We start from the raw sequence: 70,386 nt of genomic DNA, 5'->3' as shown, positions 1-70,386 counted from the left end.
TCCACTGATTTGGAGTTCTCTGAGGAACTTCTTGAAGAACTTCAGTATCTGGGGTGCGGACAAGACGACCTCCCACAGTGCCATGCCAATCCTGCAAGCCAGAGCACTCTGTCAGCAGGGCAGCCTCGGCCACAGCAGCGTGGCCGGGCTCAGTGCTGCAGGACGGTTGGGATGCCCCAGGCAGCAGCAGAGGGCTGAGCTGGTGCTCCCATGGGGCTGGCAGGAGCAGGGCCGGGGGGAGCTCTGGGCTGACTTGCTCAGCTTTGGTTGCTGTGGGCCTGGCTGAGCCCCAGGGCTGGAAAGCGTGCTGGGATGGAGGGTCCTGTTCCTCGGGGGTGTCCTGCAGGATTCCTTGGCTCTGGCAGCCAGAGCATCTGTGGGCCCCTCTCCCCACAGGAGACAAACCCTCATGGTTTTTGGGGCCAGTACCTGTCTTCTGGTGGAGCGATCCTCAGCAGTGTCATGACCACCTCCCCAGGGCTCCTGTCAGCCATCAGGAGAAGCAGGGACTCCAGGCTCTGCCGGGCTGGTGCCATGCTGATGCTATCCAGGTTTTCATGGATGCAGCTCACGATCTTTGGCACCTGGAGGGGACAAAGGTGAGGATGGTGCTGCTGCTGGAGTGCGGTCATTTCCTCACCTGCCGTTTCCATCCCTCTCTGCTGCCTTCATGTGGCAGGTGCCTGATACACCAGGGGTTGGGAAGGAGGGATGGAGAGAGGAACGAGGCCTGACAGGGCCAAAAGGCAGGGCACTCCAGCCACAGGCCACTTACATCTGCCAGCCAGAAGCCAGGATTTTGCATGACCACATCCAGCAAGCCTCTTGCGTGCTCCTTGTCAAAGATGCTGGAGTCTCTCATCGCCTCAATGAACACAATGACGATGTCTGTCCTCTCAGAAAGTCTGAGGTATGGTGCACAGGACTATAGGAGGAAGAAAGGAAGCAAAGCCATGTCACACCGAGTGCCCTGCTGCTGCTGCTTAGCCGAGCAGTGCCAACAGCCCTGCAGAGATGCCCAGCATTGCTGGCGGCAGCGCCCGCAAGCAAAGCTGGCAGCAGGGGCGGTGGTCACTGCACGGGGAGGATGAGAAGAGAGGCCCAGGGTGAGGGAGCAGGGTTGGGGTCATGGGCACAGGGTGCTGGCCCTGCCGCCAACCAGGGCTTGCTGGTGGCCGGGAGGACTGGGGCTGCTGGGACACGAGCGCAGCCCTCGCATCGTTCCTGCTCATGGACAGCAGGAACCCTCTCAGCAGGGACAGGGAGGCCATGCCAGCCCCCTGATTGTGGAGGCCTTTGCTCAAACATGCCCCCCACTGATGCCCCAACAAGAGTGCAAACAAGAGCTCATTAGTATGTCTTAGCTGCTTACCCAAACTCCCAAGTCGGGGAGATCACCTTCCAAACGGGGCAGTTGTGCTTGATTATTCCTGCCTAAACAGCAGGGAAACACGGAAAAGTCACTAAGACACAGCAGCTTCGCCAGCAAGCTTCCCAAACTGCCCTGAGATCTGCTTGCAAGATGGCAGGACTTAAGTGGTCAAGGAGATTTCTGGAGGGCATCAGGAGTAGCTTCTTGCTATAAGTGCTGGCAGGACCAGCCAGGAGGATGCAGAGATGGATCTGCTCTTCACTGGGAGGGAACACATGGCTTTGGGACATGGCAATCAGCCGTAGCTTTGGCTCTGTGAACCACAAAACAGTGGGGTTCAAGATCCTGAAAGGAAGGAGGAATGAGAGCAGCAAAGAACAGATCCCAGACTTCCGGAGAGCACTCAGCTGTTGCAGCAGAATGACAGCTGGGATGCTTTGGGAAGCAGCTGTAAGGAGTGAAGGAGGTCAGGAAGAGGAGCAGACACATGGGGAGATGTCTGTGTGTAGAGGGATGAAGCCCACAACAACTTCTCTTACTGTTTTGTCGAGCCATGAAGGTCTGAAGGCTAGAAATGGCTTCCTCAGCTGGACTTGTTGTTTCCCCAGAAGTATGGAGAAGGAGATGTCCCAGCAGCTGTCCCAGGATTGGGAACTGGATGTCTCTATAACTGACACTGCCATGTATGTCTCTCTGAGAGTGGAGCCAGGCCTGGGTGAGAGAAACAGAACAGCAGGAGGGCTGAGGGGAGGCAGCTGGCACCAAAACCCTGAACCCAAGCGTGTGTCCAGGGCTGGCTCCGTGGGCAGTCAGGGCTTTCCAGAGCCGTGCCAGTCACAGCTCCCAAAGCAGCTGGCTGGGCAGCAGCCCCATGTGGGGAGGGCTGCAGGCTGCTCTGGGGTGCAGGGATGGGGAGACAGCCTGGCCGGAGGGTGCCTGGCTCCTCACCCGCATTGTGGCACGTGTGGACAGCAGAGTGCTCAGGCACTCAATCCTCCTCATGGCCCTCTGCTGCACATGTGCCCTCTCAGAACGGATGAAAGTCAAGAGCATCTGGGAAGAGAGAAGCTGCTGGTGAGCCCTGGGAGCAGCCACCCACTCCAGCAGAAGCAGCACTGCTCAACTCCTGGGCTGGACTCGCCCACTCCATTAAGGCTTCCCCTGGTCTCGACCAAAGCCTGTAGTGGGGTTCCTGCCCAGGGGTCCCTGCCCTGGGGTCCCTGGCAGGCTTGGGACAAATGCCCCAGGCCAGCCCTGTGGCCAGGCAGGAAGGCAGATGCCACCCTCTGCGGCCACTGTGCTGCGGAAGAGCCTGGTGGGCAGCCCCCGGTTCCTCAAGGAGGTGGGCACCCTCCCGGCAGTGCGCTCTCTCTGCATGGCACGGGGTGGGACTTGTCACCTCAGGAGTGGACACCCCATCCCCCCAGAGTGAGGAACAGCCCTTGTGAAGCCCAAACTTTGCACATGCCAGACCTGGAAGATATTCTGCAGCAACGTGCTGACTCTGCAGGCAGGAGAGTTGAGAAACAACTCCTCCAGCATGAAGTCCATGGCTTCCATGGTCTGCAAAGAAGACAACGAGTTGTGGCCATGTTTCCTGCCATCCCTCTCACCCGCAGGGGACTGATCGGAACTCCCAGCACCGAGGGATGACTCTCACGCTGCTTTGCTGTGCCTGGGAGAGACCCAGAGGCAAATAATCTGCTGCGGGAAGAACAGCCTGTGAAACTGGATGTGGCCAGGCCCACAGGCAGGGGATGAAGGGATGAGGGTGGGGCAGCAGAGCTGAGACCCTGCCCCACCTTGGATCTATGGTCATATTGCAGCATGGGGTGGTAGGGGAGCAGCCCAGAGGGACCGGGGGCTCCTGTAGCTCACCCAGCACTTACAATGAGGTAGAGGCACCAGGTCGCGTACGGCATTTCGTCTTGTGGAGGAAGCAAGAAGAGACCAGAGAAGACCACTTGGATTAGGCTTATCTCTTTGCCCTCCAGCACTGTCTCCACTGAGCTGCAAAGAGACAGAGGAGCCAATTAGACACTGGTGCTGAGAGCAGCGCCTCAAGTCCTCGTGCAGGTGGACAAGGGACTCTGGGGCAGTGGGCCCCAGGAGCCATGGGCAGGTACCTCAATGCGGCAATGGCAAGCATGGCTTGCCGCCACACCGCCGTGCGCAGTTGGTCCCTTGGCTCCTCTTCCAGCAGCACCTGCAGAGCACAGGCGGGATGGGACCTGGCAGCTGCCAACACCCAGTGCCACCAGCCCTGGGCCCTGCCCAATGCTGTCCTCACAGGGTGCCGGTGCCAGGGGCCTTCATCCCTTCCCCAGAGCCGCTGGGTATCCCCTCACCTTGATATTTTCTGCCAGCTCGTATCTCCGGCAGAAGACATCTAGGCCCTGTGTCAGGCCGCGGTGCTGGCTGGTGTCACAGAGGCTGTAGATGCTCAGAAGAAAACGAATCTTCTGGTCCTCTTCCTGGCAGCCGTAGAGCAGAGAGACAAGCAGGGAGTGTGACATGGGGACACAGGGCCAGCGGCACCGCAGCATGGGGGTGCAGTGCCATGGGGACAACCTGGGAGAAGCAGCTCTGCCCAGCCAGCACCCCCTAGCAGCCCTGCAGCAGAGCCCATGTCAGCAGACGCTGGCACAGCTGCCTTTGAGACAGCCGCGGTTACCTTTTCTGGATTGCTGACAAAGGCCACAATGAAGTCCACACTTTGCTCTTCGAATTCATAAACAGGTAACCAGTTGGCATCTAATGAAGGAGGAGAGCAGGGAGGGCTGCAGAGAGGGTCCACAGCCAGGACAGAGCAGAGGAAGGTCTGCCCCCCGTCCTGCCCAGACAATCAGGGCCCCTCACTCACCGATCTGTGCTGGCTGGACCACATCCACCTCAGGCTGCGGTGGAGCTCTGACCACCCTGCGAGCCCTGACCTCCTGCCAGGCCAGCCTGGGGCGGCTGGGGAGTCTCCGCGCCATCCTGCTCAATGGAGGGAAAGGGGTAGGAGTCGGGAACTGGGGAGCTTCAGTTAAGCGTCTCGGTGCTGCAGGTCTGCCAGGGGCAACGCTAAAAGACGTGGGCTGTGGTTGGAAGCTCCTCACTAGTGAAAGGTAGGAGCTGCACTCAGGGACTCCTTGCGTGAGTCTGCCAGGGCAGCTAGAGATAGGTCGTGTATGGTCGGACTCGATGATCTTTAGCGTCTCTTCCAACCAAAATGATCCTCTGATTCTGTGAATCTATGACAGACGTGGGCTATGCTCGGGGCTCTCGCCAGCTCCGTGCTCGCACCCTGTCCTGTCACCGTCCTGCCGGACAGTGCGGGCTGGGGCCCGCAGCTGTGCTGAGCACATGCAGGGCAGTGGGTGTCACCGAGTGAGGTCACAAAGGGCCCCACTGTGACCCTGCGCATGGGCAGGGAGGGGCAGAGGCACAGGCCAGCTCAGCCCTGGGCACCTGGGTGCTCTCAGGGTGGCCATGGCAAAATTTGCATCCCAGTTTCTAAAAGTTCCACCACCCATTGCTCTTAGCGTAGTCTTTAACAGTCCGTTGCACCGTTCAGTGTTCCCAGAGGCTGGTACACGATGTGGGATGTGACAGGCCCACTCGCTGCCGTGCTCCTTGGCCCAAGCGTCTATGAGGATGTTCTGGAGAAAAGTCCTGTTGTCTGGCTCAGTTCTCTCTGGGCTGCTGTGTCATCACAGGCCTTGCTTTTCAAGGCCCAGGACAGTATTGCAGGCAGCAGCATGGGGCACGGCGTATGTTTCCAGTTGTCCGGTGGTCACTTCCACCATTGTAAGCACAGAGCTCTTGCCATGGCGGGTTTCAGGCAGTGCGATAGAGCCAATTTGCCAGGCCTCTCCGTATTTACACTTCAGTCATCGCACCCCATCCCACACAGACTTTAACCACTTGGCTTTCTTGATCGTAGTGCATGTTTCACAATGGTGAATAACCTGTGCAACAGCGTCCATGGTTGAGTCCACCCCTCAACCACAAGCCCATCCATATGTTACATCCCTTCCTTGATGACCTGAGGCATTGTGGGCCCAATGAGCCATAAATAATTCACCTTCATCTTGCCAGTGCAAATCTACCTCAGCCACTTTAATATCGGCAGCTCGATCCCCCAGCTGGTTTTTCGGATCGGGTTCTTCAGTGGATCAACTCTTGGGCACATGAGCTTCTACGTGGCACACTCTCACAGGCAGGTTCTCTAGCCGGGCAGCAATATCTCGCCAGGATTCAGCAGCCCAGATGGGTTGGGCTCTTGGTTCCAACCTGAGCTGGGTTTGCTGCCCATGACCCCACGGAACAGACACCTCTGCTGTCTGGAGTGGCCACGGAACAAGTTCAACAAGGGCAAGTGCAGGATCCTGCACCTGGGGAGGAATAACTCCAGGCACCAGTACAGGTTGGGGTGGAACCGCTGGAAAGCAGCATTGTGGAGAAGGACCTGGGAGTTCAGGTGGACAACAGGTTGATCACAAATCAACAGTGTGCCCTTGCGGCCAAGAGGCCAATGGTACCTGGGGTGCATTAAGAAGAGTGTGACCAGCAGGTCAAGGGAGGTGAATCCTCCCCCTCTGCTCTGCCCTGGTGAGGCCGCATCTGCAGTTCTGGGTCCAGTTCTGGGCTCCCCAGTTTAAGAAGGACAAGGGTTAGGTCAACGAAGATGATGAGAGGCCGAGAGCAGCTTTCTGATAAGGAGAGACTGAGAGAGCTGGGGCTGTTCAGCTGGAGAAGAGAAGCTGAGAGGGATCTGATCAACGGGATCAGTATCTCAGGGTGGGTGTCAGAGGACGGACCGGACTCCGTTTAGTGTTGCCCAACGATAGGATGAGGAGCAACGGGCACAGACTGAAGCACAGGAGGTTCCATCTGAACACGAGGAGAAACTTCTTTGCTGGGAGGTGCCAGAGGCTGGACCAGGCTGCCCAGAGCGGGTGTCTCTCCTCTGGAGACATTCAAACCCGCCTGGACCGACCTGTGTGATCTGCTCTGGTGACCCTGCGTGAGCAGGGCTTGGGCTGGGGGACCTACGGAGGTCCCTGCAACCCAACCAGGCTGGGATTCTGGGATTCTGCGACACTGGCTCTGTGAGGTGGTGGGTCCCACAGAGCCGGGGGGTCCAGAACTTGGGGGAAGAGGGGGGTAGAGCTGGGAGAGGGGTAAAGAGAGGAAGCAGGACCAGTGGCTGGGGCTGCTCAGCCCTGGGGCAGCCCCAGGGGCACCATGCCAGAGCTGCTCCCATCGGCCTCCACCCGCACAGGGTGGGAGGGCGGCCAGTCTCCTCCCTGAGGTGACGCTCTCTCTGATTGGCCCCCTGGGCTGTCACTCTGCCCTGGTTTGGGCCCACCTTTCCCCGAGGGCGGCCTCTGATTGGCCCCCAGGTGCTCAGGCGGCTGCGCTGCAGTGCCCGCCCCCCACCTGAAGTTTGGCCTCTGATTGGCTGCCTAGGCTGTCACTCTCCCCGGCTGCATTGCCGCTCGGCGTCATGGCCTCAGCAGAGGAGGATGCGATGGCAGGAGGCGCCGAATTCATCTTCAGTGTTTGAGGATTTTCTCCTGATCTTGTGCTGACCACTGACACTGGGACATGCATGATCAGCTTGTGTTATGGTACTTTCGGCAGCTGCTTCTTCATAGAAACGGCTTCAGGAGTTGATGGAGTAAACAGATTCTCAACCTCACAGCTAAAGTTGGGGCTCCCCCCAGGCAAACAGCTTCCAGCACTGCAGTTCCCATAAGAATGTCGCTGAGGTGCAGGGGCACTGAACAAGATAAAACCACATTTCTCACTTGAAACAGTCCACCTAGAATGTGATAAATACAAGGAATTTGTTCATTAAAGTCCCTTTGTTGAAATGTTTTGTTATTTGTTGTACTTGATGAGCAGTTTGGAAAGTTGTTTTAAAAACTAAGGGTGGTGGGTTGTTCGGCTGGAGAGGCGTGTCAAGGTTATTGCAAAGTCACGACGACGACCACCTAGCAACAGAAGACACATGCGCAGGAGGGACGGCCGGAGGATATAAAAACTGAAAGAACCCGCCACGTGTTGCTCACCACTGCCACTATTAAGGGGGGCTGCCCAGCGCTGTCTTTGCTTATTGCAGCCTGCTTCTATTTGGCAACAAAACCTTAATTGTTTAAGTTAATTGGAGTCGAAATTTATTACAATTTGGTGCCGTGACTCGGATAAAGGAATTTCTAGTGGCAACTCCTATGAGGGGGGCGCCCCGCTTTTCCTTCTAAGCGGCCCTTGCAGGAGCCTTCCACGGAATCCTTTACTGACGAACACTTCAAATTTGCAATAAGCAAAGTAAAGACCAGTAATTTCATTAATGAGCGGTAGTCTCATTAGTGAAGGACGTCCCGTAAACTTTGTGCACGAAGACCCGAGTGAAGACGCAGGAAGCGTGAGTATAGGCCGGTTATCCACTCGGTTGGGGCTGGGATTCCTGAGATACAGAGACTGAGACGTCCAATTGCGGACGAAGCGGGTGCGGACCCTCCAGTAGTGCAGTTCTCGTAGGCCGCGAGGGAGCGAGTCACGAACGAGGGGAGCGTTTGTGTGTGTGTGTGAGGGTATCTCAGAAGATGGGACAGAAGAAGAGCAGGCCTTCTGTTTCCATGGTGGGGGAGCCACAGGGAAAGCTGCCCTCAATTCCCCCAGATAGTCCGTTAGGATTAGTTATTAAGCATTGAGAAGATTACCCTTCTGGGCAGGGTAAGAACAAAACAAAAGTGATATATTATTGTATGGAAGTTTGGGGTGGTAAGGAAATTCGCAGAGATCATCTTTATTGGCCAGTTTTTGGGTCATTTGAAGACTGGGTTTGTCAGGCCCTAAACATTTATGTTAATTCAAAAGAACCATTCAGTCAGGAAGAAAGCGAATATGCACTACTATGGATAAGATCAGAAACTAGGACTAACTTATATCCGTTAAAAGAAAAGGGGGGTGAAGTGTGTGACCACCAAAAAGAGAAAAAGAAAGAAAGGCGGCAAGTGGAGATTCCAATAACACCTCCACCTTATGTGCCACCATCACCACCCCCCGTACCAGTTCCCGACATACCCCCTTCAGCACCGAGCCCAGAAAGTTCAGGAGATAATCAACCCACAGGACCAATCACCCGTAGTAAAGTAAAACAATCACAAAGCCAGCTTTACCCGCTGCGAGAAATCGCGATGGGAGGACCACAGGCTGGAATGGGATACCTGGCAGTTCCCCTTAATTCCGGAGATGTCAGGGACTTTAAAAAAGAAATGGGAAGCTTGTTAGAGGACCCATTAGCGGTAGCGGAACGAGTTGACCAATTCTTGGGGCCCAATATCTATACGTGGGATGAACTGCAGTCAATAATAGGAATACTATTTACTGTAGAAGAGAGAGGGATGATTCAAAGGGCCGGTATGCAAATTTGGGACGCACAGCACCAGCAAGGTCCTGCAGCCGATATAAAATGGTCGCTGCAAAGACCTGAGTGGAACAATCAAGATCCAATACATAGGGGTCATATGGAGGATTTGCGAACTATAGTGATCCAAGGTATTAGAGAGTCCGTTCCAAGAGGTCAAAATATTGGTAAAGTGTTTAGCGAATACCAAAAGAAAGAAGAAACACCCACGGAGTGGTTAGAGAGGCTCAGGAAAAGCTTACAATTGTATTCAGGAGTAGATCCTAGTACCCCCGTGGGGGAAGCGTTATTAAAAACACAATTTGTAGCTAAGTCTTGGACAGATATTAGAAAAAAGCTAGAAAAATTGGAAGATTGGCAAAATCGGGGTTTAGATGAGCTACTGAGAGAAGCTCAGAAAGCGTACGTTAGAAGGGAGGATGAGAGAGAGCGAAGAACCGCACGAATGATGGTTGCGGCAGTTAGAGAGGGTACAGCTCAGCAGGGGTGGAAACCCGCAAGATGGGGAGCACCCCCGAGGAAAGAGTTTAATCCAAAACCAGGAGATCCTAGTGATGGGGTTATAGTAAAACGAGGTGAACCAGTGGAATGTTTCTATTGTGGGAAGAAGGGACATATAAAGCGAAATTGCAGGAAAAAGAAAGTGGATGAGCGAATGTTCGAAGCAGAATAGAGGTGTCCGGGACTCTTCTTGCTGGGGACCCAAAAAGGAACAGAGCCCTTAATAAAATTAAAAGTGGGACCCCAGCAACAAGAAATTGAATTGTAATTGGGGAAAAAGGGGAGCCATTTTGGGTCCCTGTTATAAAAGACGTAATCATTGAAATAGACGTTAAGATGGGAGTGGGAGATTTGCTTTTAGTTCCTGAGGCCGAAAATAATCTTTTGGGGAGAGATTTAATAATTGAATTAGGCATTAATCTAGAAGTAATAGGAGGAGAAATTCGAATAAAACTATGCCCTCTCAGAGTAGAGGATGAGGATAAAATCAGTCCTGAAGTGTGGCACCCTTTAAGGTAAAAATCTCTAGTCCAGATGTACCTATTCGTGTAAAGCAATATCCAGTGTCTGAGGAAGGTCGAAGGGGACTAAAACCAGAAATAGAAAGATTATTAGAAAAAAAAAAGGGTTACTTGAATCATGCATGTCTCCCTTTAATATCCCCATTTTACCTCTAAGGAAAAGATGGGAAATGGAGGTTAGTACACGATCTAAGAGAGACAAATAAGAGGAGAGTTAGCCGATTCCCTGTGGTGGCAAACCCACATATTCTTCTAAATCGATTAAGTCCAAATGATCAGTGGTATAGTGGTTAGCATAGCTGCCTTAGAAGAACTAAAACCAAAAGATGTCCTAGACACGGATATGCAAGCCTGCACGTATGCAGTAACACAGAAAAGGAAAAATTAATAAAATTGGGAGCAAAGCAACGGGTTGAGCAATGGAAACTAAAAGATGGAAGAGAAATAATGCCAAAAGTAACTGCAGCCAATATAATGAACAAGCTGCACAGTATTACACATAGGGGAACACAGGCACTAGCTGATCAATTTGCATACTAAATATGCTTGTATAGGGACATATAAAATAGCTAAAACTATTGTTGAAGGGTGTCTAATATGTCAGAAAGTGAATAAACAGCAGTTAAGAACACGGATTCCTGGCGGTAGAGAGCTAGCACACCGTCCCTTTTCAAAAATAAAAATTGATTTTACAAAGCTACCAAAAATCAGACGATATCGTCATTTGTTAGTATTAATAGAGACAGATTTTGGGCCATTTGATTTAGAAATGCCTCACGATCACCCAAAAATAAGTGATCCTAAGATGCAAAATTATTTAGTACAGTTATTAAAACGGAGAAAATATCTCTGGGAGAAAGGACTAGTAACACAACACCCGCCCTTAGATATGAAAATATATAATCTAGAGCCAGGAGATAAAGTGCTTATAAAAACATGGAAGGAAACATCACTAACCCCTCGATGGGAGGGACCTTATGTTTTCTTACTTACTACAGAACCGCCGAAAGGGGATGGACACACGCCAGCCGAGTTAAAGGCCTGGTCAAGACTGGTGCATGGACCGCGGAACCTACAGAAGATCCCTTAAAAATTAAATTACGAAGGCAGTAGATGGACTTATCAAATTGTATCGTGCAAGTATAAAATAACAATAATCAGCCTGTTATCTGTGCATATCCCCCTTTTGCGAAGACTTTAGGGTCAAATGCATAAATGCAAATTGTAATTGTTATCCTTTGTATGTTTTAAATGTATATTGTGCCATAAAGATTGACGGTTGCATTGTGCAGGGGGTATTTCCCCTAGAGGAAAATGTAATTGACGTTATGATAAGGAACAAAAGATCACAGACCAAATACTAAAACTTGAGGTACGCATGCTGCAGAGCCACTATAAGGGGAGTACCGTATCACTCTCCAATGATCAAAAACCATAACTGGGAAGCACATAAACAGAGGTGTAAAAAGTAAAAACACTCAGGGTCTCTTGAAGACTATTCTTGCTGTTGAGAAGATGGTTTACCCCGTGGCTCGAAGCAACCGAGTCGACGGGCGAGGCAGAAGAATAAAAAGCAGTGGAGACAAAAACCTGAGTGGGATTACACCAAAGTGCTGGCCGAGCTACCACAATGTTAAGCAGCAAGCCCAAAAATTGACAGAAATAAAAAAAGGAATAAGGGAAAGCCGAAAACAATGCAACCCAATCTGGTACACTTCTTTAACGTTATTATTGTTGTTAGGTTATGGAGAAACTGCACGTAGACCATATAGATGGAGCTTAATAAGGTTTGGAGATCAGCAAATTATAGCCCAAGAAACTGTAGTGGGGAACCCCAGCTTTAAGGCAACACTGTGCCAACTGGTACCCATAAACCCATGTTTAGACTACATAGATTTTTACTTTTGCCCTAGTTCAAACCCAGGAAAAGGGTACTGTAACCATCCTAGCTTGTATTACTGTGCTTATTGGGGATGCGAAACGATAGCGTCAGGGTGGTCCCCAGGGGGAGGAAAAGATAAGTTTCTATCTGTAGAAAGGGGACCCTATAAATGTGTTCCTCCTAAAAAGGATTGGAGCGGCGGGATTATATCACTTGGAAATTGCCAATAGGTATATATTAATGTATCTAATCCTACAGATCCTGCCTGGTTATTAGGAAAAATGTGGGGAATAAGATACTGGGAACCTGGGAAAGATAGGGGAGGTCTTATCTTTATAAAGAAAGAAATAGCAGAACAAACTCCTCAAGCAATAGGCCCCAATGTAGTGATTACAGGGGATTTGAAAGCAAGAGAAACATCCGAGACCCTCAATACAACCGAAAGTCAAATAATTGCCAATAATATAGATGCATTTACTCAGGTAGATGGAGTCAATTCCAACTCTTTATGGACTTTATTAGATACGAGTTACCGGGTAATTAATAAAACATCCCCGAATCTAACAACAGAATGTTGGTTATGCTTTAATACCAAACCACCATATTTTGAAGCTATCGGAATTGTTAACAGACCACAATTTGCCAATGGGTTAAACCCTGAAGCCTGTAAATGGGAAAACAACACTCAAGGGATATCGCTGCAACAAGTACGAGGGCAGGGAAGATGTATAGGTCGAATACCCCCTGAAAAACGGCATTTGTGCGTAAATAATGAGACTCTTAGATCTAAGAAACTTAGAGGATGGGTGATACCAGTCGACAATGCTAAATGGATATGTTCAAAAACAGGACTTACCTCCTGTGTGTCTGTGAATTATCTAGAGACTGTAAAAGAATTTTGTATACAAGTAGTAATAATTCCTAGAATCACGTACCATCCAAAGGAATATGGATATCAATTAGAGACTATCCTTTCACATTGACTAATAAAAAGAGAACCCATAACTGCCTTGTCTTTAGGAGCCATAATAGCTCTCAGGACAGCAGGTGCAGGAGTCGGAATTGCTTCTTTGGTAAGACAAAATCAGGAATTTACTGCATTAAGACTAGCTGTTGATGAGGACCTTTTAAAGATAGAACAATCCATTACCGCCTTAGAGAAATCGGTCAGATCATTGTCAGAAGTGGTATTGCAAAATCGACGGGGATTAGACTTATTGTTCCTTAAAGAAGGGGGCCTTTGTGCAGCTTTAAAAGAAGAGTGTTGTGTATATGCAGATCATACGGGCTTAGTAAGAGACACCATGAGTAAATTGCGGGAAAATATAGAAAAACGAAAGAAAGAATACGAGTCTCATCAAAGTTGGTATGAAGCCTGGTTCAAACAATCACCTTGGCTCACAACTCTTCTTTCTACCATAGCAGGACCATTAATTCTTTTAACATTAGTTTTAATGTTTGGGCCGTGTATTTATTTTTAATAGAGTTATAGCTATTGTTAAGAGTAGGTTAGAGGCGGCACATTTATTACTGATTAAAGCCAAATGTGAACAATCGACGGGTCGAGATGATACTGAGTTACTAGTTCTGAGTAGCCAAGAATTACAACGCTTTAATGAACAAATTAAGTAGAAAAAGAAAAAGGGGGGAGTTGTGATAAATACAAGGAATTTGTTCATTAAAGTCCCTTTGTTGAAATGTTTTGTTATTTGTTGTACTTGATGAGCAGTTTGGAAAGTTGTTTTAAAAACTAAGGGTGGTGGGTTGTTCGGCTGGAGAGGTGTGTCAAGGTTATTGCAAAGTCACGACGATGACCACCTAGCAACAGAAGACACATGCGCAGGAGGGACGGCCGAAGGATATAAAAACTGGAAGAACCCGCCACGTGTTGCGTGCCACTGCCACTATTAAGGGGGGCCGCCCAGCGCTGTCTTTGCTTATTGCAGCCTGCTTCTATTTGGCAACAAAACCTTAATTGTTTAAGTTAATTTGAGTCGAAATTTATTACAGAGGTGAGGTTCTCAGGGCCATGGGTTAGTGCCAGAGTTAGGTTATGGTTGGACTCAATGATCTTGAGGGTCTCTTCCAATCAAAATGATCCTATGTTTCTATTTAACAAAACATTAGTTTGTAAAAGCATAGATTTGTTTTCAAGATATGTTTTTGACATTTCCTGGCAATCCCCTAATTAATGATTTGAAATAATCTGCTGGTGTTTGAATATCAAGAACACATTATTAATGTTGTCAAAACTTTCGATAATGTTACTTTTTATATTTTTATAGTGTGGAATTTGTAATGCTTATTAAATGCCCCAAAAGCGTGACAGGAGGAACATTGTATTATGAATAAGTTAGAGTTTTGTGGAAACATTGAACTTCACAAGGAGACTTTAGAATAATCCTCTAAATCCGCCTTGTGATCTGGCTGATAGTATTGCAGAATGCCCAATTAAAACAATGTTTCCTAAATGCTCTGGGAAACTAGAGGGTGAGGAGCTACCAGTCCTTGTCTTGAGGATAAGATGAAATAACTTGCTCTAAAATGTGGGGAAAAAACCCTCAAAAGTTACTTACAATTCTAAGTCAAAATGATGGTTGTTCTGCTATTTACCAGTGTAGCTGAATAGGTGATGGAGTTGATCCCCTGAGGAATGTAGAACCTTCTGCCTTGTGGTTTCGTCCATTTTTCTTGAGCCTCTATGCCTGTTGAAATAAAGTACCCATCTGAGCTTTCTTGTAGTGTTGAGAGGGTGCTGGTTACTTTTCTGGCAGACAACATCAGCATTCTGGGTGATCTGCCTCTTCCGATCCCTGTACTTGAAAAGGGGAAAATAATGTGCTTGCTGTTGGTATTAGATGTGAGGCCCTGGAGTCCGGGTTGGTTCCAGAGGTTGGGTTTTGGGGTAGGTTGTTTGTAGAGCTTGGCTGGTGTTGGCGGAGTTGTCTTTAGAGCAGGCGTAAGTTCTGGAGCTGGTGGTGGTGTTCGAGCTCTCCTTTTGGTTCTAGAGCAGGTTCCAGGTCAGCATATGGATCTGTTGGAGTGGGGCTGGGGTCTGAGGCGGGGGAGGTCCTAGAATCTACTTCAGGGAGTTCTCCTGTTTTGGCATCTCGGGAGGATTTGTGGTACTTGCTGATAATGGCAAGTCTGGTTTTGGTTTGTTGGGGTTTTGTTTGTTTGTTTCCTTTTTTATTTTTTTTTTCTTTTCCTTGTATGCTTTTTCTTTCTTATTTGGGGCATTTTTCAGTTGACAGCTGTCCTGGTTTTGTTAAAAACAAGTTTCTCTTTTAGTGAATTTCCCTGTCAGCTAAAGTCTTCTTACTAACTGCAGTTTTCCTGAAAGTTAGGTACATGTTTTGGTAGACATAGCAATGGAACGCAAGGTCATTGATAATGATGCATCCCGCGAGATGTGCAGGCAGGAGGTGAATTGAAAACTGACCAACTAAAGTATTCCATCCCATTCACATCATACTTCATATAAAAGTGGGGGGTCACGAGGATCTCGTCCCTTTTTCCTTATGGCCGACATTGGGAGAGGACCTTGCGAGATGTCCCTGCGAACTGAGGCCTAGTGACAGACTGAATCCAGCTCCGGTTGGCTGGAGAGTCCAGTCCAGGACTTCGGGTGCCGGCCCTACACCTGCCGGAGCAGTTGCCGGGACGTTCACTATTGGTTTTGTATATTTTGTGTTATTTTCTCTATTTTATTAGTAGCATTAGTAAAACATTTTTAATTTTTTCCAACTGTCTTCTCTCTGTCCTTCTTTCCCTCCCAATCGCCTGTCCTTAGTGGGGAGGGGGGAGAGGGAGGGGCTGAATGGGAAAGTGGGGGGAGAGGAGGTTAACAATACATCTGCCACGGTTTTATTGTCACCCCGCAATCAAACCGTGACATACAGGAAGACGGAATTTAGAATTAAACATGCAGGGGATGGTTTACCTGTGAGCCATGAGCCAGCCAATTGGGCTGAAGTCAGAGTCTATGATGTTGTGGGGGTTTGTTTGTTTTCTAAGTGATCTAGTGGTTGCGAGTGTATGACATCTAATTCAATTCACTTTCTTTAGTCACAGCACTGCTTTTAAAGATCAGATCCGAAATGTGGAAATATTCCTTTCTCTTGTATCCTGAGCTCTTTGGGAAAGAATTCAGTTGTAATCACTGTAAACCCTTCAACAGCTCTTTAGGTAACTATAAGCCTCATGCTCTCTTCAGCTGTAAACTACCCCAACCTGTATCAACAGTGATACTCTTTTTTCACAGAATCACAGAATGTTAGGGATTGGAAGGGACCTCAAAAGATCATCTAGTCCAATCCCCCTGCCAGGGCAGGAACACCTAGGTGAGGTTACACAGGAAGGCGTCCAGGTGGGTTTTGAATGTCTCCAGACAAGGAGAATCCACAACCTCCCTGGGCAGCCTGTTCCAGTGTTCCCTCACCCTCACTGAGAAGAAGTTTCTTCTCAAATTTAAGTGGAACCTCTTGTGTTCCAGCTTGAACCCATTACCCCTTGTCTTACTGTTGGTTGTCACCGAGAAGAGCCTGGCTCCATCCTCGTGACACCCACCCTTTATATATTTATAAACATTGATGAGGTCACCCCTCAGTCTCCTCTTCTCCAAGCTAAAGAGACCCAGCTCCCTCAGCCTTTCCTCATAAGGGAGATGCTCCACTCCCTTCATCATCTTTGTGGCCCTGCGCTGGACTCTCTCCAGCAGTTCCCTGTCCTTCTTGAACTGAGGAGCCCAGAACTGGACACAATATTCCAGATGAGGTCTCACCAGGGCAGAGTAGAGGGGAAGGAGAACCTCTCTCGACCTACTAACCACCCCCCTTCTAATACACCCCAGGATGCCATTGGCCTTCTTGGCCACAAGGGCACAGTGCTGGCTCATGGTCATCCTGCTGTCCACCAGGACCCCCAGGTCCCTTTCCCCTACACTGCTCTCTAATAGGTCATTCCCCAACCTGTACTGGAACCTGGGGTTGTTCCTGCCCAGATGCAAGACTCTACATTTTCCCTTGTTATATTTCATTAAATTTTTCCCCGCCCAACTCTCCAGCCTGTCCAGATCTCGCTGGATGGCAGCACAGCCCTCTGGCATGTCAGCCACTCCTCCCAGCTCGGTGTCATCAGCAAACTTGCTGATAGTACACTCAATTCCCTCATCCAAGTCATTGATGAATATATTGAATAGTATTGGTCCCAGAACTGACCCTTGAGGCACTCCACTAGATACAGGCCTCCAACCAGACTCCGCCCCATTGATCACGACTCTCTGGCTTCTCTCCTTCAGCCAGTTTGCAGTCCACCTCACTACCCGATCATCCAGTCCACACTTCCTCAGTTTTGCCGTGAGGATGCTGTGGGAGACGGTGTCAAACGCTTTGCTGAAGTCAAGGTAGACCACATCCACTGCTCTGCCATCGTCAATCCACCTTGTTATGTCTTCATAAAAGGCTATGAGGTTGGTCAAACACGACTTCCCCTTGGTGAAGCCATGTTGACTGTCCCTGATGACCCTCTTATCCTTGATATGTCTTAAGATGGCACCAAGGATAAGGTGTTCCATCACTTTCCCAGGGATGGAGGTGAGGCTGACCCGTCTATAGTTGCCCGGGTCCTCCTTCTTGCCCTTTTTGAAGACCGGAGTGACATTTGCTTTCCTCCAGTCCCCAGGCACCTCTCCCGTTTCCCAAGACTTGGCAAAGATGATGGAGAGCGGTCCAGCAATGACTTCAGCCAGCTCCCTCAGCACCCGCGGGTGCATCCCATCTGGACCCATGGATTTATGGATGTCCAGATTGCTTAACTGGTCCCTAACCCAGTCCTCATCAACTGAGGCAAACTCCTCCATTGCCCTGCCTTCCTCTGGGGCCTCAAGGGTACGGGGCTCCTCAGGACAGCCTCCGGCAGAGTAGACAGAGACAAAGAAGGCACTCAGTAATTCTGCCTTCTCTGTATCTTCTGTCACCAGGGCACCCACCCCATTCATCAGTGGGCCTACATTGCCTCTGGTGTTAGTTTTATCTGCCATGTATTTGAAGAAGCTCTTCCTGTTGTCCTTGACCCCTCTCGCCAGGTTTAACTCTAAGGAGGCCTTAGCTTTCCTAGTTGCCTCCCTACATCCTCTGACAACAGCCTTATATTCTTCCCAAATTTCCTTATTAAATATCTGAATCTTTTACAATTACATTCTGCATTTAGTAGAAAACTTGTTATCAAGGAACATACTCTACATTCTAGGTTTTGACCAGAAATCATTCATATTAATGATATTTTAAAAAATTATTACCACCAAAGAAGAGACCTTAGACGATTGGGTTGCCAGAAATATCTATTACAATATTAATAATTGCAAAGAAGTGAGGTTGATCTGAAAGATCTCTGAGTAGGTACTGCACAATGTTTGTGAAGATCTTAATTTTTCAATATATCTGCTCAGATGAAAAATAAAGCTAAAATGAGGAAAGAATACTAAAAGCTAGGAATGTTTTTTAGGGAATGTAGGATCTCAATTTTCGATATGTAGTTGCCGCACATTTGAAACGCACTATGCCTAACACTAATATAGTAACTATTTTAAATCGTTATTGGCAAGAGGGAATCATGTTTGGCCTTTCGCTAAAACACAAAGAACAAGAACATTGAAAACCAGGCTTTCTTGTGAACATCTTTATTCACAGTCGCGACACAAGACACGGCACTGAGCTGCGCTCGCACACGCACACGCAGCAACCAGGTCAGGTGCAAACGAGGCCGGCGGCTCAGACACATGAGCTGCAAGGCACAGCGCTCCGGAAGGACATCAACTGACATGCTGTGGGCACGTAGGATGTGCATGAGGATGTGGGGAAAAAATGAAGAGAACAGATAATAATGCCCAATATCTGCAATGGGAACACCAGCCTCTGGCCTGTGAACTAGCGAAGTCCTTACAATGCACATCTGCCCTGGTCGGGTTGCCATCATCATAATGAGCACCCTGAAAAGAAAGACAAGGAATGAAGAGATTTATCTGGAACAACTGCCAATGACTCCTTTAACCTGCAGATCCACTAGGATAGAGAACTTCTAGGCAGATAACTCTAAATGCATTTTCCATGAGAACAGGCTCACATCATGATATTTTTAATGTCTTCTCTTAGGAAGTCATCTACATTTAAAATATCGAAAGTAGCCTTAGCAAGCAAAAGCAAAGTTAAACTTTGGTTCATACCCCCGTGGAATACTTGTACCCCATGATAAAATAAAGCCATTCTATAATAGTACCGAGAGGACAATATCCACATTATTACTAATTGTGCTACATTCCTCAAATTCTGGAACAGTGCTTTACTCTTCCCAGTAAGAAGCAATATTAAACCAACCAACCAACCAAACCACTATTCAAGTAATTACTTAAACCCTCTCCTGTCAAACAGGCCCCAGAAAACATTCTGCCGACACAACTCGAACATCCGGGAAGGAGAAGAACATCCACAGACGTTGAACGACGCTGCGCTGAACTACAAGGACGCTACGCTGAGCTACGGTGTGACAGGGGTGACGGAGCCGCGGAGCCAGGAGCAGGTTTCCCCAGGGCCAGCAGGAACTTCAGCTGCTCACACAAAGGTCACAGGCAGGGTTGGTGCAGATCATCGTTTCTAAGGCCGTCACCAGAACCTGACAACTCTGCCTGTGCTTTGGACACAGGAGAAGTGCTGATGGACCCTCAGCATTCAATGTGAAACTCCTGGTGCACAAACAGATCGTATTTATCTGAGGGAAATGGATTCAGGTTGTGTTGGTGTGTTAGCAAGAAGCAGCTTAAATTCAGGGTCATCTTTGTTCCGCCTTTGCTGCTGTAACACGAGAGGCCCTTTGGTGACAAAGGCCGCGGCTCAGGGACTCCAGCTGTGACTGGTGCAGGTTCCGGACTCTCCCCCCGTGTTCACTGGGATGTGAACCCCAAACGTGTCTTTGTGTGCAGCGCGTTGAAACAACCCAACCGGGTCCCGGTTGTGAGGCCAGGAGCAAAACATGCCGTGATGGAGACAATGGGGAAGAGATGGGAACTCTCAAACCATTTCCTCGGTGTGAACTTGGGGCAGAATCCCGGAGAGAAACAGCAGCTGCCTCCCAGCAGCTTCAGGAATTAAACCCAAGTGCCCCAGCGGTGGGAGCTGAAGAGGTCGAGGACGGTGCAAATGGACCCGGGATGGAGAGAGTGACAGGAGAGAAGGGAAGGGGCTGAGGGGAATAAACCCACAGCTGCAGGAGGGGGGAAATCTAAGAGGAAGAGAGGTGAACGCCAGACACAAGGGAGTGGGAAATCTGACATACGTATTATAGAAACAGGAGATGTTACATCAAGATCCAATACTGAAATGTATTAACTCCAGACACAAATTAGTGGTAGAAGGTTTATCTCTTCATTATAGAAACATTAAATATGATACAAAGCTCAAACATTACACAAAGATAAAATATTAAAATAGACTAACTCCAGGCAAGAATTGGTGGAAAAAAGTTTGCATATTTATTATATAAATACTAAATAAAGATGAAATAAAATACAAAAAAATCAAACATTAAAATATATTAACTCCAGACAAAAATGGGTGAAAAAAGTTTACATATTTATTATAGAAACATTAAATATAATGTAAAGAGTAAATATCATATAAAGGTCAAATAGTATATAGAGATCAAACATTAAAATATATTAAACTCCAGGCAAAAATTAGTGGTTAAAACTTAATCTATTTATTATAGAAACATTATATATAAAGAGAAAATATCATATAAAGGTCAAATATTATATAGAGATCAAACATTAAAAATATATTAAACCCTAGACAAAAATTAGTGGAAAAAAGTTTGCATATTTATTATAGAAACATTAAATAAAGATGAAATATAATCCAAATTAAAACATAAAAATATATTAACTGCAGACAAAAATGGGTGGAAAAATATTTACATATTTATTATAGAAACATTAAATATAATATAAAGGGTAAATATCATATAAAGATGAAATAGTATATAGAGATCAAACATTAAAATATATTAAACTCCAGGCAAAAATTAGTGGCAAAAAGTTAATCTATTTATTATAGAAACATTAAATATTGTATAAAGATGAAATATCATATCAAATATAAAGATCTCTATACGAATTTGTATAGAGATCAAACATCAAAATATACTAACTCCAGACAAGAATTGGTGGAAAAAGTTTGCATATTTATTATATAAATCTTAAATATTAAAGATAAAATATAATACAAAATCAAACATTAAAATATATTAACTCCAGACAAAAACTAGTGGAAAAACTTTACGTATTTCTTATAGAAACATTAAATATTATATAAAGGGTAAATATCATATAAAGATGAAATAGTATATAGAGATCAAACACTGAAATATATTAAACTCCAGACAAAAATTAGTGGTAAAAAGTTAATCTATTTATTATAGAAACATGAACTATTGTACAAAGATTAAATATCACATTAAGATCAAATAGTATATAGAGATCAAACATTAAAATACATCAAACTCCAGATAAAAATTAGTGGTAAAAAGTTAATCTATGTATTATAGAAACGTTAAATATTGTATAAGGATTAAATATCATATAAAGCTGAAACATTAAAATATATTAACTCCAGAAAAAATTAGTGTAAAAAAGTTTATATATTTATTATATATATATAATATAAAGCTCAAGCATTATATAGAGATCAAACAAAATATATTCACTCCAGACAGAAACTGGTGAAAAAGAAGTTTATATACTTATTATATAAATATCTATTAAATAGTATACAATGATATTATACATGACCTAGAGATCAAATATTAAAATACATTAACTCCCGACTAATACAGGTGGAAAAAAGTTTATGTACTGATTATATAAATATGAAATATTATACAAAGCTCAAATATTATATAAAGATCAACTATTAAAATATATTAACTCCAGACAAAAATTCATGGGGAAAGTCTAGGTACTTATTTAATAAATATTAAATATTATATAAAACTCAAATATTATATAAAGATTAAATACAAAGTTCAAACATTTAAATACATTAACTCCAGACTAAAATTTGTGTGAAAAAGTTTACATACGTCTATATAAATATTATACAAAGCTCAAACATTGTATAAAGAACAAATATTGAAATATATTAATTCGAGACAAAAAAGTTTACATACTATATTATACTATACTATATTACATTATACTATACTCTATTATACTAGACTATATAATACTAGACTATATTATATTATATTACTCAAATATTATATACAGATCAAGTATTAAAATATATTATCTCCTGACAAAAACTGGTGGGAAAAAATTTACATACTTAAAATACTTACAAATAGTAAATACTTAAAAATACTTATAAATAGTAAATAATATACAAGGTCAAATACGATACAAAGATGAAACATCAACATATATTAACGGCAGGCTCCTCCTTTGCTGCAGCTTTCCTCCTCAGGATGAAATCCAAGTTGGCCTGGGTGTTCATGGCGTAGAACACGTTCGCCTTGGGTGGGATCACCAGCTCTGCAAGAGAGGGAGCGGAGCAAGCGTTAATTTGCGCACCACTTAGCGTTAGGGGTTTATTCTCACCGGCAGCTGCGACAACGTGTCGATGGCGTTTCTGACGTCGCTTCACATTTCACTCTTTCCTTCCAGATGCCGCAGAACTTTTCCAGCAGCAGCAGCAGAGCTCTGCTTCCCCACCTTTGGCCTCGGAGATGATCTGTACCAGCTCGTAATCAGCTGAGCCAGACTCCAGGTTGTGCTTCTCCATGGCTCTCTGGATGACAGCAGGAGCCTTCTCTTGGTTCGTTAGCTGCAAAGACAGAGTTGCAATGGGAGCTTCTGCTTTATTCTCTCTTTAATGACTGAACCATTAGCAAAGGCCTGTCTTTCTGCAGACTACTTGGTCTTGGAAAAGATTTCCAAGAACTGAAAAATTACAACGGGTCAGTAACTGCGTAGCAGATTCAGCCAGATACTAAACCACGCTCTTTGTGACACGTGGTGGTTGATTTAGTTCAAGACGACAGACACTGTTCTAGAAATGCAGCAGTAAATCACAGCCTCTGCTCTCCTGAGCAACCACTTGGAGAGGTGAGACCTTGTTCTCAGCAGCCATCAACTCCACAGCAATCGCTCCCCCAGCTGTTGTTTGCAGACATCCATTCATCTCCTGTGCTAAACACTTTCTGAGGTTTGATCAGTGAACAGGTGTTTCCAAAATTAAAAGCACCATTTAAGTCACCTGGGGTGACAACATCACCCACAGTAACAGCATTTTGCTGTTCCCGCCACTCACCAGGATGCTCTTGTAGATGTTGCCACTTCTGTCATCTTCCAGGCTGGTCCGGATGATGCAGCTGTCTCCCTTCTGCTGGTTGTAAACTGGCTGCACTGGAGGCACTTCTTTTGATGTGGTGGTTGTCATGGAGTCGGGGCACTTCTTGGAGCACTTGGCATGAGATGGTAGCAAGGGAGGGGACGAGATCAATTGAAATCACACTAACAACTGCTCCAGCTCAACAGTTTAAACCAGTGATGGATGCCAGAGTCCAGCACCTCATGCTTCGTTTGGTTTAAGAATGTTTAGTACAATTTCAAAGATCCATCAGCTAAATATTTCAGCAAAACAGCCTTAACAAGGGCTTCAGCAACCCCGTTAAGGCAGTTTAGGTCAAAAGAGCAGAGTCTGTAGGACCAAGCTCCCTGGGAACGGAACCCAGCCCAGGCAAGGCTTCCTCTGGGCAGCTCCTGGCAGGTCAAACCCACAGGGCTGCTGAGCTCTGACCTCACCTGCTTCTCACTTGCTCAGCTGCTCTGCCTGCCCCACAATTAGGCTGGGCTTATGCACATGAGCTTTCCCCCCAAAAAAGCCTTTCCCAGAGCTCAGGTCCCTCCATTCCACTGCGAGCAACGCAGCCTCGCACAGGCTGTGTGTGCTGAAAACAGGGCCCAGGCCCTACCTTGTGCTGAGGCTCCTCTGCAGTGGCGCTGGCAGTGCCGATTGTGACGCTGCTGTCCCCAGAGCTCCCACCCGGAGCGGGTTTGGGCTGCGCTGTGACGGGTGTGCTGTGGGCGCTCAGCTCCAAGCCCAGGAACGGCCTAGGAGAGAAAAGAAAGCGCAACGGCCGGTGAGGGAAAGCACAACAGAGCTGGGCTGAGCAAAGCTGTCACTTGCTTCAAAAACCTGACGGAGTGTTGTGTTTTCCTGTCTCCAGTGGCCTATTCTTTGCGTGTGTATATCAAATTAGACTCTATCCTTATTTACTCTCTTTTGCTACCGCAAATTTGAATCGCATTTATAATCCAGCACTAACATTGTTCCTTTGTCTGATACCTTAAGGTTACTTCTAGTGTCTTTAGTCAATAATCCTCACGACTATTTGCACCACTAGAAAGGGACAACGTCAGACAGAAATACATATTTCTAGCTGGTGGTGTCTCCTTACAGTACTGCAGTGCTCTGGGTCCCCAGCCAGGTTTGTCAGCTGGTGTTTGATTTATTGCGGTTCATATTCAGCCACCAAACGCTCCTCTCACCGTTGTACTCACAGGCTGAATCTCTTCCCCACGCTCTTCTGAGTTGTGGCCGATGTGACGCTCTTCTCAGCAGCTGCTTCAATTTCACGGGAAAGGCGGAAACTGCAGAACAGGCAATATTATTAGTTATATAGTTATATTAGTTACATTGCCAAGTGGCAATATCTGAGAGACCTTGGGTTATTCCCACTTCACAGAGGGTTGCATCCCCACAAGGAGGGACACAGCTCTGCCCGTGTGTATTTCCACTCTCCGGGAGCAGCAGCGTGCGGCAGCTCCTGGCAGCGCAGAGCTCAAGGCTGAGAGAACCTGCCTGCGGGGGAAGAAAAGCTGCTTCGCCAGCTGGGCTGAGACCCTACCTCTCCTCATCACTTAAATGCTGCTGCCTCCTAAACCACTGCAGGAATTTTTCATCTGGTGGCATGCAATAGCTGTTACACGCAGACTGCAAGAGCTTAATTTGGGCGATTACTTCAAATTCCTAAGAAAACAAATCATAAAATAGGAATTCTAATTAGAAGAATAAAGCCAGACTCATTCAGATACTAAACACACAGAGCAACAGATCCAGGACAAACTGAGTTAGACCCCAAGTTCAGTTTCAGTTGAAGAAGTGACTCTTTCAAGAACCAGTTTCTCAAACAATGCAATTCTGCAGCTCACCCTTCCCGCTCACCCTGCGTGGCCAGAGCAGCGCCGAGAGAGGAATCACGCCTGTACGGAGGTGGTTCTCAGGCACTGAGCAAGGGAAATAACCAGAGGTGCCTGTGACGAAAGCAGAGCCTGATCCTCCCCGGCTCTGCACGTCGTGCACTCACACTTGCACCAGAGGAACACAAAACGCTGTCCCCAATGTGTGACTGGAACGTGCTGCTCTTCCCCAACTCTGCTTGCACACGCACTTGGCCAAAATAATTCTTATAACCCCTCATGTTGGAGCAGGTTCTAGACTCAGAGCTGAGCACTCAGCGCGGATCAGCTTTGCCGCTGCTTTGTGTGAAGCTGGACCCATGAGCACGGAGCAGCTCGTGTATCTCATGAGTACCCTGGCCCGTGCGGTTCTGCACACACGGCAAGTCCGAGCGGTGGTTTGTGGAGCCGGGAGCAGCTGAGGGAAGGAAACGGCTCCATCACAGCCAAACCACGGCTGCTTTCAGAGCCCAGAGCCGAGATCTGGCACGACTTCCCTCGCACAGAGGAAACCCCGGCGCCTTTGCTGCTACTGATCTCTGACCAACGAGGCTCAGGCTGGAAGGAAACGCTGAGCCTTGGTTTCTCAGGCCAGGTACCTGGGTCACTCTCTGCACCTTCTACCCACCAGGATTTACTGCAGCACAAGGAAGATGGTTACAAACTGTATCTCGTGGCAAGCAAAGGTCTCACGCCAGCAGGTCTGATTCACTCCCAGCACACAGAACACACACGTGTAACGTGTTCCCGTGAACACCAAACGGGGGGAATGTGCGCGCCCCAGACGTAAATCCCGTGGCAGCGAGTGCCCTGCAGCTCCTCCTCCCCTGCTGCCCGCATCGAAAAGGAATTTCTCTTCCCGCGCCGCCCCTCGCAGCCCGGCAGAGGTTCACAGCGGGCCAGGGATTGTTCCTTCCTCACAAACTGCATTAACATTAGCGGCTGTCGGATACGCCTGAGCAAAGACAACAGGCTCGCCAAGAGAACGCTCTAGCAGAGAGCATCAGGAAGTAAAGATCACGGAATAGTCAACGTTCCACTTACCCTTCGCCTCTTCTCAAAATTGATCAGCCCGCCCTGTTGGAAGGAAAGAGAAGGGATCAGAGGAGAAGAGCACAGGCTCGGTTGGATTTCATCACAAACAGGATGAAGTAGCGACACCAAGGAAGGGAAAGGCCAGACCTGCCCTGAGCAAAGGCTTCTACAAATACCTGTTTCCAGCTCTAGGAGAAACCCCAGCACTTGTGTACCTGAGTCTATTTTTTAAATAGATTCCTCCATGTTGAAGAACTGCACTAGAACCCAGTGGAAGACAGAGGAGCAGACACAGTGCCGGGAAGGGAGGGAGGATATTTAGGATTCCAAAAATTGCCCCAAATTACCTCGAGATAGTCCTGAAGGGCTGTGTCCAGCATCACCAGATCTGTGAGGAAGGTACCAAGGTAAGGTACCGTGCCTTGCGTGACTCCCTGCAAACCATCAGAGCAATGCTGGATTAACTGACCCGGAAATAATAATAATAATAATAATAATAATAATAATAATAATAATAATTATTATTATTATTATTATTATTATTATTATTATTATTATTATTATTAGCAGAAGAAGAAGAAGAAGAAAAATTAGAATAATAATAAGAAGAAGAATTATTAGAATGCTAGAATACTCCTGTGTAAGCAAACAAAATACAACTCGTCTGCTTCAGCAAACAGTGCTCTTGTAAATGACGCTTTCCTTCATGACACCATCCTTAGTATCTTAGCCAGCGGTTCATGTCTGTACAGAGCGGTAGAAAGCCAACGTGCTCATTCGTAACTCATCTGCGTCAAACTGCGCTGTGCGGCACCTCTCGCCCCAGCAGAAAAGCCCGGGATTTACAGACCTGTCTTCCCCAAAGCACCGCACACGGGAGTTCCGTTGGTTAGGAAAAGGGCCGAGCTCGGCTTTGATTGCGATCACAAGCCTTGCAACTCAAACTCATTCCCACCTTCATCAGCAGCTCCCTGCTTGTCGAAAAGTTGTCGCACTCAGAGAAGATGTCGGACAGCTCTTCAAACATCAGCATTATGTCCCTGTACAGGAAAAGATTAAATCATTCCAGTTATCTGTAAGCACTCTAAATCAGATCGGGTTCCTGTTTTTTTCTCATGAATCGTTAACAGTTGGGCACATCAAAGATAACGGCACCAAAACACATCCAGTGACACGCTGCACATCTACCAGGAACCTTCCTGGGATCTTCTGGTGCTCCCAGGCCCTGTTTGACACAAAGAAATGCCGCAGGGACGCTGACCCTGCTGAGGGTTCTCAATCACACCGCAGGTAGGAGATTCTTGTAAGAAGGCGGATAAACGGGTACAAAGAAAGAGCACGGAGCTTTTTGCCTTTGTCTGGGGCAGCCTTACTTTGGAACACAGGCCCAGGTCTTCTTCAGGCGATAGATGGAGGTGGACTGCAGTGCTGAAACGATGGCCTTGGAGGAGGAGAAGTTGTTGAGGATCCTGCATTCCTGTGAAAGGAGCGGTTAGAAACCCAGGAGCATTAAACGTCAGCATCACCAACAGGTCAGTGCTCTTCTGTCTGCCCCGTGTCCTGCTTGCTGCACATTCTCCCTGCTAAGCGGGCAGCTCTACAAATATTGAGCATCAAAAATATCACTGCCCCCTCCAGCCACCAAACACTTGATGGGCTTTGGCATTTACACCTTGTCTTCCTCACTTTCATCTCTTTGTGCTGATGCTGCCCAAAGAGAGGAAGAGCAACACTGCGTGTGCTGTGACAGGGACAGTCGGCCAAAACCAGAAAGAACGAGAGCTCAGCTGCTCCCTGGCCTGGGCCCAACACGTACAACCCCCCTCTCCCCTCCCAGCCCCACGGCACCCGCACAAGGAACATTAAACAGTCGCCAATAAATGCTTTACACGTGCGATGCGAATCCACTTCTCCAAGATCTTGGCTCTTTGCTGTGTTTTCAGGTCTTTGCTCCTCAGAACGGTGCTGAGCACGCAGTTGGTGACGGCGTTGAACTGCGAGATGGTGGCTCTGATGCTCCGGGCCAGGTGCTTGTTCTCTGTCTTCTCCCTTCGGGACCAGATGCAGCCCAGACAGTGCTGGGGCACAACTTTCTTGAAGAGTGTCTAGAGGGAAACAGAGGTGCCCAAGTCAGCCTGGATCTCTGTTGCGCACAGGAAGAAATGCATGCTTACAGTACAACTTGGACCTAAATCTAATATGGTATTACAAGGGAAATATTTGTTTTCTCTTAGTTTAAAATACACACTTTGGCATAACCCTTTAGGCTTGATGCCCTAAAAGAACTGTCAGCTAAACAGTCCTGGCAAAACAAGAGATACCTTTGTATCACTTGCATAACCAAGGAGAAAAATTTCTATATAATGATACTTTTGAAAGAGATTGATACAAACAAACCAAATCGGAGCACTACAGTTAAAAGTACTTATACACGTCTAGGCGAGGTAGCCTAAAATATAGTAAAACCACGCTATTTCTGAGGGGTCAAATATTAAACTTTGCCAAAAAGGCTACGCAGTCTACATTCACACTTCAAAAAAAAAGACAAACACCACCTTCAGAATAACCAAAGGAAAAGCCCAACGAACAAAGCAAGTCTGGATAACCCAGCAGAGCTGCGCTCTGTGTCCCAGCAACAGAGCTGTTCTGGAACACTAGACTTACATTGACATAACTTAAAAAATAATTTGGAAGCCCAGTACTACTGCCCCGAGCATTTCAAGTAATAGGTATGATCTACATACCGCGTCCATGTATGTCAGCTGTTCTGCCACAAGGTCTTCTTGGAAGAAAGAGAATTCTTCTGGACTGCTGATCTCCAGTTCCTCTTCATTGTCCAGGTTATGCGGAGAAAGGCTGTGGAACCCGTCTGTCCGGCATGGAAAACATGAGTTAGTAAATCTATACAGCAAACACTGAATCAAAGCAGATATTTCAAAAATCACTACATGCAATAGCACAACATGCAAAGGGTCCTGCCTGGTGTAACGGCCTCACCGTGCTGCCTATTTTAGTGAGAAAAGTAAGCACCAGAAGGTTAAATTGGCAAAGAGAAGGTGGAAGAAAAAGAAACAGAAAGAATTGAGCTGTTCAGGGTCTCTTCGCTGAGAAGTGCCCTAACCCATTCACTAACCATTCTTTGGAAGCAAAAAAACCCACCAACCCCCCAACAACAATTCCTTATTAACACTGCAGAATGTTGATAATCTACTTGTCAGTATTTATACATTCTACAGCCTGAAATAAAGCTGAACTGCAAAGAGACAAGACTGCAATTATACCCCCAAAATATTGCCTCGAGAATGCTCTTATGTCCAGATTTTAAGAGAAGAGGAGGAGAAGGGAGAGAGACCAGTTGGAAAGTTAAAACATGCTTTGCTAGTAATACTCATGAGGAGAGAAAGTAATGCAAAATATACGAAACCAATCGTGGCTCCAGCAGCTGCAGGACAGGCACCCCGACGCCCTGGGCTGGACTCGGCAGTAAACCAGAGCTGGATTCAGGGCTGCAGGGCCTGTCTAAAGTGTAAGCCTGGGCCTTTCTGCACACCAGTCCTACCGTTATCCACTCCAGAGCCAACGGGGTCTGAAAAACACGCAGCCAACTTGAGAAAAATGCACGTACAAGAACTCAGCAGAAAGGAAGATTCGCTCAAAGACATTTGGTCTTGCTTAAGCAAAACTAGAATGCTTGGAGAACACAGGCTTGACACTGGGAGAACACACAGGCAGCAGAGAAAGGTACTTTACCATCATTCTCCAGTTCTTCTTTCTGGAACTGCTCCAAGAGATTCTGCGCTTTCTTCTCCGGGTCAGAGCCGGGCATGTGTCTCTTCAGATAATCCAGCACCTCCATCAGACACACGTAGTCCGGCGGCTCTTGGAAATCCTCGGCGCACTGATCCAGCCAGGCTTGTAAAATCGATGCGATCGCACTGTGAGCAAATTCAGAGAGAACACGTGGGTTCTATACAGCAGGTATGGATGCAATCGCCTGGATCTGTATCTAACAGAACAACACTGAGACATTCATCCCCCACGTGAAGGCAGTCTGGACACTTCTGTGAGCACAGAATTTAATTTGTTCTTTTTATGCAAGAGATATTATTAAGATATTACTTCAGAGGAAACTAAAGGCTGCTTCTTCACTTACACCTTGAGAAACCAGCGCACTCATTAACAAAAACACTAAGATTTTCTCTGGGTCGCATTATTGGATGTGTTATGAGACAGTTGATACTCGGCCTTTACACAAGCTCCGTGAAGCAAACAGGGCTGTGAAGTGTCCAAGGAAACAACAGCTCTGCTGCCCACGTCCTCCTCCAACACCCAACCCTGCCTGGGGCTCGCTGGGCGGCGCAAAACCAAACTTACGTCCTGAGCGCTGTGGTGGATTCGGGGGAATTCTGGCTTTCAGCTTCTTCACAGCTTGAGACCTCCAGGTTTCCATATCTGAAAAATGAGAAGGGGGTTTAGAGGAACCTCTACTGAGTAAAAGCAAAATCCCAAATAGCGTAATTCATATACAATTAGCATAAACAACTACAAAGTGTTTCTAGCTCAAACTGCAAATGTGGAATCTAAGAGTCGGGCAAAGTTAAGGAGCTTGAAGAGGAAAAAAATCCTGAAGAAACAGCCAGTATCTTCCAAGCTAGTTTGTTCATTCCTAGGAAGCAGCCTGCACAGAGGAGGAATCAACCAAAACAGTCTCTCTGCTCACAGCTCCAAGACCCTTTCTGCCCATTTTCCCTCCAGCACACAAGGAGGCTGGAACACAACCGCTTTCTGCAACGCAGCTTCTGTTTCTCCAGTATTTCCCATTCCTCCCCACTCCCAGGGTGATTTCACACCAAGTTTTCCCGGTGGCACGTGCCCACTTGTGCCCAAACTACTGGCACAGCTGTCACCAGTGGGCATGGCCATGGGGCTGTAAAAACGCCACCGGGAAAGAGGAAACCATGGGCACAACCCCAACAGCAAAGCAGAATCTCTTGCCTACCCAGGCAAGGCCTGTGCCTTGCAGGCAGGATTATTCTGCCCTGCCACGGCTCACACCCTCAGCACCGCCCAAGGCTTTAAAACAGGAACTAAAGCTTCCACAATATTATAACAAGGGCTTCATGTTGGACAATTCCACCAGGGCTGGGGAAGCTGAGGCAGAGATGAAGGGTTTGCACATATCCCCGTGCACTGCAAAGCAAACCCAGACTAAATCAGGCAAACCCGTGGTCCCTCTGACAGGAGCGGCGCAGCCACAGCCACAGGGAGCTCAGCTGGGGACACTGAGCCTGGAGAGACCTGCGGGGAGAGCCCTGGCATCAGCTGGAACAGCTCCTTGGAAACCACACCTTGCACCTCCTTAAATACGGGGTAGGAGGACGTCAGGATACATCTGAGCGTGCACATTTCAATGGAAAAGCTGTATTGATTTTCTGGTGTCGGTCCCAGTTTGGTTCCTCAGCAGCCAGACCCCGCACGCTTTCCCCACCTGGCGCCTGAGCTTTCATGAGAGTTGGGATGTGGGCAGCGTGCATTTACACATTTATGTGTGTTTATGCTGAAATCCTGAATTTTGCACGGTTCTTGACCTCTGTCCATCAGGTTATTAAGTCCATGTCCACTAAAAGTAGTAGAAGAAATTCTTGCCAACATCCCCTGTCATGTGTAATCAATGATGGCTCCGTTTCCATTCTGTCCCAGTTCTTACCTGTCCAGGAGCAGTTCCAGGACTGTGCTGGTGGAAGCAAAGGCCCTGTATGTGGAGAGGAAGATGCTGATGTATGTAAAATCATTCTCCTCAAAGGCCATCAGAAGGGTCTCCACAAGCATTTCCAAAGTGCCAGCTTTCAGGGTCTTGCTTTTGCACATCTCGGCCTGGCTGACAGTGTGTTCTGCAGGTAACTGGTCCCCTTCAGCCTACAAAGTGGAAACAAAAACAAAGCACAAAGCTCAGACAGAAGCCAGATCCCTGACACAGCTTGCACAGTGAAACACAGATTCAGTTCCGTCTTTTCACAGGAATAGTCCATCTCTAGTTACTAAACAATTTTGTCAGTTTTGGCTCTCCAAATACCAAATGCTTTTCACCTGAAAAGCCTCCACATCCCTCTACAAATGCAGCATCACTTAGAGCTCTTCCCTTGAGAACATGACCAAGACCTGGCAAACTCCTTCTACGTACAAGGAACAACACCCCCGAAACGGGAAAAAATTCTACTTTTCTAAAGTATCTTTATGGGACACAGACATGCTCAAAATGCTCCCCACCTCTTACACAAAACCAGCAGCTGGGAAATGTACAGGAGGTCAAAAATACTTTCTCATGTTTCTCCTGGTAATAACAGGAGGCAGAGGTGGGAAATCTGCTACTCAAAGTCTCTATACTACCAACCTGGACACAACGGTGCAGGCAGCAGCACCTGCCAAACTGAGTGCCTGTGCATTTCAGCTCATTGCGCTTACCCCTAAAGCCTTCATGCTTGGAAATACCTTCGAAAAACAGTACAGAGCTGTAATTCTTGCAGAAAGGCAGACAATTAATTTCTCGGCTGGCTGAGAAAGCAATACGAAAATAAAACCCAAACCTATATTCACTTAAGATTTGAGGAATTTTCCAGGGACTTTTCAGAGACCTTCTTTAGTCAAAAGACCGAGACTATTTGTTTGGGAGACCTGAGACAGGTTCCTAACAGCAGAAATGAGCCACAGCCAGTCCAAAATAATTGACAAATGTTCAACTTCTCAGGCCATGAGCTAGACCCTTATTTCTGCACTAAGTACCATCTGACCCACCGCCACTACTGGTCAAATCTGTTTTACACATCAAGAAAACAAGAAGAGCCAACACAAGAAGACAGCCGTTTCAGATGATCCAGACACACAACTTCAGTGTTTTGTTGGTTTGGGTTTTTTTTTTAATAGTGGGAGCAGTCAGTGCTAAAAGTTAATATCATAATGATCCGTGTGGAATTCAGCTCCCTGGAACAGGCTCCAAAGTCCATGAGCAGCCATCCAAAATGCCACCGCGCCAGCTTTACTTACTCCGAGCCATCTTGCTCCTTCATCCTCGGTCTGCTGGATCTGCACGCTTTTCAGGGTGTCACAGTCAACAGCTGCTTCTTCTACTTCTTCACCTCCATCCTCAGTTGTGCTCTGCCAGGAAAAGGGCAAAGAAAACAAGTAAGAGAGAAAGGAACATGGTCCCTGCACAAGCACCAGCTGCAGACACCAGCATGCCAAGACGAGGAGCTCAAACCGCCTCAAAAACACTCACTTAAGTTGCCACTTTTTAGCTGCCTTTAGTTACCTGGGGTAACTTTTGGACTTCTAAATGAAAGCAGAGAGGAGCTGAGTGCACAAATTACTGTACAAGCCAAGGAAAGAGGTAAGAATTGAACCAGAGAGTCCAGATCTCCTGAACCCCAGCACTAACAGCCACTGCATTAACATGCTGATACGTGTTGAGGAGCAAAGAACAAGAGAATTGAAAATAGATGTAACAATTAACTTTAGAAATACATATACTGGTCCCTCTGCAACCGCATAATGTTTTGTCATCATATGTACAATCGAACAATTAAAATTTCAGGGCTTTACTAACCACCACAGCCTTAAGCACAGCAACAACTAAATTAGAAAGGATTTCTTCTGAGTGCAGTGCAACAAAATCCTGGTTTGGGGAGACTGGGCTTTGGGTTTTTTTGAGTTGCTTTTCTGTTTGTTTTTACCTCCTTTACCTCTAAAACATCCCCTAGTCAGATAGAACTGCCTGTACACCAGTGACTTGCCTCTTGAACGCTCTGTGGAACCTCCACATCTTCCCCAGGCTGGTTCCTCACACTGTCTTCCGGGCTCTGTGGAGTCTCCGCATCTTCTTCAGTTGGCTTGTCCTCAGTGTCCTCAATGTGCTCTGGAGTCTCTGCGTCTTCCTCTGTTATCTTGCTTGGACCAGCCTCGATGCGCTCTGGAGTCTCCTCAATGTGCTCTGGAGTCTCTGCGTCTTCCTCTCTTATCTCGCTTGGACTGTCCTCAGTGTGCTCTGGAGTTTCCACATCTCCCTCTCTTATCTTGCTTGGACTCTCCTCAATGCGCTCTGGACTCTCCTCAATGCGCTCTGCTGTCTGCACACCTTCCTCCGTTGGCTTGGTCAGACTCTCCTCAAGGCTGTGCAGAGACTCCACGTCTTCCTCGCGTGTCTTCCTCCGGGGTGTCCTCCTCCTTTGTCTCCTCCAACATCTCCAGAGGGACAGGTTCCGAAAGGAGAAATTCCGAGCCTGTTGGAAAACAACGGAAAGGCAGTTCTGAATTGCAGAGAGCAACACATTTACTTTTAATGTTCTTGCAAAAGTACCAGGACAAGATCATAGGAACCCTGACCTTTAGGCACTATTACAATGCAAAAAATAGATTGTACGAGAGAATCATAGAATCACTTTGGTTGAAGAACACCTTGAATGTCATTGAGTGCAGCCCTTAACCCACCCCTGGCATGTCCCTGAGAACCTATAATCACTGTAACACTTGACTGGAAATCACCTCAAGGCACGGGATTCTATTACATCTCAGACAAAACTTGTTCCTTGTTCAAAAGTCCTTTCTGCTTCAAAACGTTTTGTTGTTGCTTTTGCTTTTAAATATATAAGCAGTTGATCACTGACAAGATTTCAGCATTGTCTGTTGCTTACAGGCCCAGAGAACACATCACTGGAAAGAAGAGCTTTGTCACCAGAACAGGATACTTTTTGCCCATTTCCCCCCATCTCTAACTCATATTAACGACTATGTTAACTCTTAGGCTTAATCCGTTGATGCCGGCCTGAGGACCTGTGCTGAGAACCTGAGAACACGGCCCTGAGAACCCACAGCCCTGTCCCCCAGAACCTCCTCCGCGTCCGTTCAGCCCCTCCAGGGCTGGGGACTCCCCCGCTGCCCTGGGCAGCCTGTTCCCACGGTTAATAACCCCTGCTGGCAGCAAACGCTCCCAACGCCCAACCTGAAGCTCCCCCGGCACAGCTGGAGGCCGTTTCCTCCCGTCCCGTCCCTCGGCACTCGGGACCAGCCACCAACACCCTTCTCTCGGCACTCGGTGCTGCCGCCCCCCGGCCCCGTGGCCCCCGCAGGCCCGGGGGAGGGCGGGCGGCGGGGCCCGGCCTTGCTCATACCCGTCCGCAGCAGGGCCCGCAGCTGATCCCGCACATGGCGCTGCGTCCCGGCCGTGGCCGCAGGCAGAGCTGCTGCCGGCTCCGCCAGCCCCGCACTCCCGCTCTCTCTCTCTCGCCCCGACCGCTCGCCCCGACGGCTCCGCCGGCAACGGCCGCGGCGTCACCACGGCCACCGGACGCGGCCTCGCGGGCCGCCCGCAGCCGGCCAATCGCAGCTCGCCGCCGCTCCCTCGCGCGCCCCTTGCCCCGCCCTCAGCCCGGCCGGAGTGGAAGCCCTTGCTCAGCCGGACAGAGCGCCGGGAGCGGGCCCGACGGGCGGGACTGCAGCTGTGCGGGGAGCAGAGCTTGTTCTGCGGCAGCGTGAGGGACGGGCGCTCCCGGGAGCTGCTTCGTGCACACGCACCACACGCTTTCGTGTGACTGCTGGGCCTTGCAGGCGGGAACCGAACCCCGCTGTCTTACCAGCGCCTCCTGCAAGTCGTTCCGTCGGCGCCCTCAAGCCGGTTTCTACCAGACACACGCGAGCAGTCCACAGGCTACAAGCACCACTGCAGCCGGGTTGTGGCTTCCCAGCTGAGGCAGCTCTGCTGGAACACAGGGCAGAGCCCACACTCCTCCTCCAGCAAGAAGGTGCTTCTGCAGGAAACATGGGGCATGAATAAGGTTTTCACACCAGCCGCTTCCTTAACAACACAGGGCTTTGGGCACACGTAGGTGTGTGTGCGTGTGTCTTTTATTCTCCGGGGCTCCTGCCTTCCGTGAAGAGGAACCTCACAAAGCTGTGTAATGTTCTGATTAGGAAGAAATATCAAAGAGGAGAACATAGATAATGCAAAACTACACAGTCCCAGCATAAGTGGTGTGATAGATAAACTTACTCCACACAGACAGAGTCTATGCTCAAGAGAAGTTTATTGTAGTGGAGATAAGCAAAGCAGCGCTGGGTGTGTGGGAATCTGCGTTCCACCTACACGCACACCTGACAAAGTTTTTAGTGGTCATTATATACCCCCCTTTGTTATTACAATTCTCTATTTTGGGGAATTATCCCACCCACTAATACATATTCATACTAATAGATACGCATGCTCTGTCTTGGTGTTAGGGTCTTCTCTCCCCATCTGGTGGTCGTCAGGATGAAGGCTCTCATCTTCCTCAGTTTGTCCTTTATCTGAACTCGGGGGTCCTTGTAGAAAAAGATCACTGTCCTTCTGGCTTTGGCTGACGTTTCTATTATCTCCCCCATTTGGTCATCTTCTTGTCCTTCAGTCCACGATTTGTCTGTTCCTGTTCCTGTGTTTCGGTACATCTGGTTTCCTCAAAATAGACTCAGAACATCCTTATCAATAACATGAGCCATCTGCCATCTCATTTAACTAGCAACAGGAATCACTAGGTCGCTCTAACATTTACTACAAGTGGGAAAGGAAAAATGAAGTTCTTGTCATTTAGAGCAATGTTTTCACTTTGTGATTCAATAGATTCCTTATTCTACTAAAGGTTTTAAAGAATAGGCAACTGAAATCAAGAACGCGTTGTTCCCCAGCAAAGGGGGGTTCCTTCCCCAGAAATGTGAGTTGTGGTTAAACACACTGGCTCATTTTGTGGAAGTCAGTGTTTCTGCTCTCTTTTGTTCCTTTGTCTCTGGTCAGAGCAATTATGTACCTGAGTGAAAAGATGAGGCTGCTTCCCCGTGGGACCTTGAACACCCTCCACTTCAGCAGAGGTGACCCCACTTGTTCAAACCTTTTCTAACCTCAAACATTTTTCTCAGTGTCTTATGACTCTAAGAGAGGCAGAAACGTGCTGGAATCCACCAGATCCCTTGTAAGAACGATTGAGCCAAACTGGCAGAAAACAGCAGCGATCTGAACAAAAGGCCTCGCGAGCTTTTGTAAAACAACAAAACCAAGCCAGCCTTGAACGACGTCTTTCCACAGTTCCTTGTGTAGAATTCTGTATTTACAGAGATTGATATAGAGAGGTGTACAAGCGTTCATACCTTTCTGGATAGCTGTAACTAGGCTGCTGTGTAGCCGTTACTCCTCGTAGGTTCGTAGGCTTTTTCTAACCCTGTTCACTGAGAGAAACTGCGGGCGAGTGTTTGGGTATTTGGGTTTGTTTTTTCAAAGGGAATCAAAATGGTTTCCAAAACCATTCAGCTCAGTGGAGCAGCGCTCCTCTGTAGGGTCATCTCCTTCATCGCACGGCAACAGAAAACTGTCGCTGGCTTCCCCTCCACAAATCTCCAAACTTGCCAGATCTAAACGGGCCTCCCAGTCCAGAGCTGCCGTCTTGGCGTGTCTGAAATCCTGGGACGTGGCAGCAAAAGTGGAGGTTGCAAAAGGGAGGAGTTAGTCCGGGTCATGTCCTGCTTCACTCCCTGTGCCTCCATTTCTTCCTTCAGGAAAACAAAGCCTGACAGCCTGTTTGCAGGCCTGTTTAATTAGGCCCTAAAACCAAGTGTCAGGACTTCTAGGAACTTTAAATTTAAAGGGTTTGGTTACAAACTGCTTGACATTATCCTTATCAAACCAAAGCCACCTACAGAGATGTTGGTGTTGTCAACTGTGCTGTTCTCGACAGCCCCAATAGAATTATTGCACGTGACAAGATGGAAAGGCAACTTGTCTGGATATTTTTATACGTGAGGAGCAAACTTGCCTCTTTTTTTGGATGAGTTCGGCTCTGCCGCTGTTACAGGGAATTAACAATTAAAGGGTTAACCACGTAGCAAGGGCCTCGAGTTTTGTGAATTATGTTCAGAAACAGAGCCTCATTAAATGCAAAGATAAGAAGTTTTACAGCATCAGCTGTATCCTTGAGGAGACAAAATAACGAAGATTTTCAGCAAAGGGATGATACTTTAACTGACTCAGCAGTTGGGGTCCCAGCCAATTCAGCATTCTAAGCCAAAGATGAAAAGTTCATGACCACCAGGTAGCACTGCGCAGGTGCAACAGGGAGGGGCCAAGGTCCTGGAACTCATTTTAATAAGAGCCACCTTCTTGGGGAAAGGTTATGAATATGTATAGGCGTTCCTGGGGTTATCATGAATATGTAACACCTTGCTGTATTTAAAAACATCTTCTATTGTTAGAAGGCGCACGCAAGATTAAAGGATTGATCCTTCATGCGCGCGACATCTAACAAACATACCTGCTTTATAACCTTGCGAGTTGTAAAGTTTTATGACTTTATAGGTTGTAAAGTTGTTTCCGCATGTCATTTTGGCGACTGCGGCAGGACGAACTCTGCCCGGCTGCGCGGACCGCCTGAGAGAAACGGACCTCCTAGACGCGTCCCGAACCTTTTGTTTCTGAGGAGCTCCACTCCGGCTGGTCACCGCGAGGGCAGACAGCGACCATTTGCATTAAGCAGATCAGGTATGTTTTTTACTGTAACATGGAGGCCCACTAACTCATAGGAGACGTCCACGCGTGGCCAGATTCCCCATATTGGTGTTTGGTTTGGTGTAAATGGGTACCTAAGGGGGTTGCTGACTTGACTCGACCAAAAGGGGGTCAAGCCGCTAGCGATCTTGGGGGTAGATCGAGTAACCTTGAGACTTCTGTTGTGTCCCGGTTTCGGGAGCCAGGATGGACCCGCTAATGACTGTATGGAAGCGGGAGAAGGGTAAACAGAGTCTCCAGTCGTGGGTTCAAGTCTCACTACAGTCGTCAGGGCTTCGAGTCCCAGCGGCGATTGAAACAATCGTCGGGGGTTCAAGTCCCATGGCGATTGTAACATTATAACATCTTAACCCATGGGAATTGAAGTTTATATTGATGTAACTGTAATTGGAATACTTATGGTGACAGTTACATTTTGTATGATTAAGAAGTTTTTATGCCAGGTACCGTGCTTTGTGTGAATGAGTGCTCGAGACGCAGTCTGACTGCAAAGTGAGTGCGGAGTCCTGATCCGCGGTTCCGCATCCTCCGCGAGGAGACCGGCTGGAGATGGACGAAGCGAATGATAAGTGTTTGTTGAACTAATAGCTAGCTTGGTAATTATGTGTGTTATCTTTATAAGTGCCTGGGTATTCCATGTCTATTGTAATAATCTGTAGAGTACAACCATCTGTACGACGAGCAGTTTAGCTCTTAACAGTGTGCATGTAAGGTTTTTTGTGTGGTAGGCTGTGCCTCATCTCGGTGTACTAAATTTAGCTTTTTGTGTGCACACCAGGCAACAAACCCCGTTTGGGGATAACAATTGTAATACCCTAGATGAGACTCTAATAAAAGCCTTGCCCAGTCCAGCTTGCTGAAGGCAGCGGGGGGTCAGGTGCTGATTGGGCTCCAGCGCGCACTGACCTGTTTTGTCAGGGAGACCCAGTGGTACCTCTGCCTGGCTGAGCGGTAAGCTGTCCAAAAGTGCAATGCTAAAATCGAGATATTGTTTTGATTAATTGTAATTGTGATCTGTTTGCATATTTGAACTTGGTATTTGGTTTGTGTGTCTGAGCTCGGTATTTTAGTTTGCATATTTATATTTGGTACCAAAAGAATTTTGTTTGGGGAGATAATTATAAAATGAGAACCGGTTCCATTACTAAAGTACCACCTTGCTCCCTCTTAAGATGCATCTTTACACATGAGAGTAAATTAGTGGAGGGAAGTGATTTGAATGTGAAATTCTGATGATGAGATGAGGGACAAATGCTACAATATGTGGATGACATTTTGATCACTACCAGAATAGAGGAGAAGTGTCTAACCTGAACCATAAGTTTATTGAACTTTTGGGGCTCCAAGGATACCGGGTATCACAGGAGAAAGCCCAAATGTGAGTGAACCATTTTTCTATTCTCTCACGAGAAGCAGCGAATAGCCTTGGGTATACTGGCACAGGACCTTGGCCCATATCGACAAGCTGTGGCCTACTTCTCCTAACAATTAGACACAACTGCAAAAGGGTGGCCTGGATGCCTGTGGGCAGTTGCTGCAGTGGTACTGAATATACAGGAGGCTCGGAGACATACCATGGGTCAGAAAATGACTGTGCTAGTATCCCACACGGTGTCTGACAAGATGATATAGAAATTATCGTCACTGACATTGTCAACCCAGCTTCTTTCCTCAGCTGTAACGTTGGAGAACCAGTTCATCATGACCGCCTGGAGACCATCGAAGCAACATGATCCAGTCAACCAGATCTAAAAGACATTCCTATGGAAAACGCTGAAAACTGGTTTATGGACGGAAGCAGCTGTATCCTGAGCGGCGAAAGGCATGCTGGTTATGCCATAACTACTAGCCGTGAAGTGATCTGGACCTTTGCCTAAAAATACTTTCACACAAAAGGCAGAAATAATTGCCCTTACTCGTGCTCTGGAACTAGCTCAAGGTAAAACTGTTAACATCTATACCAACTCCAAGTATGCTTTTGGGGTTGTGCATGCACGTGGAGCAATTTGGAAGGAAAGGAGACTTTTGAACTGTCAAGGCAAACATATCAAGCATGCGGAGGAGATATTGAAACTATTGGAAGCAGTTCAACTTCCTAAGAAGGTGGCAATCATGCATATTAAGGCACACCAGAAAGTGAGTTTGGAATTGGAGAAAGGCAATGAACTGGCAGACAGAGAGGCAAAACGAGTGGCCAAGCAAAAGGTAAAAATAGAAAGTGCCTTAGTCCCTGGCGGGCAGGTCTCTTTAGAAGGTAAGCCAGAGTATACTAAAGAGGATCGGAAACTCATCGTAGATTTAGAGGGATCATATAATAAGGAAGGGTGGGTTCACACCCCACCGGGAAAAGGAGCAGAAGCACTATGCAAACATTTGATCAGGGAAATAAGAGCTAGAAATTTGTATACCACTGTAAAACAGGTGATACAACAGTGTGATCTTTGCCTCCAGACTAATCCCAAAAATATGCCCAAGCTAGAAATGAGTTGAATTGGGAAAGGGAATGGGCCTGGACAACAATGGCAAATTGAATTTTCGGAACTTCCAAGAAAAGGGGGGTACCGATATTTGTTGGTATTAACTAATACTTTTTCAGGTTGTGTCCGCACGTCACCATGGACATGCCCCTGCACCCCCGCAACCCATTGGACCCCCCCAGCCACCCCCTGCATCCCTCCTGTCCCACCTGCACTGAGAGACTGGGAGCTTCCAGAAATTCATCATTGCACTCCCCAACCCCCCCCCATTGCAACCCCCCGTACTGCCCCCACTGCACCCCCATGACACCCCCCGCTGCCCCGCACTCCCTGGACCCACCCCCAGCCACCCCTTGCACCCCCCGGGGTCCCAGCTGCCCCCAGGGGTGCTTTGCTCCCAAAAACTCTTTGATCATCATTGCAGCCCCTGATACCCCCACCTATTCCACCCTCTCCCCCTACTTCACCCCTATGACACCCCCAGCCAACCCCTGCACCCCTGGAACCCCCCCAGCCACTCCTTACGTCCCCCAGGTCCCACCTGCGCCCAGGGTGCTGAGCTCCCAAAAACTATTGTTCACCATCGAACCCTCCCTGACCCCCCCAATTCACCCCCAAGACCCCCCCACCCACTGGTCCCTCCCCCAGAAGACCCCTCCCCACCCATCGTGCCCCTCCCAGCATTCCCTTGCGACCCCGAGGTCTCAGCTGCGCCCAGGGGTGCTGAGCTCCCCAAACCTTTTGTTCATCATTGCACCCCCCCTGACTCCCCCCACCCAGCCCCTGCACCCCCTGACCCCACATGCACCCAGCAACTGGGTGCTCCCAGAAACTCTGGTTCATCGTCGCACCCCCTGGACCCCCAAATTCACTGCCCCCCTCCCCCCATTGCAGCCCTCTGAGCCCCCCCACCCCCTGCCCCTCCCACCTGCGCCCAGGGGGTGCTGATTTCCCGGAAACTGTCGTTCATGAGCCGCAGCAGCTCCAGGAACTCGCTGTCGCGATAGTCTAAATGGTTCCCAGACACGATCGAGCAGATGATGTTGGACGTGGCGCAGCTCAGCAGGTACGCGGGGTCAAACGGCTTCTCTGGGGGAAAGGGGGATCTTTTGGGGGAGGCGGCCAGCACCCAAGGGTGACACCCCCGCCCGCCCAGACCTCCCCAAACCCCCTTAGACTCCCCCAACCCCCTCACCCCCCCACTCCGTAACCTGGGTGCAGCTCAGCAGGTAAAGGGGAGTCAAAGCGGGGGCGGGAGGATTTTTTGGGGATGTCAGCACCCAGGGGTGCCCCTCCACCCTGGTCCCCTCTCCCGACCTCCCCCCAGTCCCCCTGACACCTCCCCCCCGTACCCCTGGTGCAGACCAGCAGGTATGTGAGAGTCAAAGCACTTCTCTGGGGCGGCGGGGGTATTTTTGGGGGGTGTCAGCACCCAGGGGTGCGTGTCCCCCACCCTGACCCCCCCATACCCTGGGTGTCCCACAGCTCCTTCAGCAGCGCTTGCGCCTCCTGCTGGATGCGGCTCTCGATGCTTTTCCAGCCCACCCCGAAGTCGCGCAGCACCGAGAGTGAGAAGCGGCGCAGCTGCTGCCAGCGCTCCCCGTTGGCGAAAACCACCCCTGGGGGGCATGGGTGGTCAACAGCCATGGGGGTGCAGCACCCATGGCGGGGGCAGGACCCCGGAGGGGGGACATGGTGGGGTGAGCAACCATAGGGGGTGGGAGGGGGTGGGTAGCATCCATGGGGGGTTCAGCACCCTGCGCAGAGTGGGCACATCACTGGGGTCCAACGGCTGTCAGTGTGCCACCATTGGGCTCCCACCACTTCTGGGGTCCCACTTCTGGTGTCCCCCCCGGTGTCCCCGCGCACCGTGGCCGTGGAAGGTGCTCTCCAGGGTGGGCATGCGCCCACGCCCAGCGAAGGCCTCGGCGTTGTCCACCAGCGCCTCGCGCACCGCAGCGTGTCCACAGAGCACCAGCACCCACCGCGTCCCCAGCCACACCGTGAACACCGGCCCGTACTTCTCACTGAGCTGGGGACACCAGGGAACACTCATGTCACCTGCCCACCCGCCGTGTCCCCAGCCATGCCAGGAACATGGGGCTGTACGTCTGGCTGACCTGAGGGGACACTGGGTGACACCCAAAGCCCCCGCTTCCCCCACCTTGAGCAGTGCCTGCAGGAACCCCCTGTGTCCCCCCTGTGTCTCCACGTCCCCACCTATGTTCCCACCTTGAGCAGCCCCTGCAGGATCCATGTTAGGGACATCTGCAGCAGGTCCCCATATCCCCCCCATGTCCCCACCTTGAACAACTCCTGCAGGGTCCATGTTAGGGACAGCCGCAGCAGGTCCTCATGTCGCCCCCATGTCCCCCCATGTCCCCACCTTGAGCAGCCCCTCCAAGGTCCTGGCTGGGAATAGCTGCAGCAGGTTCCCCAGCAGTGGCAGCACGGGGGGACCAGCAGGTCCACCCCAACCTGTACTGGTGCCTGGAGTTATTCCTCCCCAGGTGCAGGACCCTGCACTTGCCCTTGTTGAACTACTCAGGCATTTGTCCCAGCCAGCACAGGTTCATGAGGGGAAAGACCTGCTTAACAAACTTAATTTCATTCCAGGACAAGGTTACCCACCTAGTTGACCAAGGGAAGCCTGTTGATGCGATCTGTTTGGATTTCAGTAAAGCCTTTGATAGCGTGTCTCACAGGATCCTCCTGGACAAGATGTCCAGCGCACAGCTGGGTAAACACACAGTGCAGTGGGTGAGCAATTGGCTGATGGGTTGGGCACAAAGGGTTCCAGAAAATGGGGTCATGTCGGGCTGGCAACCAGTCAGTAGCGGGTTCCGCAGGGATCCATCTTAAGGCCAGCGCTCAGTGCCTTTCCCGCTCATGCCAAGGATGTCCCAGCTCTGGGAACGGCCCAAGGCTTCCAGCCAAAGGCACTTGCAGCCCCAGCTGCAGCCCCAGTGGCTCCCAGTGCACACCCCCCACCCCCCCAGTTCTGTGGGTCCTGCAGCCTTTTGTGCTCCCCCAAACCTTCTACCTGCCAGGTAGGGACCGAGCCCAATATCTGCAGCCCGGGACGCTCCTGGGGGCAAGAGCAGAGGTGACCGCCGGCCATGGCTCCTGTCCTTCTTGCAGGCTCAGCCCCCCTGTGCCCACCACCCGGGCAGGAGCAGCCCTTCCCCGCAGCCTGGGCATCCCTGGCAGGGGGGGCAGCCCCGGCCCCCCAAGCCCCACCAGCAGGGACGACACCCCTGTCTGCTCGGACACCCGGCACCTTTGGCACCTTTGCCATCTCCTACCCGGGCACTCCCAGCACCCACCACCCCAGTCCCCTGGCAGATATGGCACGGGGGTTCAGCCAGCCTGGCCGAGCGGCCCTGCCCTGGCCTGACTGATGCATGCCTAGTAAATCCAGTTTCCAGAGAATTTCCCCAGTACCTGGGGCCATCTGTCACGTCTCCCCTCCCAGAAGTGAGTCTCCTCCCGCTTTGCGGCCCTGTTCCCCACACAGCAGCTCACCCCGCAGGGTTGCTCCAGCCACCAGCTCCGCACGTGCCTGTGCAGAGCTGGGAGTTGTTGGCAATGGGGCCTGGCTTGGGGGGTGCCCATGGAGGGTCTCCCCCACCCAGGACGGCTCCCACTCCCCCACACAGGGTTGCAGAGGGCTCTGTGTGGCTGCTGCTTTGGCTCCTGCGAGTTCCACATCCAGTGGACGAGCCCCTATGTCCATCAGGGCACAGTGGTGGCCCCAGCCCCTCCAGTGCTGCCGATCCCCATCCCCAGCTACCGGCACGTCCAGGGGCAATGGGCACAGCCCTGCAGCTTTGGCATGGCCACCACCGCAGGGGCGCCTCGGAGCAGGAACATCCCCCCCAGGCCCCTCTGCTGCTCCCCACAAACAAGCCCCGGAGGATCCCACTGATGATGTTGAAGTGTCTGAGGAGGTGCTTCTCCAAGAGGCCCATCAGCTCTTTGGTGTCTCTCTGGACATGGTGCGGGTTGCCAAGGACGGTCCCAGAAGCAGCCCCACACCTGGGAACACTGGTGGCACCAATTTGGAGGGGAATGCGGTGGCCACAGCCCCTGTGGTGTTGCCAACAGCCATGCCTGGCCACCAGCAAAAGGGCCAGCTGTCCTCGCACCTCAACACCTCTGGCACGGCCCCCCTCATGGGGACACCCCTGGGCAGTGATGTCCCACCCAGCCCCTCTGCTGCCAACCAAGCCTCTGGAGATCTGGCAGCCGAACTGGCCATACCTGATGATGTGCTGTTCCAAGAGGCCCTGCAGCTCCTCATTTGCTCCCTGGATGCGGTCGAGTCCAGCCAGGATGGCCTGGAGTGAACTCTGGGGCGTTTCTCCAGAGCAGCGGGACTTACCAAGGTGTTCTCGACTAGACTCAGGGAAATGTGTTTTGTCACTCCTCACCACTATGTACCAAGTTTGAAAGATGTTGTTGCCTGTAGTTGTCGTTGCCCCGTCCCTCCTGCCAGTGCTGCCTCTGGCCAGGAAGAGCTCAGAGAGCCCTTCCAGAGCCACGGGCAGCTCTGCCGGCCGGCCCGCCTGCCCACAGGCCCTCGAGGAACAGCTGCAACCTGCGTCCCAAGGCTGGGGTCACTTCTCAGAAACACTCACTGGGCACCAGCGGGCAGAAAAGCCAAAGCCACAATTAGAAACAAACACTTGTTGGCCTTGCGTGTGTCATTTACGGGGTGTTTGCTTCTCTATGGGGTTTGGGGCAATTGGTGAAATCCCCATTCTGAGAAGTCTCTGTGAGGGGGTGTCGTGGTTTGATTGCAGGGTGACAGTAAAACCGTGGCAGATGTATTGTTAACCTCCTCTCCCCCCACTTTCCCCTCCAACCCCTCCTCTCCCCACTTCCCACTAAGGACAGGCGATTGGGAGGGAAAAGAAGGACAGAGAGAAGAGAGTTGGAAAAATTAAAAATGTTTTACTAATGCTACTAATAGAAATAGAGAAAATAATACAAAATATACAAAACCAATCTTGAAAGTCCCGGCAACTGCTCCGGCAGGTGTAGGGCTGGCACCCGAAGTCCTGGACTGGACTCTCCAGCCAACCGGAGCTGGATTCAGTCTGTCACTAGGCCTCAGTTCGCAGGGACAACTCGCAAGGTCCTCTCCCAATGTCAGCCATAAGGAAAAGGGACAAGATCCTCGTGACCTCCCACTTTTATATGAAGTATGACGTGAATGGGATGGAATACTTTAGCTAGTCAGTTTTTCAGTTCACCTCCTGCCTGCCCATCTCGCGGGATGCATCATTATCAATGACCTTGCGTTCCATTGCTATGTCTACCAAAACATGTACCTAACTTTCAGGAAAACTGCAGTTAGTAAGAAGACTTTAGCTGACAAGGAAATTCACTACAAGAGAAACTTGTTTTGAACAAAACCAGGACAGGGGGTTTTGAGAGCTGTGTGCTGCGTGGGCCCATCTTGCAGCCTCTTCTGGTTCAATGTGGAGGTCGAGTCACTGGGTCTGAACTGGGCTGGATGAGCCAACAGCGAGTGAGACCGAGTTGGGCCGACTGGCCGGGCCCAGAGGCTGCTGCTCCGCGCCACCAAGTCTGTCCTGGATGCTCAGAATCCTTCTGGTTGGAAAAGACCTTTGAGATCACCAGGTCCAACTGTGACCCAGCACTGCCAAGGTCACACTGAGCCATGTCCCTCAGCCCCACATCTGCCCATGGTTTAAACCCTCCAGGGACGGTGACTCCACCACTGCCCGGGGCGGCCTGTGCCAAGGCCTCATCAGGCCGGGCCGGGGACGCTGTGGCCATGGCTCAGAGAGCTGGAGGGAGCGCCCCAGCCCATGCTGGGAGCTGTAGTCCTGGGCACGGGGCTGCCAGGTGCCATTTGCTCTTGGAACACACAGTTTCTGCTCCAGCCTCAGCCCGGGTGAGGTGGGCACTGGGGCACCCGTGAGGCCACAGGCACCAGCACCCCGACTCCCAGAGCCCCCCACCATCTGAGCAGACCCACCACAGTTCCCCAGCCCTGCCTGTGTGCGGCCGGCCAGGACACGGCCAGCTGCTCAGGCCAGGCGAGACCACGATCCCGCCACCTCTTCCTGCCCTGAACTCCTCCACTCTTGAGGAGCTTGCCCACATTGAGCATGCCCTGCCATCTCCACGTTCCTCCATTGCAGGTTGCCCAGCTGCTGCACATGGTGGTGTCTTCACACGGTAGCTGTGGCTTCCCTGACTCCCACTGGCCGTGTCATCGTCTGTCCCCAGTGAGCACGTCGGCAGCTTTGGCCTCTGGCTGAGCAGCCGCTCAGCTGCAGTTTGGCGGCTTTTGCTCCGTGTGACCACGAGTGTCCTGCTGCAGGGACAATGAGCAGTGACTCTCATTTGTATCTGGCCTGTGGCCATTCCTGTGAGAAGAACTGATGGGTCAGACGGAGGATTTCAGGCAACACTTTCTTTCCCATGTCACCAGGACTCCTTCCTCAGTGACCCCATCTCCCAGGACAGTCCTTGGGGATGGGGCACAGTCGACTTGGGAACACAATGGCCTTTACGAGTGTGCTAAACTCTGCCTGTGAGCAGGTGATCCCAGCAAGCGGGAAGGGCTGGTGGTGCCCTGGGTCATGCTGGTGTCATCTCTTTCTATCCAGGTTTGAACTGGAGTTGGTGGAGAAACCACTGCCCAGGGACCCTCTGAAGGTCTTGAGAAATGTCCCTGGTGAGGGCAAGTTGGAGAAAAAAGAAAAAAGAGGGTTTGCCACCTCTCAGGCAAGGCATGGAAGGGAAAGCAACTCCCAGCTCATTTCCATAGCGTGGGCAACCAGCTTATGCAGTCTGATGGAAAAATCCCTGGCCATGATGGTCAAAAGGCTCTGACTTGCACCAAAGCTCCATGCCAGGTTGGCACAGCCTGTTCTCCTAAGCTTGACTTCACAAGAACCAAGCCCTGGGCTGGGCTGGGCAAGCCCATCCCTGGCTACAGCAGAAGGGTGAGGATTCAAGGGCCTGTCCTCACTTTGGGAATTACCTCTCCAAGAGAGTCTGTCACGTCCTGGCATCACCCAGCCCCTCTTTCCAGAACCTGGCGCCACTGACGCGTTTGCAGAGGAGCCCGGAGGTGCCGCTGTTGGGGAGGGTGCGAGGCCTCTGGAGATGGCGCTGTCAGGGGAGCAGAACGGCCCTCTCGCATGTTTTGGGAAGAGGCCTGAGCACCGCTGCGTGTCACCCAGGCTGGCAGAATCAGTGATGCTCTTCTGACAAGGCTTCTCCTCCTGTTTCCAGTGAGATTTGCTCAGCTGCCCTTGCCAGCCCATTCCAGCTTGGCTAAGAAGGAACACGAACAGCTCTGGGGTAAGAAGGCGATGGAGATGAGGAACAGCTCTGGGGTCAGGTGAGTCTGGGGGCTCAGGACTGGTGTCTGCACAAGGTCATTTTCTGTCCCAGCAGGAGCCCATTCCCCAGCCCCAAACACTTGCCGTTCGTTGCTGCTGAACAGTGGTGAAGGCAGCGCCTGGAGGGCTGGGATGGGGCTGCCAGGAGCCCCCACTTCACAGGGCTGGTTCCTTTCCACTCCTTCAGGAGAGCGCCGAGTGTGGCCTCCTGAGCTGTGCATGGGGACAGCCGTGTGCCACCGAGGGGCCTGGCTCAGGGATTTCCTCTCCTGAGCTCAGCGCAGCCATCGGCTGAGCTGCTGGTGGCTGCGCAAACAGGCACGTGGCTCGTGGGGGCAGGATGGGGCCCCAAACCCATCGTGTCCTCAGGCCGTCCCCTCCTGTCGTGTCATTTCAGGCGTCTGCCAGCCATCCCCGGGGACTCCTCTGGAAAAAGCAGCCCATGAGTGGCCAAGCCAAGGGCAAATCTGAGCTCAAAGGCCAAGCACCAAAGCAGAGCCCAGCGCAGGCCGTGAACCCTCAGAGGTGCAGAGCAGGACAAGGCGAAAAGAAAGTTCCCATGGGAAGCAAATTACCACCAATGAGTTCTGAGGCCAGGCTGCCCGAGGAGCCCACCTACAAGGTCTGCATTCCACAGCCACCAAGACCGGAGACAGCACAATTACTGACATCAAGGCCTGAGATGTTCTGGTCGGTGCTGACAGAACCGCAGAAGACCGTCTCAGCGGGATACAGCTTGGAGCCCTCCCCTTTGGTGCCACCCATGTCCCAGGGGTCCATGTCTATGCAATGCCACCCACTGAAGGCCAGATCAGTGGTGCCCAGGATGGAGTGGCCCTGGCTGGAGGTCCAGAGCAGAAGGAGCACCACCTGAGGTGGCCAAACAGATACGTGATTTGAATCTGTGTCATTCTTGAGTGCTGTTTCCTGGTAGAAATACAGTTAGAGGGACAGTGGGGACTCTTCAAGGAGCCCTTAGCTGGGATTGATGTTCCCATGTTGGGCTCAGCCATCACCAGGGGCAGGGGACTCATTTTCCAGTGGTGTCCCCTCTTCTGTAGCCTCAGGAGACACACAAGGCCATGTTCTTGGGCCATGTTTGGAAGGCCCAAGTGACCGCAAGGCTGCTCTGAGGCAGAGAGGGGACCGTTTCTTCCCATCTCGTTGCTCCTTTAGATCCCCAGGGGGAAGAGAAAGGCTTTTTGGGTGGCTCTGGCACAGCTTGGGAGCAAAGTGCTGCTGCTGGAGAGGTGGCCGAGAAGGGGTCAGTGGAGGGAGAGAACCAGCTGCCCTCCCCTCCATGTCCTGAAGCCATCGCAGGGCTCTGCATGTGGGCAGAGAGCTCCCAAACCCTGCAGGATTGTTTTAGAAGAGTCTCTCCTTTTTTGGCAGTGACAGGAGGGACACCAGGCAGTGACAGGAGGGACATGAGGCAGTGACAGGAGGGACACCAGGCAGTGACAGGAGGGACACCAGGCAGTGACAGGCCCGGGGCTGACAGGCTCCCCCTCCCCTAGGGGGCGCTGGGCTGCCACACCCAGGTGACATAGAACCTGTGTCACAATGCCCGGTACCGTGGTGAGGATTCCGTGACACTGCAGGTGACAGGGACACTGCAGGAGGTAGTTGCAGCCCAGCGATTTCTCAGTTCCCTGAAGAAGGTGAATGCTGCAAATCGCTGGGTTTGCTGTTGGAAAGATGCCATCAGGTGGGTGTTTTGGAGTAATACACTGAAAACCAGAGCAGAAATGGTGAAATATTCCCATGTTATGCATGATCCCTGCACCAAACCACCACCACAGAGCCTAAGTAGATCTGCAGCATTTTTTTCTTTTATCTTTTTAACTTTTTTTTTCTTTTTTTTAATTCTTAAAACTGCCAGCAGGTCCCAAGGAACAGCTGCTGATGGAGCTTGAAAAGATTTAGACATGTCCAGATTGTGAAAGTACAGTATAAAAACCATCCTCATGGAGGGATCTTTGCATTTTAGGCTTAGTCTAAGTGTCTCAGGTAGCTGGGTTTTTTGTTTGGGCTTAATCTAAAAGTTCTGATGGCTTTCCTCCTCATCTAAAGATGAATGTGGTGTAAAATATAAATAGAAAAACCGTCACCATGGAGGGATCTTTGTATTTTAGGCTTAGTCTAAGTGTCTCAGGTAGCTGGGGTTTTTGTTTGGGCCTAATCTAAAAGGACTGATGGCTTTCCTCCTTGTCTAAAGACGAATGTGGTGTAAAATATAAATAGAAAAACTGTCCTCGTGGAGGGATCTCGGTGTTTTAGGCTCAGTCTAAGTTTCCCAAGTAGTTGGGGTATTTTTGCTCTTCTGTGAGAAATATTTTGCTCCTTGTGCATTCTCAAAATGTCCCGTTCACACATGGAGACGATAGAAGTGTGATGTTACGTATAAAATTTTGCTTTTGTATCTGTAAAGGGATTCTCATATTAATATACACTCATGAATTGACTAATTTATTTTTCTTTTCTGTATTTATGTTGTTTTCAGAAGACACAGATGACAATGCTCCAGTCCCTAAGATCTCATCAAAAATTGTTGGAAGAATCACGGCTGGAGCACACATTTTGTAAGTATTCATAGAGCTTTGTATTCTTTGTGAGGCGTTTCAGTGTGTTTTAACCTTTTTTATGGATATTAGTTTATAGAGGCATTCAGATTGTATCTTGCTTATTAAAGCGGCTGTTAATTTTTCTTGTGATGCCGTAGTTTTGAATGGACCTGACCCTATGTTTTTATGCCTGCATTTTTAGGCTTACATTTTATAAGCCTACATTTTTAGGCCTACTTTTTCCAGCCTACATTTTTAGGAGGTGAGGATCGAACTCCAACAGCGGTGACTCTTCAGATGATTTAACTGGATTTGTTCTCGGGGTTGGTTGTTCTGAGACCCACGTTGTAGATCCCATTTCCTGGACACAGAGGGATTCCTTGGTTTATGTGTTTGCTTTTATAGTAAAGATGTTGCAGCATAAACTTTGAATTTATTCCCATCTGGGAAGAGTCTCATTCTCAGTGTTTGACTATTTCTTCCATTTGGGTGAGGAGGGGGGAGATAGCAGGTATTCATAGGCCCCAAATCCGATTTTTTTGCACACTAAAGATCAAATAAATATGAAAGAACGAAGTGACAGATCAATGAGTATATGGAATCTCAGCAAGTTTTCAAGCATCATAAATATTTCCTAAAATATTGCATTGTGCAGTGCTTTCAAGATTACCTTAGAACACTTTCTGGCAATTAAGACCTTATTTTTTTTTTTGGTGTCTGTTGCAGGGCTCCGAAATAACACAAAACCCTTGTAACTGCTTTCAAATGACATTTCTACTGCTGTTTTTAGTCAACATAGCATATGTTTTATGACATATTTAGTATTTTGGCGCTTTTGTGGCTACACATGGCAGACACCTGATCACAGTGCTTGGGCTTCCACAAAGAAACACTCTTCTAAAGAGATTTTTGTTGTGTCTTTGTCAGATGACTGAGTAGAGTGATTTGTCACAAAGTAGGAATGTAATTTTGGTTTGTTTTTTTTTCAGTTGCACTGAATGCACCAAGAAAGAAGATTTTATGTATAAGAATAAATTTCCACATTCCTTAGGCGATCAGAACATCAAGTTTTGATGTTTGGGTTTTAGAATCCGGTTGCACTGCTTTTTGTTGGGTTGGAATGCTTTATTTAAGTTCTGATCACCTTTATTTCTCCTTCTAGAAGTCAAAAGGAGCCAGTGAGCGGAACATCAAAAGCAGTATGTAAAAACATAATCTCACCCTTTTTCCTACACACCACGGTGCATTTTAACCAACGCAGCCTTGTATGAATTTTCCAAGCATTAACATAATGTATTTTCCAATCAATGTAGAAAAATATTGGACTCAGCAAGGTAAAAAGTGAGTCACGTCGTTGTTGTGAGGACAGTTCCGTGCAGCTCCGTGATTCCTTGTCGTGTCCTTAAATACCTGGGGATTTGTTCCTAAAACTGTGTAATTGAAGTGATTTAGTTGGGGCCCCTCTGCGTACAAAAATGTCTTTAATAGATTGCCATGAATTTAAATATCATTGCTACACAACTATGAATTTACATTTGGGAAAGGAGTGGTGTTCTTTTCAGGTTTGCAAACACTGTCATTCCGCTGCTAAAATATTATATAAATGAGAAACACAAGGAAATACTTGACTGGTAAAGGGTCTGGATCTGGATTTGCCACTTAGATTGAATACTATGTGTCTCTTCTGTGTTTTTTATATTTTGTCTTTATTGTAATGTAAATTGCATTTATTGTATTCCAAATAATTCAGATGGGTTTTTATTTCTTGAAAACAGTTATTTTTCTCTTTTTTTACTGGCATGTGTATCAACACAAACTCTGTGTTCATAAAGACAGTTTATTTGGCTTTTTTCCCATGTTTCTGTATGTATTTCAAAGCAGAACTTAGTGTGGTAGGAATAAATCGCTGGAAAGTTCACACGTGATTGTGGAACAGTAAGGCGGCAACATTTGAATTCGTTACAGCTTTTTTTGTGCTGCTGTCCCACTGTTACTACGCTCTGTCTTGAAGGTACAATTGAATATGCGTTTAATTTTTTGTGAACAGATCGATGACTCTCCTGCACCTCTTTCTCTGGCACAGCTTATTAAGGTATTACTATATAATATAAGGTATATATTCTTGTCAAATACTTTTTAAAAAAGTGGTTTCTTCCTATTTTTAAATCTGATATGGCGACCTATAGCTGCACAAGTCTTGCAATGTGAACAATACCTTAATGTTTGATAATTTAAGGTCTTTATTTTACCTTTAAAATGTGTGTATATTTTGACACTATCCTGTGATCTCTCAGCCCCAATGTCACGTTGCAGAATCGCTCATCTTCAAGATGCAAAGAAGCAGCACTTCAGAAGCTGTTTTGACTGGTTTTCATACGTTTCGTTACTTTTGCGCCAGAAGCTAACACAATTTTCACGGAATAATTTAATGATGGACATTTCAGGGGTGTTTGCAACAGCCAAAACAGAAGCGTTTCTGTAACGTGGACGATTGCACAATGATGTCTGAATTTCTAGGCTGGAGTTCATTTCCAAGAAATCTCTTCCCACTGGGAACTTCTTCCCTCTCTCACTGCAGAAATTAAATTGTGTACATTCTGGGAAAAAATTAGATTGGAAGGTAGCCACCAAAGGAAATTGAAATCTAAATTCTAAATGTGTCCTTGATTCTGCAATCTCATGTGGAATTTTATGCTAACATGTGAAAAACTGTCCAAGCATGTGTCAGACATCTCAGCTTTTGAAGAAATTTAAGTGTTTCAGAAAAATGCAGGAAAATAATGTAAAGTTGAGAGCAGACTGGCTCAGCATGGAGGCAATGTGTTGTAAAAAGTTTTCTGCTTTATTATTTTGATGAATTAAATGCCATATTTGAATTACAGTCTATTCCTAGTCATGTTTTGTGGGGTTTGGATGCGTTTTGTAACTGTTTGGGTTCAAATTAGTCAAGTATCTGTCAAGTTTTCCGTAAATGTTACTGGAAATGATTTCATAGTTGTTGATCTGGATTGCATCAGCGTTGAGAAAAATAATGTATATATGAAAGAACCATTTAATAAAAAGTTGAACGTAGATGGTTGATTTGTGGATGAAAGCGTATAAATGCATACAAAAACAAAACCAGGAGTGGTTGATCTGAACGATTGATGCTCGAAGGTCCAAATAATTTCTATCTTTCTCAATTAAATGGACAGTGGAGATCTTCTCCTTCAAATTATCTAGAGCTTACAAATCCTGGATAATACAGATTTTTCTACACGTGGCTGGGAAGAAAATGGGATTAGTTACAAAGGTACAAACAGAGCTGAAAGTTTTGAGTTCCAAACACGTAACATGTGTGTCGCACCATTAATTCCCCGTTGAACAGACGGCCAACCTGGCTGAAGCCAAAGCTTCTGAAGAAGATAAAATAAAAGCCATGATGATTCAGTCCTGCTGGGAATACAATCCAGCCACGTGAGTGTTGGTCATGTCAGATCTCCTCTCTGAAGACGATGGAAAACTTGTCGAGGCATTTGCTTTCACAAGAATGACACACTTTTCTTTTTTTTCCCCAAAAAAACTTCTAGTTACGTGAAGAAACCTCCACCATCGTACACTTGTTTCCGTTGCGGAAAACCCGGCCACTATATAAAGAACTGCCCGACAAAAGGGGTAAGACTTGGGGGGACTTCTGGTGATGCTTTTAAAAAAATCTTTTCGTTTTCAATTTTAATATTATCGTATGAAGAATTGTTTCTCTTGGGGTGAAATGCAGAGGTTGTCCAGCAATGTTGCAAAGCTGTTCGAAATACAAGGCAACCTGGAATTCTAAATGTAAAGTTTTCCTTTTTCTAGGTCATAGACAATAGATATTGCTGTAGATCATCCTCTGTGATGCTTCATGCCTGTTTATCTATTTCAGTATTATTGGAAAATTTTCTGTTTTGAACTCTTTTTAATGACGTTTTGCAGTTTTTAGGATTCCGTACAAAAGCGAGATGTTTCTGTTGACCCCACCTGTTGGATATTTGTGTGTTTTAGTTACACAAGTCTTTTGTTGAATCTTCATGCAACCCTTATGCTGAGCAAAAGGAGAGGATGAAAAGCTTTTGCTAGTTAAAGTAGTCATCGAAATGTCATTTGAAGTGTGGGTCTTCAGATGAGATATGTCTGCATTTCTGTTCATAACAGGACAAAACTTTTGAGCCTGTTCCCAGGATTAAAAAGAGCACAGGAATTCCCAGGAGTTTCCTGATGGAGGTGGAAGATCCCAGTACAAGGGGTGCGATGCTGACAAGCACCGGAAAATACGCAATACCGATTATTAATGCGTAAGTACAGAATTAATTGGACTAACCCGAAAGGCAACGAGAGAAACCACGTGTGAGTGTGTGAGCGGCAATGCCAGCAAGTTGCACAGCACCTGTAGTTACGGGGGAAGAAGCGTTGTCTGGTAACCTGCAAATTCCATCTATTATCTCCCTTTGATAAAATCCAAAGCTTGGAAAAGCTTTCCTTTGCCCATCTTCAACTTTTTGATTTTCCATCCCCCCCTCCAGGGAAGCTTATGCGAGAGGGAAGAAGGAAAAACCTCCATTTTTACCAGCGGAACCGCCCTCCTCCTCCTCAAACAACGACCCTGTTCCGGAGGAGTTGTTATGTCTCATTTGTAAAAACATTACGACCGATGCCGTCATTATTCCCTGTTGTGGAAACAGTTATTGTGATGAATGTAAGGGTTTGTTAATGCCAAGCATCACACCTGCTCTTCTGAAAGTAGAAATATAAGAAAGAAATATCATTTAAAATATCAGAAAAGAAATATAAGAAATAAATATAATTTAATCCGCGTTCTTCTCCCTGAGAGAGTTGGTTCAAAGCTCCAGAACTCAAACCTGCCTACTCATGGTTTTTGAGACATGTTTTATTCATTAACCTTGAGGTTGGTGGCTTCTCGCTGGATGAGAAGGTGGAAAAAAGACCAGTCGAAACATCCAGACACGGCCTCATCTAATGAGACTAATTAGAACACCAGGACACAGCCCAGTCTACATCTTCAAATGTTCCAAGAGCAAAATATCAAAACTCCATAGTTATTTGCTGCATACGAGAATCTTTTTACACTATTGAACATTTATAGCTTCATGCCCTTAATTCCAGACCATATTTAACCATTAATCATCTAAGTGTTTTTATAATTGATTAGAACCCAGAAAATGTCCTTAGTTTGGCTAAAAATAGTTTGATGTCTCTAATTCTTCACAGGTATCAGGACAGCGTTACTGGAATCTGAGGAACATAAATGCCCAACATGTCACCGGACGGATGTTTCTCCTGATGCTTTAGTTGCCAACAAGTTCCTACGCCAGGTAACGCGATCACTTTTACACGAGCTGTTTGTAAGAAAAGCCCGTTTGTAAAAAATATTGATTTACATCTCCTTAAGCAAGGTTAAATTACTTAAGGCTGAATTTCCTTTGCAAACACATTATCTGTTGTTCCAGAAGGTCACAATTCTAAATTTAGAGACAATCTGGCTAATTCAGGTCACAGTTTTGTTTAGCGTGATTGCCTCACATTCAAATTCGGTGTTAACACTGAAGGACTTTAAATACCAAAGCATTAAATACAGGATTAAATACCAATCCTTAACATCCATGTTTAATGTGACATGTTTCTATCTCTGTATGTTGACTTATTTTAGCTTTGATGGCATTTGCAGGAATGCACAAGTAATTTTACTCCGCAGAGGCTTTTGTGTGTAGATCTGCTGAAGTTTCTGGAATATATTCTGTAATGTTATCTTTCTGTAAATGGTTCTTCTGCCTCTAGATTGTGAACAACTTCAGAAACGGAACTGGCTACACAAGAAGGGTCCATAAGCAGCTTGGGCAGCAGCCGCCACCACTCGTGACACCTCCTGCTGCTCTGGTGACAAATGCGGAACTTTCAAGATCTTCCTCTCTGTCCATCAGCACTTTGTCAGAAGAGAAGGCAAGTTTTACTTCAAGATATACCATGATTTTTGGATTTCAGTAGGGCTTCTTTTCCATGCGTTTGCGTTTATTCACCAGGAGTATCAGGTTCCTGCTCCAAGACAAGCAGCTTTACCACATCTCCTGGGCCCCCAAGGACAATCAATCCCCACAACTGGTAACTATAACCTCAGAATTTCTTTGAAAAACTTCTCTTCAGATAAACTGAATGGGATTTTTTTCTTTCTCCTCTCCCCACTCCAAAAGGTCAGCCAATGAGAGCCAGGGCAATTTGCTCAGCAGGTGACAAACCAGCCTGGAAACTGTGAGTATTGTACGGAAATTTTGAGCCTTGAGGCGATTCCGGTGCCCCTGGGGCCGCCGTTTTGAGCCCTGAGGTGATCTTGGTGCAGCCCTTTTGAGCCCTGGGGTGTGGGGCCCAAAACTGACACCAGGATTCAAGGTGTGGCCTCTTCTTATAGTGACCATGTTTTGGTTTTTTGGTGTCTCTTCGTAGTAAAGTTCAAACTGTAATTGTAATAAAGGTCAAACTTAAGGTTCCTAGTCAGAGCTCAAGATATGTGCAAGATTTTGCTGGGACATCTGGCTGGAAGTGTTGATTAAATAGTATGGAGGATTAAATAATACATAGGATTAAAGAGTATGTAGGATTGCAGTACAAGGGCTTTGCATCCTCTACAAATTGCCAAATAAGCAGTGAGGTTAAATAGACTAGACTGGCATTTTAAAATTGAGCGTGACTGTCTTCAGGCTAAATCATGTTTTCTTGCTATTTGATACTGCACCTTAGCCCTTAGAACTTGCTCTCTGGAAGAGAAAAAAACCCAACCAACCCAAATCTGAGAGGAAAAAAAACGGGGAGAGTGACTGCTTTGAAATAATGTAGTTATTTTTCTGTGTTGTGCTTTTTAAAGGTCCAAGTCTCCCTGTGGTGCTTTGTCTTACCCTAGAAGTTCGTATACCCACTGCAAGTCACGATCAGGCTCTTCCTGCACTCGCTCCGACTCTCGATCACGGAGTCGTTCTCGTTCCTACTCGCCATTGCTACCGCCTGCAAGAAGAGGCAAAGGGAAGAGTCATAACTATCGCTCTAGGTCAAGGTCGCGTGGTCATTACCGCTCTAGGTCAAGGTCTCCAGTATTTAGAGCCCAGGCTCGCACTCAAAGGACGACACCTCAAGGGGAAGGAGAAAGGGAGTATTTTAACAGATGCACAGCAGTTCCACTATATGGTATGAAAGCTGCCTATGGCAGATCTGTTGAATTTCAGGATCCATTTGAAAAGGAAAGATACAGAGAATGGGAAAGGAACTATGGAGAATGGTCTGGAAAGTTTGACAGGGGCTGTGCTGCTGGTGCTCAGCCTGGACCTCCAGTGAACAGAGAGACCTTTTCTCCAGAGAGGTTCGATCCACCTGAGACCAGACGAGAGATTTTGCCATATACTTGGGGATGTAGGGAGGATTGTCCTGGTGGGCAGCGCCATGAAAATCGTCGTATAGCTGGAGATGGCCCTGAAAAAGCTTCTGGAAGAGAGCACCATGGCATGAAAAATCCAACAAACTCAAAAGAGAAAGAGGTGTAAAACCCACTGGGAGATGACAGAGCAAGTAAACAGAGATTCCAAGGGAAGAGAAGAAAAGAGGATGAGAATGAAGGATTTCCCAATGCTCAGCTGTTTGAAGGTGCAAAAAAACCCAAGAGCGACAGTTAGAGCGGATGATGTTCAAATGAAAATGGGGAAGTCAGAAGTTTTGATTCTGTATTATTGTGATGGTTTGGTTGTAGTCCATCACTATTTGTTAATTCTGATTTGAGGATTTGCTCTAATTAGATAGTACTTTGACACTGGTGTTTAATTCAAGTTTGACTGAGTTTATAATGGCTTTAATGTTATCAATACAAGTTGCTTTTTCTTCTTTACAGTTAATGAAAATATTAAGATTTTTTTCAAACAATAAACTACCTATGACAGAAAGAAACCTGGTTTGGTATGTTTGTAATTAGATGTGTTGTGTATTAAAAGCCACGTCGGGTCATTGGAAATGAACAGTACAGCAGACAGTTCCCTTTGACAGTTGTTTTCTTTCTCATCTTGTATGCATCAAAAAGCACAAGAAAGTAAAGATAAAAACAATCTGGGAAGGTAAAAGTAAAGAGCGGCAATAGTTGTTTAAGCTATAAATGTGCAAAAATATGCAACAGCCAAGTAACAGGAACATCCCATATTGGTGTGTTTGACTAAGAAATAGCAGAAGGTGGCTGACAAACTCAGAGGGCAGCAAATCTATTCCCTCTCCATGCTTTAAGGACTCTCAGTCTTTGAAATGAGACCTGAGAGTCCCCTACGTATTTTCCCCCGTCCAGCTCCCAAGTAAACTGTTTATCACTTCATCATCACGTAGCTGCCATCCAGCTTTGAAGAATGAAGGATTAAGAGTGAACAGTGAATGAGTATTTTTTGGGGACGGGGTGGAGAGCGCATTTTGGAGGGAAGAAATTTTTACCTTCTGTAGCACTCTTACTGGACGTTGGCATGACATATCATCTCATCGACTTCTTTACAGGTGGTTATTCAAGCAAACATAAACCCAGCCTAAGAGTTGAGCACATGATGTGGAGATGTGGGCCTTTTGGCGTGCTGACACCACAGCCGCAAAAATGACTTTTTGAGAGAAACACATCTAGAGCTCAGCAGTTTTCCTGAGCTGGATTCAGTTCTTCCTAACGCTGGTTTTAAGGCTGCAGTGTCAGAGGATGCGATCAAAGCAAAACCAGCCCAGGTGCTCTCAGGAACAGCAGGCGTGTGCATTGCAGAGCGTCTCCATCCCACGCTGAACAAGGATGGGGTGAGACAGACGCCCCCTCTGGGAAATGCACTCAAATCCTGGTGAAAATGCTGAATTCAAGGCCCCACTGAATTGCCTACTGGTCTCTCTGTCATGGGGGAGTAATTTAGGGTTCTGCTTACTGCAGAACAATGTTTAGAGTTCTTAGAGAGAAGCGCGACTTACAAGAGTTTCGTGGTGGGATCACTGTATTATTTACTGCATGGGGGAAATATGCCAAGCCAAATGTTGCTGACCTTCTCTCCAGGTGCCTGTATCCGTTCACAAAGCAAACTGTCAGCGTCTTCCCTCCCTGATAACCGTTTGCTCCAGGGGCTGTGTCTTGGAGCTCCGGAGGCAAACTCTCAGGCGAGGCCCGTACCCGTCGTGGTGCAAACTGTCAGGATTCTTCTCTCTCTGATAGCTGTTCATTTTGGAGTCTGTATTTAGAGCTCTGAAGGCAAACTTTCAGGGGACTTTTTTGTCGTGTTGCTCGTGTAAGTGCACCGTAAAACCTTCTCCGCACTTTTCCCACTCGTGCTGCAAGCAGCCCTGTGCTTCTCCCCCTCCCTCCCTCTTCTCATGGTTTTTTACTTACGAGATGGGGTCGGAAATGACTGATTTCAGTTGTGTTCCTAAGAAATCGGTATTGGGAGGTGTTTTAGAACATAGGAAAGCACTTGGAAAGATGAGGAAAGAGGATCTTGTGAAATATTGAAATCAGTGGTGGCTGCTATATAACTTAAATGATCGGGAAAACTGGCCGGAGAATAGAACATTTAAGTATCTTTAAGTATAACACAGCAATCATAGATGTCTTCCTTGTTGGCCTGTTTTCTTTGTGGGTATCTGTTTAAGCATGTTGCAGTTTTAGTAGGTCTTTGTCTGTTGTGTGGTACGGTGAGTTCGCAGACTGGTAAATAATGAGAATCCATGGACTCAAAATGTGTGTTTTGTGATAATACAGAAGATCATGAGTAATTTAGTTTTTTACTGCGTGAATGTGATGATAAAATTTTGTGTGTAATAGCCGTTACTTTTCTTTCTAGCATGCTAGCTTTATTCCAGCATTCAGACTTGTGCAACTCTGTGATAGGCTGTGTCTCGTCTTGGTGTACTAAATTTGGCTCTTTTGTATGCACACCAAGTAAAGAATCCTGGTTTGGGGATAACAGTTGTAGCACGCCAGATGAGACACTAATAAAAGCCTTGCCCAGTCCAGCTTGCTAGGGCAGTGGGGGGCAGGTGCCGACTGGGCTCCAGCGCGCACTGACCTGTTTTGTCAGGGAGACCCAGCATCACCTCTACCTGGCTGAACAGTAAGCAGCCCAAAGGTGCAATGCAAAAATCAAGATATTGTCTTGAATAAGTGTAACTGTGATCCATCTGCATATTTGAACTTGGTATTTGGTTTTCATATCTGAGCTCAGCATTTCAGTTTGCATATATATATATGTCTATTTGGTACCAAAAGAATTTTGTTAGGGGAGATAATTCCAAAATGGCAATGTTTTAGAAACCCGAACTCAACTGGAGAGCATCTTGGGAGGGGTCGAGCTGCACTTACCCAGATAGCACATCGCCAATAGCAGCAGCTGGAGGAAAGCCAGGAGAGATCGGTGTTGAGACGACAAGAGCAAGGAGGCTGCAAAAGGGAGAGAAAAGAAATCACTGACGTGGCCACCGCCCGATGGAGTCCTGTCCCTTGTGGCTGCCTTTACAGAGGGCAGCCCCTCCACAACGTCACAGATTCACACAGGTCGTGGTTCCCTTTTGTACTGCTGTGGCACAGAAAGCCGAGATGGATCACAGAGAAAAATTTAAAACAATTTCACGAGCAGTGAGGCCACACAGGGGAAAAAAATCTACAAAAAGTGTCCCTGAATTTATCATTCAGCTACATGTGACACGTGTTTGACAAGATTATTTCTTCTGTCAGAAGCGATTTGCTGATCACCAAGTGATAGGTATCAGCAGCGGGAAATGATCTCTTGAAACTTAAAGAAAGGGGGCTGCAGGAGAAAGGAATCTTTGGGGTTTCTGGCCAGCTTGAGGTGGCTTGTTGCTGGGATTGGAGATGAGAGGGCCTGGGATGCTGTGGTGGGGCAGCCTTGGCTGGCAGACCAGCCCCACATACCCCTCAGTAGGATGGGAATAAAGAATATGATGAGCAAAAGTAAGATAATTCATGGGCTGAGATTAAAAATAGTAAGATAAGTAACGGAAAGAGGAAGAGAGAAAAAACCGGAACACGTGATGCAAAGACTCACAGGTTGCCCCAAGCACAGTGAGATCCAGCAGACCCTGAGTGATGGCTGCCTCTCCAACTTCCCTCCCCTCCCTTTTTATTGATGAGCATGATGTTATGGGGCATGGAATATCTCTTGGGACAGTCAGGGTCCAGTATCAGTACCAGTGCAGGTTGGGGGTTGAGCTGCTGGAAAGCAGCTCTGCGGAGAAGGACTTAGGAGTTCTGGTTGACAACAGGTTGGCCACGAGTCACCAATGTGCCCTTGTGGCCAAGAGGCCAATGGCACCTTGGGGGGCATTAAGAAGAGTGTGACCAGCAGGTCGCGGGAGGTGATTTGTCCCCCTCTGCTCTGCCCTGGTGAGGCTGCATCTGCAGAACTGGGTCCAGTTCTGGGCTCCCAGTTTGAGAAGGACAAGGAATTACTGGAGAGAGTCCAGTAGAGGGACGCAAAGATGCTGAGGGGTCTGGAGCATCTTTCTGATGAGGAGAGACTGAGAGAGCTGGGGCTGTTCAGCTGGAGAAGCTGAGAGGGATCTGATCAATGTTTATAAATATCTCAGGGTGGGTGTCAAGAGGATGCACCAGGCTCCTTTCAGTGGTGCCCAACAACATCCTGAGGGGCAACAGGCACAGACTGAAGTACAGGAGTTTCCATCTAAACACGAGGAAAAATTTCTTTACTCTGAGGGTGCCAGAGCTTGGACCAGGCTGCCCAGAGCGGGTGTGCAGTCTCCTTCTCTGGAGACATTCAAACCAGCGTGGACCGACCTGTGCGATCCGCTCTGGTGACCCTGCTCTAGATGTACCTGCGTTAGCAGGTGGGTTGGAGTAGATGATCTCCACAGGTCCCTTCCAACCCCAACCATTCTGTGATTCTGTGAGAAGAGGAGACTCTGGGGAGACCTTATTGCAGCCTAAAAGGGGCCTGTAAACAAGATGAGGACAGACTTTAGAGCACGGCCTGTTGTGATAGGACAAGTGTGATGGTTAGAACTAAAAGAGAGGAGATTAAGACAAGATATAAAGAAGAAACTGTTGCCCCTGAGAGTGGTGAGAGCCTGGCCCAGGTTGGCCAGAGAGGTGGCGGATGAACCATCCCTGGAGACATCCCAGGCCAGGCTGGACGGGGCTCTGAGCAACCTGAGCTGGTGCAGATGTCCCTGCTCATGGCAGGGGTTAGACTGGATGAGGTGCGAAGGTCCCATCCAACCTGAACTGTGACTCTACGTAGAAACCCAGGATGAGGTCTCAGCTGGACCCGAGAGGCGACAGATGCTGTTGGGTGACGTGGGTTGTGCTGTTCCAAGTGTGAGGCAGCAGATCCCATCAGTGGTTTTGTGCCAACAAGTGCCCCTCCCACATTGAGCATTTGAATGTCGGATCCTTGGGAACGGGGTGGGATGAACACGGGACGAGGACATGTGCAGATGCATGTCCCTTCTGTGCAGCCCCCACTGATAAAGCTGAAAAATCAGAGGCGAGATGGAGGCGGACCTGAATGTTTAAAGTCCTGGAGTGCAGTTTTGACCTGATATGGATCTTCCTTGGATCATAAACTTGTTTCACCCCCTGTCTGTGATGAACTGGCCCTAGTCTGGCTCTCAAGGCAGGAACCAGTGTGAAAAAGGAAACAGAATGACCAATCAGAGCTGATCTACACTAGAAAGAAAACGGTGGAAGTGATATTTAACAGCCAGAGCCATTTGTCACACTCAAGATCACGTGGTGGGAATGTCTCCAGGACCACCACGGCAACGAGTTTTCAGCCAAATGTTCTTCATATCCTGAGAATATTGATTTGCAGCTGACGGGACAGAACTAAGTGCATCAGCTCAGCCAAGAAATATGTGAATTATATGAATATACAGAATTCTAGGTGAATATATAGAATATACTAATATGAATTGTATTACGAATATATATTAATTACATATGGAGGAGAAGAGAGGAGAAGAGAGGAGAGGAGAGGAACAGGTTTCTAGAGAGGACGATGAAGAGAGGAGGGAGATGGGATCAAAAAGCAGGAAGGAGGGAGGAAGAAAGAAGAGATGACGGCAGCAAAAGAGAGGACTTGAGAGGGGTATAAGGCAGAAGAAGGGGAAGAGCTGAAAGAAAGGAAAAAAAGAAAGGAAGAAGTGAGAAAAGAGGGGAAAAACCCCCCAGATATATGTATGGGAAGCAAAGGGAGAAGCAAAGCAAGGGGAGAAGAAAGGAGCTGAAGTTGGGGATGAGATACCGAGGAGCATCATGAGGCTGTGACCATCACAGCACCGTGATCCAGGGGCTTCTCGGGGCTCCGTGCCAACCTGTCCAGGAGAGCAGCGAGCTGCCTGCTGGCCCTGTCCGGCCCGGAGGCTCCGTCCTGTTCGGCCCGGTGTCTCTGTCCCACCTTCTCCATCTGTCTGACGAGAGCTGGGTGATCAGTGGGGCAGGAAGTGCTGATAACAGAGGAGAAGCCACTGACCACAGCTGGGAGGAAGCTCAGGGGAAGCTGCACGCTGGATGTGGCATCTTGGGGCTGTCATCCTGTTTTCAGGGATCTTTTCCTTCCCACATGCCCTAGATCACCTCTTTGCCCTGGGAGCCATTGTCCACCTCGCGCTGGGGGATGTCGGCTGTTCTCTCTCTTCCCTCAGACACCTTCCTCACGACGAGTGACGAAGAGGAGCAGCAGTAGCACAGTCCTTGATTCTTGTACACATTTCCCACGGGATCCAACCTTCCCTTTCCGTTTTCCCTCAGCTCCCATCACGCCCGTGACCAACCCCAGAGGTGTCGACAGTCTGGTGACCTGCAGCGCAACGGCCAGGAAGGGACATCGGCCAACGAGTCGCACGAAGATGGTTTCCACAGCTTCCTCTTGCACCAGAACTGGGACGGTATCAGTGTTTGGAGTTACTTTTGCTTTCTCGGAGAGAATGCAAAAAATGAGATGTCGACATTAACACCTCGTGAATACACTGAGCTTTCTGTTTTGCTATCGCTTTATTCAGCTTGACTGTAGATAAGGGCGGCAGCAGTCACTGAAGCTTAAAGAACATTTTAAAAGTAAGTACCAAGGCCTCATATCTGTTCTGAAACTCTTTTCAGGGAATACGTTTAAGGGTCACTTTACAATGATTTAGAAGCTGCAGAGGACTCAAGGGCCCATGTTGAGATCGACCAACATCCAGTTAAAATGCTGGTTTGGGTGTTCAAGGTAAAGGAATAATAAAAAAAAAAGTTTCCTTCTCCCTTCTTCCCTCAGACAGAGCAGAGGCCACAAGTGAGGCCTCTGTTGAGCAAAGACATGATCCAGGTGAACCTGAGACTAATTACCACTGTAACTAATCAGGGCCATAGGTGAAGCACTTGTGTCATCTTTGTTGTGGAGGTTCTTGGTAGAGCACCCGTCTTGAAACCAGAATCACCTCAGTGCACAAAACAGTGGCCCCAGGGGCACCAAAATCACCTCAAAACACAAAACAGCGGCTCCAGGGGCTCCAAAATCAGCTCAAAACACAAAATGGCGGCTCCAGGGGCAGCCCCATTTCTTTACGTTTCAAGAGATCATTTCCCACTGCCGATATCAATCGATCACTTGGCGATCAGCAAATCGCATCTGACAGAAGAAATAATCTCACCCAACATGTGCCGCGTGCAGCTGAAAGGGAAGTTCCAGGACACGGTTTGTACATTTTTTCCCGTGTGGCCTTGCTGCCTTGTAAAATTGTTTTTCTTTTTCTTGGTGGTCGGTCTCAGCTTTCCACGCTGTGACGGCACAAAAAGGATCCACAACCTGGAGAAGGCTCCAGGGAGACCTTATTCCAGCCTTTCTGTACTTAAAATGGCTCATAAAAAAGATGGGGACAGACTTTGGAGCAGGGCCTGTTGCAACAGGACAAGGGGTGATGGTTTTAAACTAAAGGGAGGGGAGATTCAGGCCAGACATGAGGAAGAAATTTAAAATAACTTTTATATTTTATTGCTTCTGTTTGTTTAGGCTCTGCTGAACAGAGCCTCTGAGAATGAGGTGGGGCTGAGGGAGAAGGGGATGTTTCCCTTTTCCCCTCAGAAAGTTCCTTCCCATCCTCCAAATTCTTGTTTCCCTCAGAGAAACCCCGGGATCACAGGGACCCCCCCAGGGATCCCAGAAACCCCCGAGACCCCCCCCAGCCCCACAGGGACCCTCACAAGAACCTCTGGGACCCCCAGGACCCACCCACCCCCCCCCATTAACCCCTTTCCAACCCCCAGGGACCTCCCAACCCCCCCAGGACGCCCGAGGGGCGACTGCATTTGCGGGGGGTGGGGGGGACAGGGGACTCTGACACCCCAAAAGTGATGGGGGGCGATGGGTGGGGGGCGGGATCCTGGGGGGATGCTGGCAGGTCGAGAGGGACATTGGGGGGTCCAAGGGGGGCTGTTTTGGGGTAAAGAAGGGGGATATGGGGATCAGTGTGATTTTGGGGGAGTCGCGGGGGGCGGACACCGATCGGGACGTGCGGGCGGGGATCCCCGGAGGGGCTGGGGGACCCGGGGGAAGCGGCGCTCGAGCGACAGCAGCAGGACGAGCCGCCAAGGCCACGCCCCCGGCACCGCCATTGGCTGGACAGCCAGCGTGTCACCGCCCCTCAGGACCCGCGCCGAGCCGCGATTGGCCTGGAGGCGGCCTCGTGATGCCCATTGGCTGTTCCCCGTAGGGCGGGAATCCCCCCTGAGCGCGGCCGCCCTGTCCCCCCCTCAGCCCCAAGATGGCGCGATCCAGGAGGCTGGGACCCGCATGTTGGAGGGACCCAGGAGTCCTGGGGGGACCCAGGAGTCGGGGACCGACATATCAGGGGACCCAGGTGTCCGGGGCGGGGGTTGGGTCGTGGCAGTAAAGTTGCTTTTGGAAAACAACTCTGGAAACACCTGATTTCACCCCAAAACTGGGGGGGTGACACGTGGGCCTCTGCACCCCCCAGCTGGGGCCTGTGACCCCCACATTGGTCCTGGCCCAACAGCAGGGGGGAATCCCGCCCCAGTCACCCAAAAATCGGGGCTTCGTTTTTCCAAAAGTCGCTTTTATTTCAATAAATCAACATTATAAAAGGGGATGGGGGGAGGGGCAGCCCCAGACGCTGGGTCAGCGCTCAGCCTGCCTGGGGAGATCCCAGCAACACCGAGGGGAGAAGCTGTGGGGGGAAGGAGCGACCCCCGGCAGAGCAGGGTCCTGCTGCTGCTGGGTTCTCCGTGGGTCAGGGCTGCTCACAGCTCCAGCTCACTGCACACTGCTTCCCATAGGAGGTTTCAAGGAAAAGATCTGTACAGGTATTACTATAAAGATAAGGAGCTTTCACGAGTCTGTACTTTGAGTTTCCTGCCGTGGTTGAGACGGACAAACGACATAGACCAAGTTCTTCCAGGATGAAAGTAGTAGATGCCGTTTATTGTCACATGTGCATTTTTATACAGTTTTACCAATTCATGTATCTCTTCACTATTGGTTGCAAGTTACAGCAGTAACATCTCATTGGCTAATTTTGCGATCATCAATGTTACTCTTCTACTCCCTTCTCTCTCACAGGTATACCTTGATATCTCCAGATACTCCTTTACTCCCATCTTTCTCACGGGTGGGCCTTAATATCTTCAAGGCTGATCTGTTCCCATGCCCTCCGTCAGGGAATCCACGGACCCACCGTAGTCCTCCACAGTTTCCTATTCTAGGACTGGGAGAGCAGGAGGGTGGAGGAAAGGATAAATGAAAAAGGAGCTCTCGAGTTTTAACAAGTGACTGAGACTCCTGAACTGCAAATCTGAGTGATCAGCACATCTGTCAGAAGCCTCGTAACATCCCTTCAGCCACTCCTCTGCCCATGCACAGCAGCAGAATCACATCTGCTGGACCCATCAGCCTTAGTCTGACCTGTCCTTATTTCCAGCCTGCAAACAGGAAGATGCGCCCAGGCAGTGCCCTGCAAACAGGCAGGTTTCTCTAGGGCCAGAGTGAGTGCACAGAGGGTGGGATGTGGTTTGTGAGCACTGACAGGGAAAAGACATGGGACAGGCAAACACCTCCCAGAAAGAAAATCTCCTGGAAGCAGTGATATGATCTGGGAAGGAGAGGAAAATAAAACCAGAAATGTCGTGAAAGGGAGAACGCAGAAAACTCTGTGTGATCCCCTGCAGTGCAGACCCCTCCTCTGAGCAGCCCCCTCACCTCCTCTCCCACCCAGCAAAGCCTCTGCCCTCAGGGCCGGGGGCTCCAAGGCATGAACCAGCTCCTGTGCAGCCAGAGCTCCAGTTCCCTCTGCAGAGCACAGGGGCTGAGAGCAGCTGCCCGGCAATGGTGGTGTGTGGGAGGTGGCTGCACAGCTGGGGAAGGGTGGCGCTGTCTGAGTGCCCGGCTGCCTCTGCCCTGGCCTCTGTCACACCCATCCTCGCCGCATTTTCCTTCTTGCTCCACTGCTCCGGGTCACTGTTGTTGTGATCTTGTTCTTGCTGTCAGGCTCTCTGGGGATGGGAGTTTCAGCTGCCGAGTCACAGCCTGATCTTGTGGGTCCTTTCCTGCAGGTGTGTCCACGGGAACACGTGTCCCAGCTTTCCTCTGCCCTGTGGGGCTGTGGGCAATGCAGTCTGTGGGGCTGGGGAATGAGCTGAGTCTCCCTGAATCAGATGCCACCATTAGGACCCTTGGCTGTCTCCTTGAGGTGTCCTTCCAAACTGTGACCATCCCTCCAGGATGCAAACCTGTCCTACAGCATCTTTGTGTTATCTGAAAGCCCCGTGTGATCCGTGTGTGTCCCGGGCTAAATGTGGGGAGCTGAGACCTTAGGAAAGGGTGAGACATGTCATGGTCTGAGGTGGATCCCTCAGCTCTCAGCAGTGCCTGGTGGCTTTTCAGAGTAACATGGGAGTGTGATCAGCCCCCATCTCAGAAAGGTGCCAGCCCAGGGCAGATGGGAGCAAGACAGAGGGACAGACCAGCTCCCCTCACTCTGCACTGACCCACAGGCCTCCTCTTGCCTCACAGGACTTGCTGTGTTCTCCCTGAGTGCAACAGAAATGCTGAGGGTTTCGAACGCCCAAGAACACTCCCCAGGGTGGGAGGAGAGAAGGAGCTGTAGAGACCCCAAACCTCTGAAACTGCCTTCTGCCATCTCGGTTCCTTATCACTGGGAGGGCAGATGCTCACAGGCCCTTCTGCACCAGAAGCGGTTCCAGTTGACACAGCTGAACCCTAGGACTGGCCTCTGGCCCCCGTTCCCATGACCCCCCTGCTGCAGAGCAGGGCTGACTCCTCAGCAGCCAGTGGGCACAGGCCCTGCTCCTCACGGCACCTCCAGCCAGCACCACCCAGGGCTCAGCCACGGAGCTGACGGAAGGTCCAGAAAAGGATAAGGGTGTGATGGAGCAGGGGGAGGTGTATGAGAAATGGCTTTGACTTTTTTCAGAGAAATCTCCTCTAACTTCCCACTGTCTTTTGCTCCTATGACAGGTCCCCATGCCTAGAGGCAGCAAATGTCCAATAGCAGTTTCATCACCCAGTTCCTCCTCCTGGCATGGCAGCACTGCCAGGAAGCACCAGTGCTGGGTCTTCCAGAGCTCTTCTCTTTCCAATCCCACACTCTCTTCTGATCCCTTGTGTTGGTTGAAGGCCGGAGTGCGCTGGCAGCTGGGTCCCAGTCCTGTGGTGCGGCAGTCCTGTGACTGCAGACAGGGACAGGAAATGGGCTCTTCTGGCCTCCAGAACAGCCTTTCCACAAAGAAAGATGATCTTCTCAGTGCCTGAAGTTTTAGGTCTGTCCCCATGTGTGGAAAGACAAGCCAGCGGGGAAGAAGTCCAGCCTGGCTTAACGGAGAGCTTCAGCTGGAACTTGGGAATAAAAGGAGAATTTCTAATCTTTGGAAGAAGGCTCAGGCACGTTAGGAAGACTACAAGGATGCTGTGAAGGTATTAATGAAGAAAACTGAAAGTGCCAAAGCCCAACTAGACCTGCGCCTGGCTACTGCCATAAAAGGAAACAAAAAATTGTCAACAAAAGGAGGGCTAAAGAGAAACTGCATCCTTTATTGGATGTGGGGGGAAACATAGTGACAGAGGATGAGATGTGAGAGGATGAGGGAAAGGCTGAGGTACTAAATGCCTTCTTTGCCTCGGTCTTTAATAGTCAGACCAGTTTGTCTTGGGGCACCGATCTCCCTGAGTTGGAAGACAGGGATGAGGAGCAGAATGAAGCTCCGATAATCCAAAGGGGAATGGCTAGTGACCTTCTACCCCAGTTAGAGACTCACAAGTCTATGGGACCAGATGGGATCCATCAAGGGTGCTGAGGGAGCT

At 48.6% G+C, this 70,386-nt stretch overlaps 3 protein-coding genes across 3 annotated transcripts; 2 read left to right on the top strand and 1 right to left on the bottom strand.

Moving 5' to 3' along the window:
• Nucleotides 1-22,159: 22,159 nt before the first annotated feature.
• On the bottom strand, nucleotides 22,160-43,330 carry LOC136002936 (ral guanine nucleotide dissociation stimulator-like 1). The gene is made up of 24 exons (XM_065658172.1): nucleotides 43,238-43,330; nucleotides 42,943-43,105; nucleotides 42,543-42,692; nucleotides 42,002-42,162; nucleotides 38,671-38,798; nucleotides 35,015-35,612; nucleotides 33,863-34,295; nucleotides 33,750-33,772; nucleotides 33,064-33,174; nucleotides 31,730-31,938; nucleotides 30,397-30,474; nucleotides 29,773-29,957; nucleotides 28,767-28,891; nucleotides 27,912-28,127; nucleotides 27,396-27,499; nucleotides 26,930-27,062; nucleotides 26,370-26,486; nucleotides 26,032-26,064; nucleotides 24,657-24,778; nucleotides 24,310-24,399; nucleotides 23,721-23,859; nucleotides 23,057-23,248; nucleotides 22,459-22,570; nucleotides 22,160-22,278 (listed from the first exon to the last, which is right to left on the bottom strand). Exons 1-24 carry the CDS (start codon nucleotides 43,328-43,330, stop codon nucleotides 22,160-22,162), a joined length of 3,834 nt encoding a protein of 1,277 aa, XP_065514244.1.
• Nucleotides 43,331-48,431: 5,101 nt separating this feature from the next.
• On the top strand, nucleotides 48,432-57,046 carry LOC136002935 (E3 ubiquitin-protein ligase RBBP6-like). The gene is made up of 9 exons (XM_065658171.1): nucleotides 48,432-48,460; nucleotides 52,188-52,224; nucleotides 53,073-53,117; nucleotides 54,393-54,481; nucleotides 54,595-54,679; nucleotides 55,199-55,338; nucleotides 55,567-55,739; nucleotides 56,273-56,376; nucleotides 56,840-57,046. Exons 1-9 carry the CDS (start codon nucleotides 48,432-48,434, stop codon nucleotides 57,044-57,046), a joined length of 909 nt encoding a protein of 302 aa, XP_065514243.1.
• Nucleotides 57,047-57,257: 211 nt separating this feature from the next.
• Nucleotides 57,258-58,716, top strand: LOC136002934 (E3 ubiquitin-protein ligase RBBP6-like). The gene is given in 2 exon segments (XM_065658170.1): nucleotides 57,258-57,307; nucleotides 57,918-58,716. Coding segments are annotated over 2 exon segments (849 nt in total).
• The last annotated feature ends 11,670 nt before the right edge of the window (nucleotides 58,717-70,386 follow it).

Source organism: Caloenas nicobarica, unplaced genomic scaffold, assembly GCF_036013445.1.
Source record: "Caloenas nicobarica isolate bCalNic1 unplaced genomic scaffold, bCalNic1.hap1 Scaffold_83, whole genome shotgun sequence".
NCBI classification, from domain to species: Eukaryota; Metazoa; Chordata; class Aves; order Columbiformes; family Columbidae; genus Caloenas; species Caloenas nicobarica.
This window is presented reverse-complemented; position numbering and strand designations above follow the sequence as displayed.

What these genes read in the sequence shown, in the direction of transcription:
- LOC136002935 (XM_065658171.1), top strand. Translation starts at nt 48,432, where the DNA reads ATGGAGATGAGGAACAGCTCTGGGGTCAG. An exon ending in AGGAACAGCTCTGGGGTCAG is followed by an intron (nt 48,461 to 52,187) that starts GTGAGTCTGGGG and finishes TTCTCCTTCTAG; the next exon opens with AAGTCAAAAGGAGCCAGTGA. An exon ending in CCAACAAGTTCCTACGCCAG is followed by an intron (nt 56,377 to 56,839) that starts GTAACGCGATCA and finishes TTCTGCCTCTAG; the next exon opens with ATTGTGAACAACTTCAGAAA.
- LOC136002936 (XM_065658172.1), bottom strand. Translation starts at nt 43,330, where the DNA reads ATGGATCCTGCAGGGGCTGCTCAAGGTGGGAACATAGGTGGGGACGTG. An exon ending in AGCTGACATACATGGACGCG is followed by an intron (nt 28,128 to 28,766) that starts GTATGTAGATCA and finishes GTTTCCCTCTAG; the next exon opens with ACACTCTTCAAGAAAGTTGT. An exon ending in CATTTAAGTGATGAGGAGAG is followed by an intron (nt 24,400 to 24,656) that starts GTAGGGTCTCAG and finishes CCTGTTCTGCAG; the next exon opens with TTTCCGCCTTTCCCGTGAAA.